The sequence below is a fragment of the Lactuca virosa genome, chromosome 5, assembly GCF_052849685.1.
Source record: "Lactuca virosa cultivar CGN04683 chromosome 5, Lactuca_virosa_CGN04683_v6, whole genome shotgun sequence".
NCBI lineage: Eukaryota > Viridiplantae > Streptophyta > Magnoliopsida > Asterales > Asteraceae > Lactuca > Lactuca virosa.
Genome location: NC_136430.1, coordinates 360332633 through 360404006, shown reverse-complemented (window position 1 = coordinate 360404006; position 71374 = coordinate 360332633). Strand labels below are relative to the sequence as shown.

Sequence of the window (71374 nt, the reverse complement as noted above, 5' to 3'; positions counted from 1 at the left end):
ACTTATAAACTATAATAGGTATAGTTTATGGATCATATGAACTATTTTACAAAGTCCAGGTTAAAACATGGAAATAAACTTATAAACTATAATAGGTATAGTTTATGGAACAAAAGGTTCTTTTTATAAAATTACTTGTTATTTACAAAGAGATTTTTCACTTTATGTAAACTAATTAATACAGGATTGTGAACCGCTTGATGTACCACTAATGGTACCCGTTAGAATTTTAATTATAACCAGAGTCTCCTTAAGGGAGAGCATGAGTTGGTGTATAGATCTATACGGGACTAACTATGTATTAGTATGGTTATAATGAATATTCACAATAAGTATTAACTAATTATTTACATAAAGATGTACTTTTTCCTAAACATTCCCAAGGGATATTAACTATATGATTACTCAGTATATACAATAGGGTTAGATAAAATTGAAGTCTGGTAGACAGTGGAATGTGTGTTTTCCGCCTCATTTCTTGTTCCTTGTTTGGTTGTGGGCTTAGGGCAGATACACCCATTCAACTGTCTATTCGATCTCGGTTATATACAACTCGTATGTATTAAGTGATCATAGGAGGGTAATATCGTCGTATCAAGTTTTCATGGCAAACAAATCTTCAGTTAGTTTAACTTATAAACAAAACTAAATATCATTAAAGTAAGTATAGTAATTATACTTGTGCTTTTCGGTCTTAAAACAATTAAGACTACAAATCGGTTTTATAGAAAATATAATATTTTCTATGATAAATATCGTTATTTTGAAGGCAAACAGTTTCGATTTAACTTTCTGAAATCAATAACAATTATTACTGAAAACAATGCTTTACAATAGTGTAAGTGGAACTAGGGACATATTTACAAAAGGTTCAACACATATAAACTAGTATAACATAAAAGACATTAAATGGTTAATTCTATAATTCCTTAGTTTATACATCAGAGTTATATATAAATAATATCCGATAGGCAGTGGAATGTGTGACTTCCGCCTCATTTCCTGTTCCTTGTTTGGTTGTGGGCTTAGGGCAGATTCATACATTCAACTGTCCGTTCGATATTAGGTTATATATAGTTAGTATAAACTAAGTGATTATATAATGAACTATTGTGGTTGCCATTCTACTAGAGAATTATTAATGTTAATTATGTGATTACTTGATGAATACATTAAGATTATATATAATAAAGATTCGGTAGACAGTGGAATGTGTGACTTCCGCCTCATTTCCTGTTCCTTGTTTGGTTGTGGGCTTAGGGCAGATTCACACATTCAAATGTCTAATCGATCTGTATTATATATAATTTGTATTCATTAAATGATCATAGAAGGAATAACTACAGTCATATTACTTATTAAGAAAATATATGATTTTCTGGAGGAACAGGCGAACTTTTCCAAAGAACAAAGAGTATACTTTTTATAACAAAAATACTTATGAACTCACCAACTTTAATGTTAACACTTTTTAAAACCACTTGTATTCTTAGGATCGTATTCTCAGGATCGTTAGTAGACAAGTACCCTCTCAGGCGCTGCGAAGACGGAGTTTTACGTCTTAACTTTTGCTATAGTTTTAATGTAAATCATGAAATGTTTTGAACATAATGTAAACTTTTTATTATTAATACGATGGTTGTTGTTACTTTGATTACTATGATGCATGTGTTGTGATACTTAACATGACGTCCTCAACCCCCGAACGTTTCCGCCGTTCCGGTTTGGGGGTGTGATGGCAGGAAGACCATGTGGGGGTTCCCATGGCAGGAAGTTAAGACCACGTAGGGGTTCCAGTGGCACTAGGTGTAAGACCTTGGAGGGTTTCCATGGCTTCCTTATATGTTTGTATGCATGACTTATGTGGTTTATGTAGCTTCTATAGCTAATATGATTATGTGATTATGTGGATTGTATGGGGTATGCTCTGGGGAACTCACTAAGCATTAGCTTACAGTTTGTGGATTTGTTTCAGGTACATCTGAGCCTAAGGGCAAGGGCAAGGCTTGATGACGTGAAATGCACTCTCTCTCTCAGGCGTTTTGTGGGACACTCTGATGTTTAGAGAATTTTGTTGATGATATGAATTTGAAAACAAATGTACTTAAGATTTTATGACATATTGGAAGTTGTTTTGCCTAATTAAAAATGAAAATATCTTTTGAAATTTGGGTCGTTACATAAATCTTAGAAATTAATAATATTTTAGATTTCATTTTCCTAAACGATAAATACTCATAATAGTCTTGTGAACTGAAAACGGAAAATGTTCTGAAAGCAATCGTTCTGATGTCCAAATTTTTTCATAATAGACAATAGAAATTTGGAAATCCATTGAAGTCTTGGAATCCTCAAATACTAAAAGACTTCAATCGAAGATTATTCCTGAACAATAATCTTATAACTGAAAGTTTAGAATTAAGATGCTTATACTCATTGTTAGGATCCAACACTCTCGGGTCTCTATGTAGGAGCTAAGTTTGTTTCTAAAGTCATAGGAGTTAGGTTCGTTTCCTAAGCCTTTTGGGCTATGTTGTTGGGTATACTAAGATTGTGTGTCTTGGTGAAAACCTTTTATTTTTATAACCGTTAATCTGTGAGGAACAAAGAATGACAAGTATAAGATTCATATTATTGGACTTATATGGTTCGACCGCCCGCCTAGAGTTGCTAGCTACAACCTCGTCTATTAGGCGCTGAAGTTCAGTCTTTATTTATTCAACTACGTATTAAAACGTTGATTATGACTATCAATACACTCAATTTTGGGAGCTAGTGTTGTAGTGTAGTGTCGTAGTTCGGTTATGAGCTCACTATTGATCCCGAATTTGTTTTATTACCGTGTAGAATCGACATTTGGTTTATACGATGATTTGTTCACTTATTCTAGTTGAAAGAGACTATATGTAGTGGGATAATTTGGGACTCAAAACGATAAGTGTCAATACCATAAATTAAGTTATATACACTTAACTAACATCGACTTATCAAGGTTTAATAACTTACAGTTAATAAGTTATTTGTATAAACCCTCTGTTTTTGTACGAAAACACAATGTTTATGTGAAAGGAGTTTGCCCCACTGTTTAAGTGTCGTTTTCCAAATTAAGTAAGAGAACACTTAACAACTACTACAACACAACCTTACAAGTTTTATAAACTCGAAATCTATGAGTTTTACATTTAAATTATACTATTTATTGTATGAAACTTCAAGAGTAAAGTTGGTTATCTTATGTTCTCACAAATGGTAACATGCCTTATTTTTATATATTTGATATTCAAAATCTTTATATAAAAATGTATTATGGTCATGAGAACCGTAAAAATTTTATATAAGTTTGATTTACTTATATATTCACCAAATTTTGTACTTTCGGGTTGAACTAACGATATTTCTAAATGAGCCAAAATACACTTTTACAACTCATTAATTTTTATACTTTCGATAGAAAAGTATGTATTTATAAAAGCTGGGTCACCAAATAAATTTTATAAAATATTTTTGGTTATAAAAGTACCTTGTGTCAAAACTTGTAGAACTCACAAACAATTTTGTTGATGTATATTAATGCATGTATTCTCAGGTTTATTAGCAGGTTGGAAGGATTTGAATAGAAGACTTCCCATTGTTTTACTACACCTTTGTAAATGTCGGTTGTTAGGAGTGTGTCGCGATTTAGCAATAGTCATTGTCAATGTAATTTCTATTTCGGTAACAATAGAAGATTATTTTGTATTATTTAATGTATGTTTAAAAACTGTGATCACTGATTTACGTCGCGCACCTCGGCGTTTCCGTCGGCGGCCGGGGGTGTGACATCTTCCCTTTATCAACGTTTCTCTGGAGTTGGATTATCTTTGGTGTTTCATCATCCCTACATCCTTCGCCGATGATTCGCTCATCGAGTTTGTCACTTTTTCCCAAAATCAACACCACTGTCGAATTTTCTAACTCCATCGTCTGGACTACGATTATCTTAGTAAAGGCCATGATGATGTACTCTGAAAACTCTTATTCGGTTGTTCGTCTCAATACATGTAGTAAATTCATCTTCTTTGGTATGCTATTTACGATTCAATATAAGACTGAAAAAATTAAGCCATTTTCGGCCGGTAAAAGATGAGCAAGAATGGAGTTGGAAGGTCTGCACTTCAGCAACAGTTCCAATTTGGAGCACTTGTGCTGGTGTTTCTCTCTATCTGTACTCTTTTCTTCTCAGAGATTATCTTCGAGGAGCGATTCGATGGTAATTTTTAGCAATTGTTACTCGTTGCTTACTTTTTGCAACATATAGTGATTCTAGTCAAAGTTTTAAGCAACCAGATAAAAAATACCTAATGTTTTGTCAAATCAAACTGCTGTAACATAATCTACCGATTTTAAGTTTGTATCAAGAGGCTTTTAGTGTAATACCGAAGTTAAGTTGTATTTCAGTGAGAAGTGTTTGAATGAGTTTACTTTTGTTATCTATAATGATAGGAGATTGTATATCTTGTTATACATACATGTCGTGTAAATATGTTTAGGATTTCTTGCCACAAGTAGGGATTTCACGAAGGATAATCATATGTAACCTAAATCAATGTGAATTTAGGATTCAACCTGTTTTGTAAGTCAAATTGTTGTTACTTTTTGCAATATTGGATTATTATTTTGCGATATTTGTACATTGCATAAGCTTCTACTGTAAAATGTAAATGAAGAAGGAGTTGGTAATTCGAAAATTTGCTTAGCTTATTCATGATTTCTTTCATGATTTGGTTACTTTTTAGGGGTTTTAGTCATAGTCAATCACGTTTTCTCCTATATCTTAGGAGTCATGACTGCTATAAATGTTGTTGGCATGATAGGGGGAATGAAATTCTACACAATTGTTGATACTCTAACTCAAGTTGAACCTCATTCAATGCTTGTTGTAATGTTCAATGGTCACCACACTGTTTGTAAGGACTCCGAGAAAGACAGTATGTACACAAATAGACAATACCTTATGTCCTTTTTTTTATGACAAGTCTATTTTCCATGGTATGTTCTAAGTTTTTGGTTAAAGTTTGATGAGTAACATTGGATCATATCTTATTTTCTCTTCCTTTTTAATAAGTAAAATTGGATGATAAATGTAAATGAATCTAGAAAGTTGAATTTTGAAACTCATCCTTTGATTATGGTTTTGTTTAAGGATGTGTTCTGGTATTATGATAGCGTCAATAGGTCGAACAGGGGCCAAAGTTGTACATCTGATGGTTTGCCTATCCGACCCACCAGAAGTCCACCATATGAAGGCGACTCAACCACCAAGAATGAAGAAGGCTCTGATGGTTTAGAGAGTAATGAAGGTTCAGAAGTCACCATGGAAACATCTGAACCAGTTCAAGTTCAAGAAACCAATAGAGGAGGAGAAGATTCTTTAAGTATTTGTTAATTAACTAACTTGCTAATATCTAACGTTTAATCATTTAGACATTTGACAAAGTGATATTGTGACATCCCCAATTTCACGGCCAGAAAAGACCGATTTGTCTATGCTTTATTTGAAAATCAGAGTATCCATTTTTAAAGAATATTATTGCGAAATTTGTTCCCAGAAAAACATGATAAATACATTATCAAAGCATTTCCTAAGAAATATATTTTATTCATTTAACAACATTGGGATGTCATCGTCAATACAGAAACATAAGCATAAATAGACCTTACATTCATTTACACTAGTGATCTACGTCTCTTTTAATATTTCAGTGTAATGTAGCTTCATATCGACACTTGTGATCCAAATAAACCGAGTGAGTCAGTTTGGGAAACCTGGTGAGTTCATAGGGTTTTCAACTCACAATAGTAAAGTTATTATGTTTCATCATCGAACAATTAACCCAATTACCCATCCCCATTATCTTCTTTATTCTTAAGGATCTATCCTAAGAATCATCTATTATTCATTTATTCATTCCTAAGGATTGTCCTAAGGAAGAGGCACGAAGTTCCATCGTTGCCAATGGCACAATTGCCAATGTTATCTATTAGGCACATGTGCAAATATTATCATTTAGGCGCAGATGCCAGGATTATGATGTTCTCTATTAGGCACAACTGTCAATATCATCCTTTAGGCGTAGCTGCCAGGATTTTTAGAGTATATCTGGTGAACACGTAGTTCAAAAACACCTACAGGTTGTGGCACAACTGCCAATATTATTATTTATAGGGCACTAAGTTCATAGCTATCAATGTTCATCTATATCATCTTTCATCCTTCATCATTCATTTACCCATCTTTACCCAATATTTTTATAGGTATAAAATACATATACAGTTTAAATCAAATAAAACATGTATATTCGGTTCATCCAACATAGATATCAAGAACACAGATAACATACAGACATAACACCCAATTTATATTAAATACTTCATATCTATATGTAAGATGAAAGTAACTATGCACTCAACTGACTAGTTAGTGAAAACTAACTACTATTATGACTCCAAGCTCAACACTGTTTGCCAACTTATTATATTGCCTAAAACATCTAATATGTGAAGTGATATCGAAAAATAATTTCTTGAAAGACTTTCGTTGATATATGAAAATAATTCAACATGTTGCTATTTATACTAGAATTCAAGCCGCCTATCTCTTATATTTCGTACGCTTTAAAATGTTTACTCATTTAAAATTATTGACACGTATAACTCTAGTTACAAGAGTCAATAAAAAAACAAAACACATATACCTTTTTATTAAATGAAGTTGTACGATCACATATTTAAACAACCAGATGTTATTTTTAATTAATAAAATATGTACCACCTTTCTTATTTAAGTTTGCAATTCACAAATCAATTATAGTTACATTTATGGCCCCTCAATTATTCTTGTATTAACACAATTTATCCTTCAAGTTACACTATAGTCTCTTAACTATTTATTAATAAAATCATTATACCCTTTATAATAAATTTTATCCGAATCATTTAATTCGATCTTATCCACATTATTTAATTCGATCTTATCTGTAATCTTATCCACATTATTTAATTCGATCTTATCCAAATTTATAATCGATAACTAACGTCGTAAAAAGTACACGGTCAATTATTATCGAAAAACGGGTGTAACGGAAAAATTATCATTTCACTACTTGGATTCACCCTTAAATGTATTTAGACCAAATACGTCTTATATAGTTTGAGATTTTACAATCGTTAAGATTATTTATCCTAAATAATCTTCTATTTAAAAATGTTATTTTATCACTTTTCGATAAGTTTATAACAAGATTTATACAAATATTACATACCTATAATATTTGTCCACATAACACGTATATAATAAATAAGTATTTATATAACCTGTAACGCATACGCATACGAAGAAAATTTATCCTATTTGAGAATTTTAATTATTTGATAAAACAAATATTTATTATTATTATCCCCTTAACGTCTAGCCTAACTCTCGGACGTTACAGATGTGATTTTTTATGTGATCGGGTGGTTTATGATGTGACAAACAAAGATAGTTTTAATAATGTGAAACAATGGCCGAGTGAAATCGATCGCTATGCAAGTGAGAATGTCAACAAGATTCTTGTTGGAAACAAATGTGATCTTGTTGCAAATAAAGTTGTTTCAACTCAAACAAACAAGGTATAAATATATAAACATATATAATTAATTTAAATGCAAATTTATATTGTTTATATTTATATTTTCAAGCATTTGCTGATGAAATTGAAATTCATTTCTTGGAAACAAGTGCAAAAGATCCACCAATATGGAACATGCTTTCATGACCATGACCGCTTCCATCAAAGACAGGTACTCAATATTTTATAAATTTCCAAAAAATATAACTCTTTTTATTTTTCGAGATAGGTTAATGACTTACTTGTTTATGCAAGAAAGTTGATTATTTTACCAATTTATGTAGCCATGTCTCAATTTCTTACCAATATTTGTAATGAAGTGGATTTTTGACATGCATAAATTTGTAAAATTAAAACTATAACATGATAAAACATGGCTTTATAAGTTTGTAAGAAATTTAACTTTGAGGATTCTAATGGAATGGTTGCCAAATATACTTGATTTATTTTCATTTTTTTTATTAAAGACCAAAATGCTCTCATTACATATATACATAAATAAATAGAAATAAATAATTTAGTTTATACATTTACAATAAACAAAATATATTTAAATATAAATAAGGATTTCATTTTTATTGTTGAATTCCATTTCGACCAACCAAAATTTCACATTCACATTACAATTTCAATTCCAATCTTGAATCTACATATCTACACTTGTAGTATTTCAATCATAACAATTTTCCAATCTTGAATTTATCTGTTTACCGCCCATTAAATTCACATGTAAATCACACGTGAATTACATATTAATTACATATGAATCATATGTAATTCACATGTAAATCACAAGTGAATCACATATGAATTATATATGATTCACATATAATTCACATATGAATCACATGTAAATCACATATGAATTATATGTGATTCACATGCAATTCACATATGAATCACATGTAATTCACATGTAAATTATATATCACATGTATTTCACATATGAATCACATGTAATACACATATGAATCACAAGTGAATCGCATATGAATTACATGTGATTCACATGTAAATCACATGTAATTCACATATGAATCACATGTAATTCACATATAAATCACATGTGAATCACATATGAGTTACATGTGATTCACATATCAATCACATATAAATCACAAGTAAATCACCTATGAATTACATGTGATCCATATGTAATTCATATATGAATCACATATAATCCACATTTAAATCACAAGTGAATCACATATGAATTATATGTGATTCACATGTAATTCACATATGAATCACATGTAACTCACATGTAAATCACAAGTGAATTACATGTGATTCACGTGTAAATCACGAGTGAATCACATATGAATTACGTCCATATGCACACATGCATTTTTGTGAGTGTTCTTGCATTAATCATTTTTTTTGTTAATTTTCTTGTAGATTTGGTAGAATTTGTGGAAAAATATTGAAGATGTGAAAAGTCATAAATGGAAGAAAATATGAAAATTTTGACACGAATACATGAAAACGCTTTGAAATTTTATTGTGTTTTTTGTTTTTTATATTTTATTTGTATCAAATAAAATATTTGTACTATTGTGTTTATAGACTACTAAATAAAAATGGTTTTTTTTAAGATTTACCAACGAATATTATTGTATAAGAAATATGCATATATGCAATTGAAAAAAAATATGCACTTAAAACGTTGATTTTTTTTTTGTTAAAAAATTATAGAGTTTTTTTAATTTACTGATTTTTAAAAATTTATTGTTTTTTAAAAAATTATAGTTAAAAAAAACTATTTTATCATTTTTTTTAAATTCATGTTTTCTAAAAAAATTGTATTAAAAAAAACGAAAATTGTTATTTAACAAAATCCAAAATTTTGATTTATTATGTTAATTTTTAGACATTTTTATTAATATTTCCAATAACACAAAAAATCAAACATTAAATGGGGGTGGTAAGATGACGATCATGCCCTTAATGAGTTACTTTCGATGTAACGCTCTACATTTAGTTTTCGGGAAACTATAAGTTCTCAAGGATCTCACCCGTATATATATATATATATATATATATATATATATATATATATATATATATATATATATATATATATATATATATATATATATATATATATATATATATATAAGAGAGAGGGGGGGGGGAGAGAGAGAGAGAGAGCCATTTCTCTTGAGAACTAAAAGATTTGTGAGAACTTGCGAACTCATAATCAGTTCATCATTTTTCAACACCAAAAACACCAATCTTCTCCAATTGGTGTGTCCAATGTAACATCCAATTCATGTAAGAATTTCGTCAAGTTTAAATTTGGAAGTTTCACCCGACTCACGACGCAAGCAATGTTGTCATGTCGTGAGGGGAATATTGAAACGCGTGTCACCTTTGGGCTCACGACGTGAGCACATATGGCTCACGACGTGAGGCCAGTCTGAGAGGAAAACCTTAATTTTTGGGGTTTTATTATGTATTTACAGGAAGTGAGGGCTAGGGTTAGCCCGCCCACAACGCCCATCACCTCCTTACACTCCCCTTTGAAACCATAGCATCCATATTTGATATTGAGCTTATTTGCGGTGATTTAAGCTAAGAAGAAAAAGAGGAAGTGCATCTAGTCATCATTTCTGCATTCAAGCATCATCATCAATTATTTTAACACTTTATGGACCTCTGTGAGTTTGAAAGTTCATTGCTTTATGAGTACATAGGCTTGGATCTATATTTTGATGCTTTATCCTTCATATTCAAGATGATGTAGCGGTTGGGATCCATAAAGTTGCCAACTTTATGGATCTCTAGTATCCCTTGAGTAGTATAGATGCTAGATCTGGAGTATGGTTGAATTTTAAGACTTTTACATGAGATTTGAAGTCATTTCTTCCTTTTGTGCCCTAGTTAGTGTTTGGGACATGCATTGGACATGTATTTCCAAAAAGCCATGATTTTTATGATGTTATGGAGTGAATAAGACACTATGGAGGTTTTGGTTGCTTATCCAAAAGGATTAAGAGTTTTATTAAGCCTTTCTGTCCAGAGCGTCCTCACGACACGAGGATGATGTTCCTCGACCATTTTGTCTTATTAGGTCACGACATGACCACTAGAGGGCCACGACGTGATAAGTGGACGTGGGACTTTTGAGTGTGGATTTGACTTTGACATTTGACCAAGGGTTTGACCAAGTTTGAGTCAGGGGTATTTTGGGTAATTTGAGTAGTAAATTGAGTTGGGTCACTGTTATTGTATAGGTAATTAGTAAAGTCAGTATCCGGAGTGGCGATTTGTTCAACTACCATTTCAGTCTGTGAGGTGAGTTTTTCTTCACTGTACTTGTGGGTCAAAGGCGCCAAGGCCGACCCACTAGATTTTGTATCACGGTATACTGGATTGTTGTTATGTTGAGTATGTGTTAGATTAGTAGATTTGTATGATTACCTGTGTTCACTGAGTATGCGTTAAATTGGTAGATCTGCATGATTAACTGTTTGCTAGTTACTGATTGTTATGGTATATGTCGACATGTTATGATTGTTAGGTTGAGGCGGTCCCGCTTTGTGCTGAAGGCCAAGATACCCAAGACGGTCCGGATAAACTGTAGGCACTGCGCAGCGGTCCAATCAGGCTGAAGGCTCATGTATGCATGCGGTTATCTGTTTGTGTGTGTGTGGTACTTTGGGGGAACTCACTAAGCATTGGTTTACAACTTCAGTCTATGGTTTCAGGTACTTCAGACGATCGTGGGAAAGTGAAGGCCTGATCGTGCATATATCTTCTCAATTTTATGATTATGGATTTTGGGATACTATGATTTTGATTACTTCTATTGGAAACACTTAATTATAACAATTATGGTCTATGGTTTGGTTTTGAAAAATTGAAAATTTTACTCTGATTTTTAGGATGTTACATATAAGTCATACTATCTAGGTTAAAAAAAGATTTGATGATTTATTTTTTTGTATGACTGATGATGAGTACAATAAATAGTCATATGGACTGCTGATTGCTTATCAACAGTCAATATGGCTGCTGATTGCCTGATTGTGCAAATCCACAATCCATATAACTGCTTATTGTGCTCATGACCAGTCCATATGACTGTTGACTGTGCATACATGTAAAATTTGAAAATAAATGAAAAAAATTGTCAATTTTTTTGAGCGTAGATATGATTTAGACGCACTATTTGGAAAAAATTAGTGTTTTTGATTTTAAAAAATGATAAGTTGATTATGAATTTGTAAGTTTACATACTTTTTTTTAGTTCAACAAAAATGACTACTTTACATTGGTTGTAAAAAAATCGGTGAATATAGGTTTTATCGTGATTTCGGCCTTATTTTTGACCGAGATAGGTAAAAGATATTAACTTGGAGATTTTGATCTTTGCCGTACAAGTTGACAGGTTGGATCGATCAAGCAACGGTGGTGCAAACCAAAGATGACGCAATAAATCATTTTCATTTTAAACGTTTAATAAAAAGTAAAAAACTAAACAAAATTATATTTCCTTGTATCTTCAAACCCCACCCCCTTTCATCAATCCCTCGCTCACGAATCACAGGGGCGCTGTTACAAAAGCACAAGGAACCTCTCGATCTCAATCAAATCGCTCAATTGGGAAGGATATTCATTGTTGCTCAATCGTTTTCAGTTCGAGTTGTTTTGTTGGATCGCTCACTCGAATCTTAGGGTTCAGGAGCTAATAATCGATTTAAGGCTTAATTCTGATATCTAACAATGGTGAGCTTTCAATTTCTACTTGATTCTCATTTTCGGTGTTGTAGTGTAGATCCGGTTTTGAATCTTTGATGAATTGACATTTTATCATTGTTCAATCACATTACTAATGTTGGAACTTCAATTGTTGGTGTTTGTTTTTCGCTCTGGGACAGCCTCTCAGGCTCGATATCAAGGTACTTTTAGTTACTTCAATTTGTGTTGATATTATTGCAAAACATTTGTTCGATAATGGTAAGTACTTATTTTTTGTGCAGAGGAAGCTTGCTCAAAGATCAGAAAGAGTAAAATCGGTGGACCTGCATCCTACGGAACCATGGTAACGATTCACATGTCATATAGTAGTATACTAGTTGTATGTTAGTAACTGTTTTTCTTCTTGTTCTGAAATTGGCTGACATTGCTCCTTTTGGTTATGGCTTCTATCTTTTTAATAGCTTAACTTTGAGCCTCAATGTGAATTTGTGATGAAGTGGTTATATGTTTATTTATTGATGGACGTGTCTACTTCTGTCTCTTCACAGGATCCTCACAAGTTTGTATTCAGGAACAGTCTGCATATGGGATTACCAGTCTCAGGTATGAAACCATTCTAATGATTCAAAGTAAGAATGAGCTCTAGTTAAAGTGATATACTGCAATGAAGATCATCAGACACCTTCAAAGATACATATGTTCATCAGTTCATGTTTATCCCATGATACTTCCTATCCATGTAGTGTAGAAATGCAGTTGGATACAGTTGAGGAGCACACAATTCTGGGTTCAAATTATTTTCATTGTAATATAAATTGGAATAGTTTTCCACTTTTCCTCACCCATTGTATATATGGAGCTAAATCCATGGCCTGGTATAGAATGTCATGATTTAGATTTACAGTGAAGCCTAGCTAACAAACTTATTGGGAATGAGAATCAAAACTGTTGATGACAGACATAATTATAGGTAGATATATACTGAATATTAGCTAACAAAAGTTATTTGGTCTTTGTTATTGTAGACTATGACAAAATCATTCGAGGTTACTGAGTTACCAGGTTTGTGATCGATATTTCTGTTATAACATCTATTCCCATTCATGGTTGTACCCCAGAAACTTATATCTGATATTGGATGCTTATAATTTCTTCACAGTCAGATCAGCAAAGTTCATAGCACGCAAGCAGTGGGTTGTTGCAGGTGCAGATGACATGTATATCCGGGTATACAATTACAATACAATGGATAAAGTCAAAGTATATGAGGCACATACAGATTATATTAGATGTGTTGCTGTTCACCCCACCCTCCCATATGTATTGTCATCATCTGATGACATGCTTATAAAACTTTGGGATTGGGAAAAGAACTGGCTTTGTACTCAAATTTTTGAGGGCCATTCCCATTATGTGATGCAAGTGACAATCAATCCAAAAGACACCAACACTTTTGCAAGTGCATCCCTTGATCGTACCATAAAGGTAATTTCAAGAGTTCTTACATTATCCATCAGCCAAAAATGCCTTTTCAGCAATGCTGATGTCATTGCCTCTTTATTTATTTCTTGTTCTAGATTTGGAATCTTGGCTCACCTGATCCTAACTTCACACTTGATGCACATCTCAAAGGAGTGAATTGTGTGGATTATTTTACTGGGGGCGATAAACCTTATCTAATTACTGGATCAGATGATCACACTGCTAAGGTTTGTGCTTATAATCTTTATGTTCTTTTCCAATCTGTATGTATGGCTATGCTAATAAAGATTTGAAACAGGTGTGGGATTATCAAACCAAAAGTTGTGTCCAGACTTTAGAAGGTCACACACACAATGTTTCTGCTGTATGCTTCCATCCCGAACTCCCAATAATTATTACAGGTTCTGAGGATGGTACTGTACGTATATGGCACTCCACCACTTATAGGTAACTTCTTATTAATGCTTGAGGGTTACAAATGACATGGTTGCCCCTTATTCCCCTTTTTTTTTTCTGGTGCAGACTAGAGAACACATTGAATTATGGACTTGAAAGGGTCTGGGCTGTTGGGTGCATGAAAGGTTCACGAAGGTAACTGTGCTTTCTAACTACACATTCACATGTCTAGCACTAGTGTTTGCATATAAGGCATATTCAAGTTTCTTATCATAAGATTGATCTACTATACAGGGTTGTTATTGGATATGATGAAGGGACCATAATGGTGAAAATTGGTCGTGAGGAGCCTGTAGTTAGCATGGATAATAGTGGAAAAATTATATGGTCTAAGCATAATGAGATCCAGATTGTTAACATCAAAAGCGTGGGTGCTGATCATGAGGTGTGGGCTTTTTTGTCCTACAAAGACATGGAAAAATAATAATTCCTTTTCTGTTCTTTTTTTTTTCTTTCTGTGAAATGACTTTTTTGCCCCTTTGCTTTGCTTCTCAGGTTTCTGATGGAGAGAGGTTACCTTTAGGAGTTAAAGAGCTGGGAACATGTGATCTCTACCCACAAGTAAGTTATGCTTGTTTCCTCATATAGCTTTTTTTTCTTCTTCCTAAAACCCTAATATCAGATATGGTGACAAGAGGTTTGTAATTGTGGTGATTATGTCATTGTTCTTGTTTTTTTTTTGTTTAGAGCTTGAAGCACAATCCAAATGGGAGGTTTGTGGTTGTATGTGGTGATGGTGAATACATTATATATACAGCTTTAGCATGGAGAAATAGATCCTTTGGTTCTGCTTTGGAATTTGTTTGGTCAACAGATGGTGAGTATGCTGTTAGAGAGAGCACATCTAAAGTCAAGATTTTTAACAAGTCTTTCCAGGTTTGTACACTCCCTATACCTAATGATTCGATCAATGACGAAATTACCCCTCCTGCACTTCTCTTCCGTATCTTATTATTTTATTCTTTTGGATGATCTTTTTAATCAGGAAAAGAAGAGTATCAGGCCGACATTTTCAGCTGAACGAATATATGGAGGATCTTTGTTGGCAATGTGCTCAAATGATTTTATATGTTTTTATGATTGGTCTGAGTGCAGATTGATTCAACGGATTGATGTTAATGTCAAAGTAATAATTATTACCCTTATCTTTATTTTGCTTATATGTTACCATATCACTTTTTTTGTTGCCACTTCCACTTAAGTGTATGAAACAACATTGTTTTTGTTTTTCTTTCTTCATTTTTAGAACCTATACTGGGCTGATAGTGGTGATTTGGTGGCTATTTCCAGTGATTCATCATTCTACGTGCTAAAATATAATGTAAGATCCTTAATCTTTATCATTTTTCTCCATTTACATTTGTGCAAAGGGCAATATACAGAAAAACATTATATCAATTTAGCCATTTGACTATTTTCTATAGTAATTAAACCGTTAAATACTTTAGAAAAAAACCATTTTGCTGGTTACCTGGGTTTATATCAAGGCAAAATACAGAAAAACACAATGTACTTTTACAATATCGATTTAGCCATCAAACTATTATTATAATAAGCATAACAGTAGTTCAGTGGCTAAATCGATCAAAATTGGAAGTTAGTTTTGCTTTTCTGTATTTTATTGTTTTCAAAACCGATTAATGGGAGAAAACGGTTTCTCAAAACAGTAAAAGTACGTTGTGTTTCTTTTTGTATAGTGCAAAAATGTGATTAATATATAAATTTTGTTATGTTGCAGCGTGATGTAGTATCAGCACATCTGGATAGTGGAAGACCTGTAGATGATCAAGGAATTGAAGATTCCTTTGAACTTCTATTTGAAGTAAATGAAAAAGTTAGAACTGGATTATGGGTTGGAGACTGTTTTATATACACTAATGCTTCATGGAGACTCAACTATTGTGTTGGTGGCGAGGTATTATATATAATAGCAACTTACACTTTTTTTTTATTTATTTAAAATTATTGATCAATATTTAATGTGACATTTGTTTCAGGTTAACACAATGTTCCATTTGGATCGACCTATGTATCTTCTTGGGTATCTTGCTAATCAGAGCAGGGTTTATCTCATTGACAAAGAATTCAAGTGAGTGGGTATAATAATCTTAAATAAACAATTGGCATCAACATTTATGCTAATTTTTTTTTTTTAAAATTTTAGTGTCATTGGTTACACTTTGCTTCTGACGTTAATCGAGTACAAGACACTTGTGATGCGTGGAGACATAGAACGAGCTAATGGAGTTTTACCCTCAATCCCAAAGGAGCATTATAATAGGTAGAGTTTCAAATATTATATTGTTATTACCAAAATTTGTATCTTAAATATATCTATATTTTTTATAAACAAATTGTGGTTGTTTTCTTCAATAGTGTTGCTCATTTTCTGGAGTCACGGGGCAAGGTTGAAGAGGCCTTGGAAGTTGCTACAGACCCTGATTATAGATTTGAGTTGGCCATTCAGCTTGGTAAACTTGACATTGCCAAGGTAATAGATTGCTCTTTAATTAAAAACTAAGGGCATTAATGGAATTGGAATTTGAGATTCCATTCCATGGCATGTTTGGTTGCTAAAAAATAGAGGCAATTCAATTCCGTTGGGAGTCCTACAATTTCTATGTTTGCTGGATTTCATTAGGAGGGTGGAAGGAATTCAATTCCGTTTTTTTATTTATTTTTCGTTAAAAGACTAAAATACCCTTGTTATATAATATTAAAATAAATAAAAACAAAAATTCTGATATATTTATATATTCACAATAAACAAAAAATTTGTTTATATAAATAACATTTTTTAATTCCTCATTATATGAACACTGAAATAAATAAAAATAAAAATTTAATTATATATATTTGCCATTCCATTTTTTGCCAACCAAACACATGACAGATTATGATTCCTTCAAATTTTCAATTCTCTTGACAAATTATTTAATTTCCATGATTGAATTCCATTCCATTTGACTAGTTATCAAGAGCTAATATCTATACTTAATGATTTAACTTTTTCTTGATTCATGCAGGACATTGCACTGGTAGCAGAGAGCGAGTCAAAATGGAAGCAATTGGGTGAATTAGCCATGTCTGCTGGATTGGTATTTTTCGTTTCAAAAATTGAATTATTTTTCAATTATTATTATTATTTGTTTTAACAATATTTATGATTGGAATGCAGTTGGACATGGCAGAGGATTGTTTGAAACATGCAAACGATTTGAGTGGTTTATTACTTCTTTACTCTTCTTTAGGAGATGCTGAAGAGATATCAAAACTTGCATCTCTTGCTAAAGAAAACGGAAAAAACAATGTTGCATTCGCTTGTCTTTTTATGTTGGGCAAATTAGAAGACTGTTTACAGCTGTTAATTGACAGGTTAACCCTTTAATTCATTATCACTCTCATCCCATTTTTCATAGTTAAAATAAAATACATTTAACATTTATAAAAATACTGTCTCTGAAAACTGAAATATTATTACTGTCCTTCCAGCAATCGGATACCTGAAGCTGCTCTAATGGCACGATCTTATCTTCCCAGCAAGGTTTCAGAGATAGTCTCCCTTTGGAGAAAAGACCTTAACAAGGTTAATCTCGGAATTCTGCTACTTTTTCATATTTATTGTTTGATTAGAATATATTTATATTTATATATATCAAAATTCAAACTTATGATGATGATAACAGGTTAACCAGAAAGCTGCAGAATCTTTAGCGGATCCTCAAGAGTACCCGAATATGTTTGAGGACTGGCAAATTGCACTTGAGGTCGAAGAAAAGGCTGCAGAGACAAGGTTTCATTTGTTTTTCTTCTTACATTATAAATTATAATGGATTTAAGTTTAAATGTGTTTTTTTTTTAAATAATAATAATGTTGTTGTGTAGGGGTAGTTATCCTCCAGCAGTGGAGTATGTGAACTATGTTGATAGATCACATATGAATCTAGTGGAGACTTTTAAAAACATGCAATTGGATGTTGATGAACCCATGGAAAATGGAGGCTTAGATCATGAGGTACGTTTTCTTTCTTTCTTCTTCTTCTTCTTCTTCATATTTCCATGAAGAGATCTATGTAATTGCGAGTTCTTGATACTACGGAATTGGTGGGTGAATGGAATTGTTCATTCCATTGTAATATATATTTTTTTTAATGACAAAATCCTTTTTAAGAATCATTTTAATTAAATTTAAATTATATTTTCTAAAATTTGCTAGAAATTATTTTTCTATTTAGTCTTATTTTGGTTTTAATTATCTCTTTTTTCATGTTCATTGTTTTAGTTCTGTAATTAATAATTCTATAATGACAAAACTTCAAAAATGGTCCCTGTGGTTTTCGAAAATATCAAGTTTAGTCCCTAAGTTCAAAAAACCTCACAGATGGTCCCTGTGGTTTCAAAACTTTTAACATTTGGTCCTTTTCGCTAACTCCGTTAGCTTTTGGCCGTTAAGTGAAGGGCAATTCTGTCATTTCACTTCCACAGGGACCATTTATGAAGTTTTACCTTATTTTTTTTTTAAAAAGAAAAAAATATAATTATTTAATATTAAAGGGTCCCACCCCTCGCTCTCTCTCTCTCTCTCTCTCTCTCTCTCTTCAGATCTTGTATGGATGGATGAGTGAACAATGTTTGACTGAAAAAGTCAAAATTGGATCGAGACCTTTCTTAATTGCTCCAGACACCATCTATACTTCTTCCACCCTCCTTCTCACATCTGGTTCCGGTTCTTTTGCCAATGGAAACCATCGATTACCATTTGCACCAAATAATAATCGTACCTGAAATCATTGGTCAAAACCATATATGAAATCAAGCTATCAAACCTGAAATCAAAGCTCAAAACCATACCAAAATAATACATGGAATCAAAGCTCAAAACCGAACCTTATAATCAAAATCGTAACCGAAAACAATACACATCCAAACCACAGAATATGAAACTCGCTTGACACTTTGATGAATATCCTCTCTCTTATCTTAATCTCATGAGCTATTCAGCAACAAAGACGAAAGAAAACAACTTATATGATGAACTTGAAGAATTACACATGTCTTCCACTTCGTTCAAGAATTTCATGAGAAGCAAACCATTAACCAAAACAAAACACCAAATATACACCATCAAAAATCAGTAGACCAATCGATATACTAAATCTGAGCTATGGTTCTCACCTTGCTGATTTTAGGGACAACAGATTTGGGCATGTGAAGTCAGTGGGATTTTTTGCCCTAAATACGAGAATACTCGTGTCCTGGTTCGTGGAATCTCACATTGCCGATTTTGACCCAATTGAGAATTCCTTGTTCGTTTGACTCGAATAGAGAAGAGAAAGAGGGATGAGGGTACGGTGAGATGTAGTGGAAGTTATTGATTTCCACCATCTTCTTCACTAACCAATTTCGTCGGTGGCCTTCCAAGAGTAACCTGCATCTTCCCCTGTTCCTTCCTATGGCTAATGTCATCGATCAACAATCACTGAAGGAGAAATCCGAGTAGGGTAATCGTACGAGGGGGATGATTAATCGTCGGGATCTGAAGGCGATTTGAAGAGGTCGGGATGGGAGATTGCTGCTAGTAGGAGTGATAAGTGACGAGATGAACCTTTGTGATAGCTTTTGGCATCTTGATTGCTAGATAGAAAAAGCCCTATGGAAGTTTGTTTCAGATCAGATGAAAAAATGGCACTAGGAGAGAGAGAGAGAGAGAGAGAGAGAGAGAGAGAGACCCTTTAATATTAAATAATTATATTTTTTTCTTTTTTTTAAAAAAAATAAGGTAAAACTTCATAAATGGTCCCTGTGGAAGTGAAATGACAGAATTGCCCTTCACTTAACGGCCAAAAGCTAACGGAGTTAGCGAAAAGGACCAAATGTTAAAAGTTTTGAAACCACAGGGACCATCAGTGAGGTTTTTTGAACTTAGGGACTAAACTTGATATTTTCGAAAACCACAGGGACCATTTTTGAAGTTTTGTCTTCTATAATTGTGAAGTGTTAAAACTATATCTCATATTTACTATTTACATATAATATTAAAAAACCATATAAAATTATACTATAGCTTGTATTTACATATATATAATATTTTAGAATGGAAGGGAGGATGAATTTGTTGATGGTGAAGAAGGTGGTGTGGGCATGGATAATGATTCTACAGATGGTGCTGTACTTGTTAATGGAAACGATGCTGACCAAGACCAAGACCAAGATAAAGAGTGAGCGAGTGAGTGAGCCTCTTTTTTTTTTTTTGACAAAGAGTTGGTAGATGTTTTATCAGTTGATATATTCGTTTTTGAAGCCATTTTTATTGTGATTTGTAGACACATTTTATACTTTATAGGTGTGGGAATTGAGAAACAACCAACAGTCATATAGTTTTTTTGTTTCATCTCATTGTAGTGTGTTTGTTGTCTGGGTTTGCTAGGCTTCTTTTTGTAACAGCTAAACTGGTTAGATACAAAACAAATAATGTTTTCTTCATGCTTTCAACAGTTGTATTTGCTCAGGATATCCTATTGTTTTATCTAAGGTAAATCTTTTTTTGGTGGACTCATATAACCTAATCTTTTTGAATAAGCGATTTGATTTACCAAGTTAGTAATTACATCTTTTTTATATGATTTCTAAGTATACTAATTGATTAACTTGTTAATGCTACACATTATCGTTTGAATTAGAATCTGATCGGTTTGAATTTTATACCATATTTATTATATTTACAGAAAAATTATAATTCCGTCCAAATAACCTCAAACCAACCATCATCTAACCATCAAGTCAACCCCTTTAGGTAAAAAGGAATCCCTAAAGAAAAACTAAGGAAATTATTGAAGTTTATAATGTTATAACAATATACTCTTATCTATGTAATGTTTTTCTCCGAATTTTGAGTTTGAAGATTTTGATCAAGTTTTGAGAAAAGAAAATTGGGTTGGATATTATATGTTATAATGTTTGATTTGTGTTCCTTTTACATATTATTTTAGAAATGTCTAATCCTCACATTTACTTATTATGCTCCCCAAACCCCATGTTCTTTTTTTTTGCCGGGTTATTAGTTTATTTAGTAGATTTAGAGATCGAAGAACTTGACAACATTTAGAAGACTTTTATGTAAACATGTTTGAAATAGTTATGCACTATACAATATCTCTTCTATTGATTGTTATGCGTTCGTACACTTTTTAAAACATTTGAAGTTATGAGACTTTTACACAATTTATTTACTAAAATGTTTCTAAAACCAATTTTAAAGTGTTTCTAAATGATCTTTCCAAGCTATCCATACAGAGGGTATTTCAATTATAACGAAATATTCGTTTTACTTTAGGTTTATATCATTAAAAAACTTTATATATTGGATTTTTTTAATGTATTAAATTTCAACTTATTATTTTCTGAAAAAGACCTTCATTTTTTTTTTTCGATTTGACCCTTTAAGCAAGCTAACTGATAATCTTTTGGTTTTAGACAAAAAAAAATCAGAAAACTCGAGCTTATTTTTCCCAAAAAACCCTTTTGACAAAATTTTCTTTTGAACCAACCTTTTCGTTTTGGCTTATAATTATCATGTTTTTTTTTTTTTTTTGTTCTCTATGGTATTTTTGATAAATTAGCTTATGATCTCAATCTGATTTTAAGATCACAAACTTACAAAGCTAAAAATGATACTAGGTAAAATCTCAATCGACATTAGTAGTACCCGAAAATCAATCTTATTTTGTATTCTTGTGATTATCTCTTTAAATAAAGTTAATTATTTAATTAAAAACAACTCTTTAAAAATGAACGAAATTTACATTTACTAAATTAGTAATCGGCCTAAAAGCAGGGTGCCAGGTGTATTATTCCCTATCTAATTTGATATGATTTATGTCTTAACCAATTCTACTCCTTAGCCTAGGGTTCATGTATATAAACACAAGCTTCCGCACACACTTGAAACTACGGCAAAAATAAGCATAGAAGCTCCACATCGGACCACTTTCAAGGTAAAAATTATCGTCTTCCTCCTTGTTGTAGTAATCGTTGGACGTGGATTTGTTGCCAATAGATTGATTTTAAGTTTCTGCTGAACTTTGTTACGATTCTTGTTGTTATTCTTTTAATCGTGACAATGTTCGTAATTGCCCGTCTCGTTGCTACTAGTTGTGATGCTATATCCTTCGATTGTGCTCAAATTTGATCCATCTTGTTAATTTACTTAATATCTTCCTGGAAGAGTAGAAAACTGAGTAAGATTAGGTTAAAATCCCTAATTTTTTTGCTTTCCTTGAATGTGTCTCAGAGAATACGATCTCGTAGCATGTTTCAGTGTTCAATTACATTAAAAGGTGCAAAAGAAGTTTTGTGAAGCACTGGGGGGTAGATAAGTAGCCATTTTTGGAGTAACATACTGGTTGACACTTGACAGGCCTTCTGTTGTTGAAACATTGCTGAAGGTTTCAGTAGCTTTATCGTGTGGATAACTCGTTCTTAACATTACTAATAGTCTAATATGGTTATTTATTCAAGTTTATATATTAAATATACTATGGAGCTACATAATTTGTGTTTCTGTTTCTGTACTAGTGCTCTCTAGTTCACCTTGAGATTACCAGAACTTTTTCTTCTATCTGTATGTGATTTACATAACATCATTAGAAATCCTAACATACAACTGTTTTTTTTCTTTAAATCACGCAGAATAAAATTATTTTATCTTCAGTCTGTGAATAGCTCTGTTGGATTTGAATATTCTGTGATGGGAGACACAGAAAACACACTTCCACCTTCCAAGAAAAGAGCTGCTGGAAGAGAATTATCAAGAGATAACCCTGGTCTTGATGATGAAGAAGGTGATATTCTTGATCAAGAACCAGGCACATTCAAGAAAGCTAGTGAAGAAGTACTAGCCAATAGAAGAATTGTAAAAGTCCGCAGAAAAACACCATCTGCACCTTCATCTAATCCTTTTGCATCAATTCAGTTAATACCCCCTACAGATCCCACTCCTGTTACACTCACTAATGTTGAAGAAACTGAAAAAACAGCTTCAGAAGTGGTGGAAATAGAATCTCAAGATAATGCAAAAAAAGAAACTGAAAATCAAGAAGATGGTGGTGATCAACAACCTGAAATCCAAAAAGAAGAGGCTGAGTGTGAGGCGAAAAAAGAGACTGAAAACAACAAAGTTGAGAATGATGAAAAAAGCAACAGCTTTAGCTCATTCCAACACCTTTCAAGTAGCCAAAATGCTTTCACTGGACTTGTAGGAACAGGGTTTTCAAGTTCATCATTTTCATTTGGTTCAATTACAAAAAGTGAGAATCCGAGTTTCCCTTCTTTTGGTAGCAATGGAAATGAGAAAACCGAGGGAAACAAATCCATGCAAGAAGTCCATGTGGAAACAGGTGAGGAGAATGAAAGAGCTGTTTTCACAGCAGATTCTGTGCTGTTTGAGTTTCTTGATGGAGGGTGGAAAGAACGTGGGAAAGGGGAATTGAAAGTGAATGTTTCAAGAAGTGGAATTGGGAAAGCCAGACTTGTGATGAGAGCTAGAGGGAATTACAGATTGATATTGAATGCGAGTATCTTTCCTGATATGAAACTGACAAATATGGAGAAGAAAGGGATCACATTTGCTTGTTTGAATAGCACAGGTGAAGAAGGGAAAGATAGTCTTTCAACTTTTGCTTTGAAGTTTAAAGATTCTTCTGTTGTTGATGAGTTTCGTGCTATGGTTACACAACACAAAGGCAATACAGATACAACAACAGCTGTTTCATCTTTGAAGACCCCTGAAAATTCTCCATGAACAATGAATGCCATTTTGGTCTCTCAGGTATCTATCTGCTTGCCTTTTTGTTTTTAAGGCCATATCATATCATATGAGGTGTTGAATTAATGAAACAGATTGTAGGAGTTATTTTTCTTTATGTAAACATTATATCCTATGATCCTATTCCTATCCAATCTGTTGTTATTGATAGTGGGCTTTTTGTATGCTAACACGAGCTTTTCCAATTCCTAAATGCATCCACCATTGTATGCTAATTGTGTCTGTTATCTTGTAATAACCAACTATCCAGATATGTGCCATCAAAGATAAGAATCTCTAGTCGTCTTCCTTTGATTGCAATTGATGATCCATTTTGAGAAATTCTAATTTCTCCACTCGATTTGCTTCAGAACACCTCTCATACCAATTGATGAGTATTTAAGGAAATGACACACTTGAAGAAAAAAAAACATCAAAACTGATTTATAAAAGTTAGGACTTAATATGCAAAGTCTCATGTATGTGTCTCTCCATTAAGTCAAGACATTCTATTTGTATCACTTGTTTTATAAAGGTATTTATAATAGACGTTTCTAAATCGAGGGTGTTTTATTGGACATGGTTGCGATTGATATCTGATATCTCTAGCTTTTATCATTCTTGGGCTTGCATTAAGAAGACTTATTAAGTTCCCGAATCAAACTTCGATTAAAGCCCCACACTTTTGAGTCTATTGAGGCTCATTTGCTAGGGGTGTGCAAAATTGGATTTAGACTCTCGCAAAACCAAACAACCAGATTCGACTCAACTATATAACCAAAGAACCAATTTTTTCCTACAACTTACTTTTTATACTTGAAATGTCGTTTAGATTTTATTATTATTATTATTTTTAAACTGCAAAATGCCAAATTTGTATGAAGGTTCGTCTGGTTTAGATTGGTTCGGTTCCATTATTTTGAGTGTTTTTGTTTTGGTTAATTTGTTCTTGTCCGATGAGTCTATATTTCTAGCCCTTTTTATTGTATGGAAATAGAATCTTGGTCCGTGTGTTTTTAGGACTTCTAGGTTTCCTCGCATGCTATCATTTGTCTTTCACGGGCAGCACAGCACGCACCCAAGTTCACGGGTCAAATAAAGACAAGATTACATCATATATGTTTGATTATTTCAACTTTAAAATGAAAAAAAAAAAAAAAAAAAAAACATCCAAATTATTTAATATAGCTTATCTTATCATAGATTATATATGATTTAGATTATTAATTATCGTATTACATAATCACAATCGCATTCAAAACATACATCCAAAATCCCTTAACAATGAACATGATCAAATTATATTTAAATTTATCCATCTAACATGGACGTCTACAATCTCATTGCAAATAAAATCTCAAAGTTGATTCCTCAAATACAAAACAATACAACAATAATGACTTATACAATGATCCGGGTAATCCTTTTCATACATTAAAAGGAATGAAAACAAAATAATACATTAAAAAAATAAGAATCAACTGTAGTTCAAAACAGTGTTTTTCAAGGTGGTGAAGATGAGTAACTCATAGTGCACTTGTCTGAACATGACCCCACACAGCTCTCCACATTCTTCCCATCTGTAGAATTTTTTTTTTTTTAACACGAGTATATATGTAATTTCACCTTTTAAAATAATGTCAAGGGGACAAATAAATGATAATAGTATATATATATATATATATATATATATATATATATATATATATATATACAAATGTATATGTGTATAGTGGATATATACCTGGATTGTTTGGTTTGCTGAAGTTAGAACATAGGGAAGTGGCACAGCCAAGCTTGCAGTAAGCAAGGTTTTGTGCATGTGGATGATGATGATGAATAGTGGACATGGAATTGGTGGTTGTTTTAGGAGGAAGAGATGGAAAGATGCATTCTTTGAGGCATTGGGTGGTGCATGTGCAGAGGCTTTTGTCGGGTTCGATCATACAGAAAATGAAGCATTTGGCGTAGCAGTCTCTGAAGGAGTTGACATCACCCCTACAACCACCCACCACCATCGCCATCACCACCACAAGCTTCAATAAATATAACCCCTTCATCTCCATTTTCACACACCTTAGTTTTTCACTTTTCCTCTTAAGCTCACATGGGCCATCTGTCCATATATATAGAGAGAGAGAGTAAAGTTATCCAGTTTGGATAATCAAATTATGTTTATAGAAAAGACTTTTAGTGCATGTGAAACCATTTTGTTTTTTTCTTTGAATGTGATGGTTAAAAACAGTGGTATATCACTTGCATATAGAAAAAGAACATAGTTATAATAATTAATCAATAAAAATAACATTACAATTAATTTTTTACATAGAAATTCTACACATGGTCACGGGTGAACTTAAAGATAAACAAATAGCAACAAGTAATTATATATATTTGGCTGATCAACATATATGGTCATTTGCTTTAATAATCAAATCTATGTATTCTTGATTCAATTAGAACCAATATGTGACATTAATATATTTTTATGGCAAAAATTTGTGTGTTTCTTTGATGAACTATCACTTTCATATTTATGCCAACTGTAGTTACTTCTGTTAGTAATAGTTATAAAATTTGTTTTTAGTTCTAACTTTTAAGGGGTGTCTGTGATTGATTATTTAAAGTGTTTATTGGCTTATAATAATAAACTACTTACTTTTATATTTATCACGGTTTCTTACGGTAATAAACTATTTTAAGTGTTTGTATAAAGGAATATTAAAAACACTTGCTAATTTAAATAATAAGTTTTTGATAAGTTACATCCTCCTTATTTATTGACTTAAAACTCCATTTTTTGACACCGGATGTAATGTCCCAAAATTTACAAAGTAAAAATTTGTGTTTTAAGTCAACAAAAACAACCATTCATTCATTCTAAAAGCCCATCAAAGTATAGAAAAATATCAAATAGTTATTAGAGTACAAAACAAGTCATAAAATGCGGAACACTGGTGGATACGATACAATCACGTCGTACTCTTTCCTTTGGAAGCGGAAGTACCTGAAACATAAACATAAACCGTAAGCACAAAGCTTAATGAGTTCCTCAAAATACTGCATACCATACATACATCGGGCCCTACCCTGCCCGTCATACATAACATGCAAGAGTCACAAAGGCAAATAATATCCTATAAACATAATCCAGAGGGCCGGCATTGGCACTTATGGCCACGTTGTGGCGGGTCATTAAATCCTGCGATCCAAAAAACTATCACCACGCCGTGGCCACCTAAAATGAAGACTTAAAATATAACGTATTAGTTCATACCTGAAACAAGTATTACAACACTCCACCACTTGAATAAGACTTCGTCCTCGAAGTCCGCTGCTGTAAGTAACTCTGGATAATGCTCTCTCATCTCTTCCTGGGGTTCCCATGTCCACTTTGAACCCTTCAGGTGATGCGTAATGTGTGTTTTACTTCCAGTTTCTGAAAGAAATTTAATGAGGAGTTGGGTACCCGACTGCATTTTAGCACCGCATACCATCTGCAGACGGACGGGCAGAGCGAGCGGACGATTCAGAGGCTCGAGGATATGCTTCACGCTTGTGTTATGGATTTTGGTGGAAGTTGGGATTCCTATCTTCCCTTGGCTGAGTTTTCTTACAACAACAACCATCACTCCAACATTGGGATGCCTCCCTTTGAGCTTTTATATGAGAGGAGGTGTCAGACTCCTATATGTTGGGGGAGGTCGGACAGAGAGTTATATGGAGCACCGAGATAGTGCTCAAGACGACAGAGCATATCCAGCAGGCCAGACACTGATTGCTGACTGCCCAGAGTCGTTAGAAAAGTTACGCAGACCGGCGACGTTCCGAGCTAGAATTTCAGGTCGGCGATTTTGTTCTCCTGAAGGTATCACCATGGAAGGGTGTGATCCGATTCAAGAAGTGGGGCAAGTTGGGCCCTAGATTTATTGGTCCTTTCAGGGTGGTTGCTTGAGTGGGTAAGGTAGCTTATCGATTAGAGCTGCCTGAGGAGCTGAGTCAGATTCATGACACCTTCCATATATCCCAGTTGAGGAAGTGTGTAGCCGACGAGACGCCGTTGGTTCCGTTAGAGGACAATCAGGTTGATGATCGCCTGAATTAAATTGAGAGGCCGGTGGCGATCTTGGATAAGAAGGTAAAGACCTTGAGGAACAAGGCAGTACACTTGGTTAATGTAACATCCTGAGATTTTGCAGGTATTTCCGAATCCTCTCTTCTATTATTATTTTGTCATTTGTAGTCCCTGGGGTTAGAAAAGTCGACCCATGAGAAACCTAAGGGCTAAAGTTGCAACTTTGTGAACAAGGCTAGTACGCTAAGCGTACATAGGGTACGCTAAGCGTATTAGGCGCGCCTTAGTACGCTAGGCGTACACTTGTGTACGCTAAGCGTACTCACGTCAGGAGGAAACCCTAATATTTAGGGTTTGAGTGCTATATAAACATCCTTATGAGCTCATAACCCTCCCTTACCTCAGCCTCCACAATTTTGAGCCGTTTCCCCCAAACCTTAATCCTTTCCTTGAGTGTGTGAGCTTATAGAGTGTGTTTTGAGTAGTTGGAGAAGAAGGTGTTGCATCAAGAAGTTGGAGAAGGAGAACAAGCTTGTAGATCTGAAGTTTTTTTGTGCCCTAGAAGCTCCAGAAGGTAAAAAGCTTCAAACTTTATGCTTGTATGATATAGATCTTGCCATGCTAGCTTTAAGGAACCATTTCTTGTCCCAAAGTCCCCAAGTTGGTGCATGATATGATTTAGACGAAATAAGTTGTCCTTTCAGACCTTAGAAAGGGTCGTAAGTGATAAAAATGATGTCCAATGGCTTAAGATGTCCCATGCATGTAGTAGAAAGGTCTTAATGGATTAAGACCATGTATTAAGAGCTTTCTGGACGTCCGAAGTCTTAAAGTTCGAGACTTTATGGTTCTAAGACACTTTTGGTCGATGGATCTGGAATTTGGGCTTAAGTGCTTAAGCCATTAAGCACTTGTTAGGGTTTTGGTGAAACCTTGCGTACACCCCGCGTAATTTCTGTACGCCCAGCGTACATGGTCAACCGCCCCGATGGTGGTCAACGCAAGGCAGAGTACGCCCAGCTTACCAGAGGAGTACGCCGAGCGTACAACCCCTATTGGGCTTTTGCGATTTGGGCTTCGGGATTGGGCCGCCTTTGGACTAGTTGGACTTGGGCCTTGATGGGCTCTCTGGATAAGAGTATTTTGGGCCAGTTTTGGTAGTGAGTATTTGAATGAGGCCCAATTAGGGAGTTGGGCCCAATGTGGAAAATTGGGCCAATGATGGGCCTTGTATATGTGGACTTGTGGATCATGGATTTGGTATTGGGCCTTGGCCCAAATTAGGGAAAAGGCAAAATGGTCTGTAATTAGTTGTAGGACTCTTGGTCAAGATTAGTATTCTCATTTATTGACTTAATATTCGTTATTTTGGATAGTTCGGGATTTTTGGTGAGACAACGATTCGGGAGTTTGATTCATCAGTTGAGATCGACATCGCGATGTGAGTTCTCCTCACTATATCAACAGGGTCTACGACACCAATGCTGGCCCTTATCGGATTTGTATCCGAGATTATTGCATGATATGCTTATTGATTTACATCCTAGTAGTTAGGATGGTGATATGCTTAGTGACCTGGTTAGGTCGGTATCATGGTATATAAGATGATGCTATGTTAGTGATCGGTTAGATCGATATCCTGGTTATAGGATGGTTGTCATGATTAGTGATCTGTTAGATCTGTATGACTATCTGTACTTGCTAGCTAGCGTATGATATGTATGTGCACATGTTGTTGGTTTGGGGAATGGGTTGAGGCAGGTCGTGCTGCGTGCTATAGGCCAAGATACCCAGGGCGGTCCGGATAGACTACAGACCCATGAGGGCATGTCAGTCAGATCGAAGGCCCGGCGAGCGGTCCGGATAGGCTGTAGGCCCTGCGAGGCGGTCCAGACATGCCGAAGGCTCGGAGAGCTGTCCAGATAGGCTAAAGGCCTGCGAGGCGGTCCAGTCAGGCTGAAGGCTCATTATGCATGTTGTTTGCTTATATATTTATATGATATGGTTATATCTATATGGCGTTGGTATTTTGGGGGTAACTCACTAAGCCTTCGAGCTTACATTTATCGATTATTGTTTCAAGTACTTCTGATGATCGCGGGAAGGCGAAGGCGTGATCGTACCGCTCCTCATATCTTATGATTTTATGATTTGATTCTGGGATACTATGGCGTTATACTATTTTGAAAACAAGTTTTGTAATAATCATGGGTTTTGAAAATTTTGAAAAGTTTAAATTTGGCATGATTTTTATGGATGTTACAGTTAAAGTTCAGTGACAACATCGTAAGGGCTCAGAGTGGACTTGGGAGCCGGAGTCCGAGATGTGTGAGCAGTATCCAGAGTTGTTTCCGGAGGATGACATCAAGGGCGAAATCTGATCCTAGTAGGGGAGAATTGTAACATCCCGGAAAGAGGTATAGTTCCCTGACCTTAATCTTTTGTGCATTTGTCAAGACTAGTCCTTTATGAGAAAAGGTTGCAATTTAGTACGCGGGGCGTACGCATGGGTACGCGCAATGTACTCATGCACTTTGCATGATCGCGGAGGCCACCTAGTACACTGGGCGTACCAGAGGGTACGTCGGGCGTACTAGGATCATAGTAAAACCCTAATGCCCTCTTGTGCCCCTATTTAAGGAACATGATGACCTCATTTCCAGCCACCATTTCCAGCCAACCTTCCTCCAACCCTAAATTCGTGACCGTTGCTTGTGTGAGTGTTTGTGGCTTATTCAAGTGTTCTTGTGAAGCTTTTGGTGAAGCAGGCGCCTTGAGGGAAGGATAGCTTGTGCTTCTAGCTCTTGGATCTGAACTCTACTCTTGTTGGTGCATCTTCCAGAGGTATCAAGTTCGAAACTTGCTCATTGTTGTGTTAATTCATGTTTTGGGTCCATTTTTAGGGTTTCATGTCCCAAGTTTGGAGCTTTGTGAGTTTGATGAACTCCAGAGCATAATTCCTGTCCTTCTAGGTGTTTTTTGTTGTCTAGATTCATAAAAATGGAGCTTGGTCATTTAAATCTCTCAATGTGAGTTATATGGACTTTTATGTTAAGAATGTTAGAGTTTGTGAGTTTGTGACTTGTTCAACCATGCTAAGGCTTAAAGTCCATGACTTTATGAAGTAATAGACCTTATTCAGCTCAGATCTATAGTTGTAGCATTTGTCCTAACGGATCAAGACCAAATGAAGTGAGGAATGGAAGTCTGAGGAGTACGTCGTGCGTACTCGTAGCGCTAAGAGCCCCCCCCCCCCCTGATGCATGCATGGCTGATTGAACGCCCAACGTAGAGGGTTGTACGCCCAGCGTACTCGCTGGGTGTTGACTTTCGTTGACCTTTGAGCTTTTGGCCAAATTGTGGACCTTTGATCAAGGAGGGGCAAAATGGTCTTTTTACCCCCTCTGAGATTTTGTAGAGAGACTCGCTCTAGCATTCAGGGGTTATTATGAATTATTAATTAGAGTTGAATGTGATATAATTAGGCGTAGTCTAGACCGACAGTTCGGGTGCGAGATTGATTGCTTTCCAGCGAGAGGTGAGTCTTCTTGCTATACTTAATCGTGTGGTAACTTTTGTGTGACCGGAGGGTCTTATCTGTTTATGTGTTATTTTGCATTCTACCTTTGTGATTTATGTTATTATATTATTTTGTGTATCTGTTGAGCTATGACCGGAGGGTCCACACCGAGACGTGAGACCGGAGGGTCTTCACTGAGACACATGACCGGAGGGTCCTTATCGGGTTTAGCCATGAGAGGCTAATTATTTGTGTATATGGTATTTTGGGGAACTCACTAAGTTTTGTGCTTACAGTGTTGATTAAATATGTTTCAGGTACATCACAAGATTGTGGGAAGGCAACGACATGATTGTACACACCAGCTTGATGATTAGGGTTTATGTGGATTCTGGGATACTTGACTTTGCTTTATGATATTTTGTGTTGACAATTATATTTTGGCATGGCTTGATGCTATGAACTATGTTTTGTGAGATTTAAAAATGAAAAAAATTGTTTGAAAATTTGAGCTGTTACATATATTTTTGAAAAATAAATGATAAAAATTAAGAAAAAAAATACAATTGTTTAGTAAAAATATATATTAATTTTAAATAATCAATATAAAAGTTTGAACAAATTTTACATCTTATTAATTTAGCAACATTTTATAAATATTTTATCAGTGGTTTTCACGGGTTGTAACCTAGTAAATAGTATGCATTAAAAATAACATTTATTAATATATAACAATTCAATAAAAAAAAAAGAATATATGTAGAAATGGTCCTTGTAGTTTGGCTGTAGAAATGGTCATTGGAGGTAAAATAGTCATTTTAAAAAGTTAATAACCATGTTGTTAAAGTTAACGAAAAATGGACTAAAACCACAACAAAACTTGTTGAAAATGATCAAATCTACAACTTTTTAAAGGTTTGGACCTTAACCACATAAAATAAGAAACCACAAAGATCATTTTTGCAGTTTTGTCTTACATCTACCCATGGTCACAAATTTGGTCACTCTAACCAGAAAAGACTAAGGTGTTGTTTGTTTTTTGGAAAAAACCTCTTCAGACCTCTTATTGTTGCGCAGCGCAGCACACGCGCAACACTTTTCATCTTGCAGCTGTTTGTTTTTCAGAAGTCTTCGGATTAAAAACCTCTACGCATGTTCTTATTGGCGTAGCACTTGTTTTGCCTCTTCCTAACTCTTCCAACCTCTTCTTCTTTTTTTCTTGCTAAAATATTGATGTGAAATCTTATTTCACATTTTTTTTTCGTTTTTTATTTTTTTTATTTTTTATTCTTGTTGAAAATTTTATTCTTTTTTTTTATATTGAATAATAATAATTTGTTGATGAAATATCATTATTTTATGCTAAAATATCTTTATTTTTTGTTAAAATATCATTATTTTTTGCTGAAATATCATAAATTTTGCCGAAATGTCATACATTATTAAATTTTCGTTATTAAAAAATTATTTTCGGATTATAAAATCAGTTTATTTTAATTTTTTAATATCTGCAGCAGCATGCAGATGTTAAAAAAACAAACATGCTTCTTATTACAGTCTGCAGCCGTTTGATCCACATCTTTTATTGTAGAGAGTTGCAGAGGTGGTCCGCAGACTTTGTGGATTTTTGTTTCAAAAAAACAAACAACACCTAAATTATCCTTACAATAACGGACAAAAACTAAGGGTTTAGCAAAAAGGTCCATTCCCGCAACTTTTGGAAACCACAGACACAGTTTTCGTAAAAAAAAATTAGCAATAACGGAATTTGTGATATTTATTAAATTACATGGATCATGTATGTAATTTTGTAAACAACAAAATGAGTTATAACGACGTGGCATTACCTGATTGGTCTAGTTTTAGGGGTTTTACATGTAATGTAATGTATATTCTAGGGCTCTAAAACCCTTCAACACTTCACCGCAAAAACGCTGCCCAAACCCCTCGTCGGAGCCTTTAATCTCGGTATTCGTTGCGCAGGTGAACAATAGTATCCTTGCGTCTGTGGTTTGTGTACTATGATCGTATGCTTATTAAAGTTCACTTTATAGATTGTAGAATCGAGTTTTCAAATTGAAAAGAGTAATGGGGAAGCTTGGGAAGAAAGCTCGTAAGTTTGCCAAGAAGAATCTCCCTTCCGTGCTTAAACAAAGAAGAAAAAACAAGATTGTATTCAAGAAAAGACCTTCAAAAAGTAATATTCTCTTCAATTTCTCTTCGCATACACATATAGTGTGTACTTTGTTGTTTCTTACTTAATAATCAAGAAATGCTATGTTTCTTCGGTTTGTTTATTGGTAATTTTGTATTAGCTGTGAGGATAGAGAAGTGTTGGAAGTAATTACTCTTTCATCTTTCATTTGTGTTTGGCTAGTATGTGCTTGGGCTCTATGAGCTGTTAAGACTCACAAGTTTTAACAATAGGCACCAAGAACTCATCTTTTAATGTATTGCTGCAGAAGATAAACAGGATGTTGCTGAAAAAGTAGTGAAAACAGCAGAGGTGTCTAATGGAAGGTAAAACAGTGAACTTATGGTATTTCTGAAAACTCTGATTACTGTTTATTTTCCATTCAAAACATACAAATCCTTAATGTCATGTAATATCGAGCTTTAATTATGATTAACAGGGACACTGAAAGTGAAGTCACCATGACTACTTCTCTTGATGCTTTATTTGCTGAGAATGACAGTTTTATGGTTTCAGATGATTCTGACAGTGATGGATATCTTTCAGAGGTTAAAGACTTACCAATCTTTGCAATGTTTTACTTGAATTTGAAAACTTCTATAGACTTATTTTTTAATATATATAATTAGGACCCAAGCAGGGAAAATATCACAGGAATTGACAATGATGTTACTTTAGAAGGTTAGTCTTTTCTATTTTTCACCATATCTCCATACCACAATTCCTTACTTTTAACATTCTGTTTTTTAACTGATTAACATCTTTGTAGATGACAGGGATAAACATACCTTATCTATTCAGAATCAAAAGATCTATGAAGAACTTACTGAACAGAAGAAATCACTGGACAAGTTAAAGAAAAAAGTAAGTTTGTTCTTTCAAACAGAACACCATGGTTGTTTTTAGTTGATAATGTTAATGGAGGAATTTATAAACTTTTCAGGATCCAAAGTTTGTAAAGTTTTTAGAAAGCTACAACAAGGACAAGATATCAAAAACTCAGGACATGGTAAGAGATCATTCTTTAATATGCATTTTTTGTCGACCGCAAACAAAATTACTAAAATACCCTTTGTAACAGTATTCCGATGAAGATGAGATTGATGAAGATCTAACAGGGTTAGATGATGATGATTCTGCTACAACCAAACACAAACTGTTGACTTGTTCATTAATCAATTCATGGAGTAAATCAGTTAAAGAAGATCATAGTGAGTCAGCTTTGACTAGTCTTGTAAATGCATATCGAGCTGCATGCCACCTTGGACATGAAGAAACCGAATTCATAATTCAAGACAACGAGACCTTCTGTAACATATATACATTCATGCTTTCTGAAGCTGATAATATATTTAGGGGTTTATTAAAGATTCCTTCTGCCAATCGCAAAAAAGATAGCATATTGGAGCTAAAGAATACCCCTAGGTGGAAAAAAGTCAAACCAATGGTCAAGTCTTACTTGAGGAGTACATTATTTCTTCTGAAACAGGTCACTGATTTAGATATTTTGGCTTTCTCAATTACTCGATTGAGAGCCTCTGTTATATTTTTCGCTGCTTTTCCTTCTTTGCTGAACAGGGTTATTCAGGTAATTTGGTAAATAAACTTAAATGTTTCTTTTTGAGTAAATAAACTTTTCCATAGGTTCTGATTATTGTATGTATTATGCAGATTATAGTTCCTTTATGGGCAACAGGAGGGGGGACACTTTCTGCTAGCTCTTTCCTTGTGATACAAGATGTGATTTCTGTGTTTGGGTCTAATTACTTTGACACATGTTTTATCAAAACATACAATGCTTATATTGCTCGATGCAGGAGTATGGAAACTGTTGATGCAAAACATATTGAGTTTTTGAGGGACTCTTTTGTCAATTTATGTTCTCTTGATGTTGAAAAGTCATGTAACAAGGCACTTGTTTCAATTCAGCAACTTGCTTATATTCTACGACACGCAAAGCAGAAGGAGAATAAGGTATGGAATCTGTCAAAGGAATGGAATCTTGAATTCCAATTCCGGAATGTTTAGACTTTAGAATTCTCGTTTTTTTGGATTCAAGTATTTTTTTTGTTTCACTTATGATTGATTGACCTGTTGTTCACAGGAAGCAATCAAGAAGATATACAGTTGGCAATATGCTCAATGCATTGACATTTGGGTTCTTTTCATTTCAACAAATGCAAATGAATCTGATATTCAGCCATTGTTGCACATGATAATAGAGCTTATAAATGGAATATCCAACCTCTTTCCTGGATCAAGATATATCCCTTTAAGGACAAGATGCATTCAATGGTTAAACAAACTCTCAAATTCTTGTGGGATTTTTATCCCTGTTGCTTCATTGATCTTGGACATGCTTGAATATAAAATCAGCAAAGAGGGTAGTAAATCAAGAAAATCGGTTAAGTTAGCATCAAATTTAAAGGTTAGTTATTAGTTATTACTTTAATTTGATGTTTTTTTTGTATGCTAACAAGTTTATTTTGTTTGTTGTAGCTCCCGAAATTTTGGTTGAAATCACAAAACTTCTTGGAGCAATGTGTTTATACAGCTGTTGAACTGCTTTCAGCTCACTTTCTTCAATGGAGTTTTCATATTTCTTTTCCCGAGTTAGCTACAATTTCACTCATCAGACTAAAAAAGTTTTATGAAAGAACTACAGTTGAAAGTTTGAGACGTGTAGTGAAGCGTCTTATGGATCAGGTATTTTTAAAAATATGTGAGATTTTTTGTAATAAATAGCAATGTACTTTCAATGATTTGTTGGGTAGTTTTTTTTTAAAGCATAATACACTAATAGGTATAAAATAAAGTAAAGTATGTAGCTATTTCTTGACTTTAGTTTTATAGAATATTTTTTCATTTTGTTTTGTGTTAATTTGTAGGTGGAACAGAATGTTGAGTTTGTGCAGAAGAAAAGGGATGATGTGGCTTTTTCACCAAAAGACCATGAGTCCGTTGATCTATTTTTGCAGGTCTTTTTATATTTTTAATGAGTTTTATTTGATTTTTTGATGAAAGAAAGTTTCAGAGTTTTTGTCTTTGATGCAGTTTGAAAAAGCCTTGAATACCCCATTTACACAGTACTATAAAAGTGTCATAGAAAAGGCTGCTTCAAAGATGTCAACAAGGTGAAAATATTTCTGCTTCATTTTGATGTTCCTTTTTCAATTTATATATAATATATTTATAAATTATAGATTTGGTGATGTTTAATTTGTAGTCATGTGGAGCCAAAAAGAGTGAATGTGAAGCGAAAGAAAACAGCAAATGGAGGAGATAGTAACACAGCAGTGAGTCTGAAAGAAGCTGATGGTAATAGTAATGGTAATGTTGATTCAAAGGGAAAGAAAAGAAGAGTTGTGGTACAAGTAGAAGGATGATGAGGGCCCACTTCTTATTTTTTATTTTTGTTGCATTTTAATTTATATTCTACACCATGCAATTTTGTTTTTTTTTTATATGTTGTATTTTACAGTCATTGAATTTCATTTTTAACACTTGTTAATTTGAAAGAAAACGAAAGAACCTTCCAAGATAGTTTTATTTAGAATTTATGATAAAGTGAACTCCAATCTTCCTTTTTTTTAGGGTAAATTACACGGATGGTCCCTGTGGTTTAGGGTAATCTACGTGTTTGATCCCTAATAACTTTTTTTAACTCGGACGGTCCCTACTTTATATTTTTGTTGCACGCTTGGTCCCTGTCCGTTATAAAAAGACTAATTTACCCTTACTGATTTCTTTTAACATTTTTTAAATTATTAGTTATTAAAAAATATTAATTATATATGCAAAAAAAATATTAATTAGATATGTGGGCCCACTTCCTCATCCCCTCCCATAAAACCCCACCTTCGACCTCCCTTGTTTTCTTGTCCTTCTCAAACGAACCAGCAACACCACCACTTCTATATTCTCCGGCGAGCCACCACCACCAAGCAGATGCAATATTAAATAAAAAAAGAACCTACGTCGACAGTCGGTGTTTCTTTGGCAAACATAAACTATAAATCGCACAACCTGGTAAGGGAAATTGTAGAAAGCACAACCATGGCAGCCGACGATGGGAACTAGGGTTTCTGAACCACCATTTTTTGTTCCTGTTCGTGGGAAAAAACTTTGGCAACGGTGAAGATGGATTCTAGGGTTTTTGAAGATCGGTAGGGTCTTTATTTGTTCCCCCCTTTATTCATTTTCGAACCCACTGAATTTCCCCTTCTCTCACATGGAACAAAAAACAATTTGGTTTATCATTGATATTGTCGGTCTCTAGACTGGATTTTTGGGTTTCAAACATCGATTTCCCATCATCGATCTTCTTTATTTTCACTGATTTTCAAGACCACAGTTATTTCTAGGTTCATCATCGATTGGATAGGCGTTAAGCGATGAAGGCATCAAAAGGTGTTCTTCTGCTATCGACAAAAGGGTAGGGGGATTCACCTGAATCTGGTTTTCTTCTAGGATTCGTCATCGTTTTCTAGTTTTATTTTGGTGTTGAATTTGAGTTACAGGTTTGGTTTTAGATGTATATTCAGATTTAGTGTTGAACGTTAGCTGGCTTTATGTTGATTTTTGGGTAATTTATGTGGTATGGATCTTTGGCCGGAGATGATGACCGGATTTGGTGTCGGTGACTGGAGGTGGTGGTAAGAACTGTAGAGGATTAAGCTGTAATCGATCATTTTTCCAGCAATATATTAATAATTTAATTTATTAATAATAACTTGAATAATATAAAAAGAACTAACAAAATAAAAATAGTCATTAAGGGCAAAATAGTCTTTTTAGGTCAGATAGAGACTAAGCGTGCAACAAAAATATAAAGTAGGGACGATCCGAGTTAAAAAAGTTGTTAGGGACCAAACACGCAGATTACCCTAAACCACAGGGACCATCCGTGTAATTTACCCTTTTTTTTTAAGTATATTACAAGTTTACAAGCAAGAGGAATGCTGAAACCGTAGAGATTTCATCATGTTGCATTGAAAAGTCCTTGCAATATTAGACACTTCCTCATAATTAACCCACCCATACTCGAAATAAATTACTCTTAACCAAATCAATTTTAAGGCCAAAAGCTAAGTAAAACATCAACATCAACGAATCCTGTTAAGACCCTTACATTTGTTTATAACCATTCCCCAATAAATATTTGTTTATGACCATTCCCCAATTAACATGGTGCAAATGAATGATAATCATACTATATTCATATTTAAAATAAAATAATATATAATGATTAATGAAACATGGTGCGAATGATAGTCCATATTAGAGGTGACTCGGGTTGGGTTCGGGTTCAACCGTTCAACCCATTTATTAATTGGGTTGAAAATTTCAACCAAACCCAACCTGTTTATTAAAATGGGTTGATATTTCCAACCCAACCCAACCTTTCAGATAAATGGGTTGTCACTAGGTTGACCCGTTTATGTAATTCCCAACCTAACTTATTAAATAAATTGGTTAAATTTGGGTTGACCCATTTAAAATAAAAAAAATAAATAAATAAGTTAACTAAAGATTACACTACTTAAATTAGTTATAGACTTAAATAAAATTTCAAAGTATAACAAAAGCACAATCACAATTCACATATACAAAGAAATTGTTCAAATAACATTAAAATATGTAATTTCTAAGTGACTTTTTTAGGGTGACTAGTGTTGTCCGTGCCAAGAAGAAATGTAGGAATTAGGATTCCATTTTTTTAAAACATAAATAATAATACAAACGTTGTAATTTGTAAACTAATACTTAGATTAATACATGATTATATTTAAATAATTATTAAATTTAATATAAATTAAAGTTAAATAGGTTGGTGGGTTGAAAACGGGTTGATAATTTTTACCCGACCCAACCTATTTAATTGAATGTGTTAGACGGGTTGACCCATTTAATATAAAAGGGTTGAAAATCTCAACCCAACCTACTAATTTTGGGTTGGGTTGGTGGGTTGGGTCAATTTTTGTCAGCTCTAGTCCATATGGTTTGCAAAATATACCATGTTGAGGATAATATGAAAATTGTCAAGTGTTTGATCCTTATGATTTAGTCCCTGCCATACCTAAAATGACTATTATACTCTTTATTATTATTATTATTATTATTATTATTATTTACATTTTTATAATATTAACTTATTAATATGTAACATCCAATTTTCAAACCAAATTTTTCCTTTTTAATTAACTAAAAATATTGTTCATAAAAACTCATCAACAGAAAAATCACAAGTATCAAATACAAATCATCATCATAATATCAGAGTGTCCCAAAATATTCGGAATCATAATCAGCCGACAAATGTATACAATCAAGCCTTCGTCTTCCTGCGCTCATCAGAAGTACCTGAAACACATGTAATCAACAACCGTAAGCGCGAAGCTTAGTAAGTTCCCCAAAATACCACATACAATACAACACAAATAAACAAATATAGGTTATCAACAACCCTAAAAACTACCCAAAGTCTATGTGGACAAACAACACGCCATGTGGGTTATCAACAACCCTGGAGACTATTCGAAGTCTCAGCACACACAACAACACATATCACAGTATCAACAAATAGACCCAGCTGGTCAACATATAATATATATATATATATATATATATATATATATATATATATATATATATATATATATATATATATATTCTACCACACAGGCAAGTATAGTGAGAAGACTCGCCTCGCACAAAAGACTAAGAAAACTCACACCCAAACTGCCGGAACTAGACTCTGTCTTTTATTCGCACCAAATAACCCTAATTAGCAATTAAGTTAATTATCCAAACTCAACTAGTCCCATGCCAAGTCTAATCCACAATTTGAGCAAAAGACCATTTTGCCCCTTCCACGACCAAAATTGTAACACCCAGTTTCGAATCACTTCATTATTCGGGGCCGTGACCTAATTATCAATTATCATAGGCTTCAGGCCTTAGGGGAAGATATAATTAGACCTTTTTGGATGTGGGCATTATAGATTAGGTGATCCGAGTGTTTGATTGTGTTTCAGAGCCCAAGGGTATAACCGTGATTTGACAGTTCGGGCCTTTATGAATTTTGGGTTTAAGTTTGGGAAGTTTTCAAACAAAGAAGAGTTGATAGAATGGCGGAGCTTCTCTTTACCTTTCCGTAGATATATATAACGTCGAAAATGAACTTAGAAAGAAGGAGTTATGGTCGATCGAAGTTTAAGTGTTTTGGAGCTTTGTCTAGTACGCTGGGGGGGGGGGGGTACTCATTGAGTATGCAGGGCGTAGTGGAAGATATGATCACGAATGTCATCTGAGTATGTCGGGCGTACTCAGGAGTACGCAGGGCGTACTCCCTTCAACTATAAACCCTAAGTTTTAGGGTCTTACCCCTATTTAAGCTCATTATGTTCTTGGGGCCTTGCCTTTTATTAGCCTCCATACCTCCTGAACCCTAATCTCGACCCCTTAGGCACCATCTTTGAGTTCTTAAGCTCTTGTGATGAATCTTGGTGTGTTCTTGAGCATTTTGAAGAGATTGAAGGTTGTTGAAGAATCATCGCTTGGAGTGGAGCTTGGAGATCCAGAAGTTACACCTCTTTTGCAACCTATTGAAGGTAAAAAGCTCTTGTCTTGACATCTCCTTGAGTAGATCTAGTTTTGAGTGATTTGTAGCATAATTTGGTCCCTTTGGTTTGTCCCTATGAGAAAGAGTTGCTCCAAAAGTTTGGTCACTAGATCTGGACGTTTTAGGGGTCCCAAATGCATAAAAATGTAATTTTCATGATTGATATCAACCCATGCATGTGTATTATCTCCTTGTTGAAGTTGTAAAGTTAGGGCTTGGATTCGGGACCTATTGAGCCATGCAAAAGCTCAAAGTTAACGACTTTATAGGTTGAGACATGATTTGGATCTAGTTATGAGCATTGAACGTTTTGGCTTAAAGGTTTAAGACCTTTTCTATATGGTTTAAGAGCATGCAGCGTACGCGGGGCGTACCTCCTGGTACGCAACACGTACTGGGTCAGCACCCCCGTGGGCTGGTCAAAATCCATAGTACGTTGGACGTACCAACTAAGTACGCATGGCGCACTTAGTCTGTATGGACTTCCTTGAATTGCTGACTTTTTGACCTTTTACCATTGACCATAAGTTTGACCAGGGTTGACCAATGGATATTTTGGGCCTTTTAGGATATTGGGCCTTCTTGATTTAGGAATATGTTGGGTTCTAGGCCTAATTTGGATATTGGGCCATATTTGGCTTTTAATGTTATTGGTTTGGGCTTTGGATTTTTGGGCCAAGTGAGGAAAGGATAAATGGACTTTTACCTTAAGTATTGGGCAGTCGGACTAGGTTTCCAGTTGTGGGTTAAGGACTAATTATTTATTGGGTGTTATTTGATATTGTTAGCGCGAGGATTTTACGGATCGGCAGTCCGAGCTTTTGGTTTGAAACCAACCATTAACAAGATTTCTAGTAACAAATTCGAGCTGGCTCTGATACCAATTGTTGGTTATTTTTGATAACCAAAACATAAACGCAGAAGCATAAACTTTGGATCTTTAATCTTGAATCTGATTAAAAGAAAACTCAAACATGAAAAAACGATTACATACCTGATTTCATTATGATCTTCAGGTCTGAAGAACTAGGGTTGAGTTTTCCAGTTGATCTCAAGAGCTCTCTCTAAAATCCCTCAACAAACCCTAAACGAATTTACATGTGTATTTCGTGTGTCTTGATCTGCTCCTTATTACATGTATATATAGATGGAGATATACCCTAATGTAAGAGATGGAAGGGATCTTGAGGATCTTGAGTCAAAACCGGGAACTCAACCCACAAGGTAAGTAAATATTCTATAAATTGGTCCATCAACAATTTATATTCTTACCATAATAATTGTATTTAATGATAACATTAAATATATATGATGTGGTCCCATAATTATCTAACACCACACCCACACACCGTACCCCCACTCTATAGTACACATCAAGAAGATGAAAAATTGTAGATCCTCGTCATCCTCGTTGATTGGGGTTCAGATTCAACACATACATAAGGATGAACAAATACCTGCGAATCGATCGCTTTCAGATTCAACGCGCACACACACAATGATGAACAAACACGTGTAAATCAATGACTTTTAGATTCAACACACACACACAATAATAAACGTCGCAACTCATACCAAACCCTAGACCCTCTCTTACTCCATTACTCGCTTTTGAAACAAAATACATAGATACCCATGAACCTAGAAACAAAATCAATGAACCCATAAACAAAATCGATTTATGTATGTTTGTGTTCATTGCGAGCCCTTTCAAAACCCATAAATCGATTTGTGAACAAACCCCGGAAGTTGATTTGTGTGTGTTTGTGTTCATCGTCTACTACTATGTGAAGAAGGTGAACCCATATGAAGAAGATGATGCATTTGTTTGTGTTTGTATTCATCATCACTCTCACCAAGAAAAATCACCATAACCTACACATATTTAAAGAAGGTGAATCATCTCACCACCCCCTTTCTTCTCATACCATTATTAAGAAATTTATTTTAACCAATTTCCCCCAAAATCTAGGCTTGAGAAGATGTATTTTTTTAGCTCCGCGTTTGGGAAAAAAGGAAGGAGAAAGACGGGGGGGGGGGGGGTACGGTGGAGGTGTGGGGTCCAAATTTTATTCTTTTATAGTTATAAAAATGTTATATAAATATAAAAAGAATTAAAAGGATACAAAAGTCATTTCTTGTATGATAAAGACTAAAACCACAGAAAATATATCGTTTTGGACCATCGGTGGAAGTTGAACTTTTTTTTTACCGAATCCAAAAAACATTTTTGCATTTTTCTCTAAAATAATTTAAAAGATAATAAAGTCAACTTACATATATTAGAACCAACCATAAAAGAAACTTAAATAATGGAGAATGCCTATGTATTAGAACCAACCATAAAAGAAACTTAAATCATGGAGAATGCCTATGTATTGTAGTTTTCATATCCGTTCAAAAGGCATATTTGTTATTAATAGAAAAACAACAACTCAAATGTTTGATTCAATGCATGGATATGGATGATCAACCGTACAAGTGTACAACAAAATAAAAACCACACATATATATGTAGTGGTTCTAATAGTTGTTCTCAATTTTGCAAACCATGAAAATCAATTGTAAAATTTGTCAAATTTATATATAAATAAAACTTTCATTAAAATTCCTTTTCAGTATATATTCATTAATTAACAGCGATAAAGATTAGTGAAGCATTTTTGAAAATTCAAAAAATCTATACAAAAGTAATTCTAGTCTTGCTTAGATTATTATATTGTTAATTTGCTAGAAATTAGTTATCCAAAATTGAATATATAATCTTAAGAAATTATTTTATCGTCATCAGAATCATTTTATCCAAATATTATTAGTGGATAACCACGATTAAAACTTAAATTAATCGAGTTAGTAGTATTATTAACAAATTATAAGAAGTTTAATGAAAATATATATTTTACGAAGGTCTAATGTGATAATTTTGAAAGGGTTGAGGGACTTGTTTACCGTTTTATCGCTTCTTTCTATATATCTACCGCCCCCTTATCTTCTACTCTCAATTTTCCACCCAAATAGGTGCCCTAGAAATTTAGATATTCTACCTACAAGTCTACACCCCAGCCGGACACTTGTTACTTTTGATTTCTTGTCCATTGCTGTTGTTGTTGATTTACGGGGGAATATTTGGATGTTCTGATCTGGTTTGGTGTCTTAATTGTGGTTAGGGTTTTTGTTATTGGGGCTGTTGTGAGTTCAAATGGCGGATGTGGGTGAAGAAGAGGAGTATGAGAGTGATCCAGAGCAGGCGAAGCTATCTCTGACGATGCGGAGGAGGAGGGAGGCGAGTGACGATGAGGAGGAAGTGGATGATGACGATGATGTGAGGGTTAGGGGAAGGGTAAGGGTAATTGACTCTAGGGTTTCAGATTATGAATCGGACGATCAGGGTGCTGCGGCGGAGTATGATGATGAAGAATATGATTTAGCGGATGAGGAAGAGTTGCTTGAGGAAGTTGAAGACGAACAGCTTGTACAAGGACGGGTTCGGAGTGAAGTTCAAGGTGTGAGGGAGGACTTGGATGGTGTTATCGAGGGGAATTCTGTGGGAGTCAAAAGGGAGAACGATCAAACAGATGGGGATGGGTTTTATGCACCTGAGAGTGTTGATCAGTTTGATGACAATGCGAATGGAACAGTGGGAGAAGGAGAGGGAGAGGGAGAGGGAGATGGAGGGCCGGAAGAAAAGAAGGAGAACGAGCCATTCCAAGTGCCAACGGCTGGAGCATTTTACATGCACGATGACCGGTTCAGAGACAGTTCTGGTGGTAGACACAGGTATTTTTGCACTTGATTTTGTTTCTTCTAGTTGGTATTTCAGTTCTAATCGATGTTATGACTAAGGGAATGATTCTTCAAATGGTTTTTCGTTTTAGTTTAGTCAGTCTCATTGTCTCAAAGATGTGCCTTTTCTGTTTGGTGTTGAAGGAAAACTGCATTTAAGTGCAATGGCACGAACTTTTGACCAATTCTTTCACAATATCATAAATTCTATGAGAAATACACAAGAATTGTGCAAAGGGGATTTCAAAATATAGAATTTCTGGTTTCTGTTCTTGCTAAATTATAATTGCAACAGAAGTTGTCTAATAAGTCTTTTAGTTCTTCTGCCCTTTAGGGTTTTTGATAGGCATCAACATTTACAAGGGATTTTACTTGAAGTAACCTGAGTATTTTGAAAAAAATAAACATCTTTAATGGTCTCATGAATTTTATAGGAATGGGTCTTTTACAATAGGGCAAGGTTTGGAAACACTTTGATACTTGGGGGAAGCAGGACATTTGCATGGCATATCCTGGTCGTTGCTATTTTTTATCATTCAAATATCGTCAACTATTTTCTTATTTATTCGTCAACCAACACTCCACATGTCCCCAAATAGTTCATATTTGACATGTTAGTGACGAATGGGTTACTTTTTTTTCATTATAACTAACAATTACTTTAAGCTACAAAAAAGCAACTAAATAAGATCATTCTTGACTTGAATCCCATCACTAGATCTTAATGAAATTTAAAAGTAAGATAAATCATATCATGGTTATCAGTCTGTGAATCGGATCAATATTTACACTAATTTATACAATGTGATGTTATAGGCGGACACTTGGCGGGAGGAAACTGTGGGAATTAAGAGATGACAGAAAATGGGGACATGATAAATTCGAGGAAATGTCTATGCAAGAAAGGCATTATGATGAGGTTAAGTGTTGTTTCTAGAAGATCAATGCATCTTATGATATATAAAATACACCCTCCCTTTTTTCTGCACTTTCTTTTGTTTTAATATACATTCTATTATCAGGGTAGGAGAGCTCCCAGGGGTCGTAATCGAGGCACCCGTGGTAGAAACCGAGGAGAAGATCGTAATTTTGTATCAGGAAACAGACCTAAAACATACAACAACAATCAAAATAATTCATCCAGACCTGTGAGAGGTCGAGGCCCTAGAAAATATCAACCTACTTCACAAAACAATTTTGAAGCTTCTTCACAAAACAGACAGTGAGTACTGAGTAGAAAATATTCTGTTTTTTTTTTTTTTTCACCATTACTTATATTTTTTATTGCTAAATAATTTCAGACCTGCAAAGTCAATGGAGAAGACTGGGCATGCAAATTCAGGAAGAACATCTGCTGCCACATCAGCATCAGAATCCACTCAAGCTCCAGCTAGGAAAAACGTTCTGGCATCTAATTTGAATTCTGCTTCTCCTCCATTTTACCCTTCTGGAAATAAAGAAACCAACATGAATCAGAAAAAAGATGCTCAAACTGGATCGATTAATAAGCGTGAAAATTATCCAGTTTCACAATCCAATAATAACATGCGAGGAAGAAATGTTTCTGATTCTTTAAACATGGAGAAGCTTTATATTGATGATTCTGGTCCCTCTTTCATCAATCCTACCCAAAGGGCCGAGGTGAGAGGCCCAGGCCCAGTTTCTTTTGGGCAAGTATATCAACCTGTGCCAGTGCCACCTCATCACCAAGTAAACCGGGTTTCTTCTCCAAACCAAGTTCATTCTTTCCAACGAGCTCCTGCCCTTAACCAGCTTAACCCCAATCTGCAAAATCCCGGTCAGCGTTCTGCTAGTGGGTCCCGTGCTTCTTCCCCACCACCTAAAGAATCTGCAGAAATGGAATCTCCTACAGAAAGTAATGATAATTCTAAAACAGCATTGGTTGGAAATGGAAATGGAAATGGAAAAGGAAAAGGCAGTCTTCAGACAACGGGTATGAGCTCATTTTCTTATCATGGTGATCAGAATTTCCCTGGTGCTCCAACGTTTTTGCCAGGTAAAGCCAAGGGCTATTTTGGTAATTAAAAAAAATGTTAAATTTTTATGGTGTCTAATCTGTTATTAAATTTGCAGTTATGCAATTTGCGGGGCAGCATCCTGGTGGGCTTGGAGTTCCTGCTGTTGGCATGGCATTCCCTGGCTATGTTGCTCAGCCCAATGGAATGGGGAATTCAGAAATGACATGGTACTTTTAGTATTATGTATAAACAAATAAATATTTAAGATAATAATAGTTAAGTGAGTAAATGGATAAAATGATGTTGTAGGTTACCTGTTTTGGCTGGTGCTGCTGGAGCTTTAGGTGCTGCAGGAGCTTTAGGGGCGACATATTGTTCACCTTATATCACAATGGATGGTGCTTATCATGCTAGGCCATCTGGCCAGACCTCTGCACTGCCTCCTACAAGGTCTGTTTTTATTGTTATTATGATTCTGAGGGTATTTTGGTCATTTATCTTTTTTATTTTGGGTTTCATTGCAGCAAAGACAGTAGTACAAATAAACCTGGTAGTGAAGTGAAGCCTTCTCAGAGACCTGGTAAGACATAGACCCTGTTTCTTTCTTTTTCCCTTTGGCTGCTGTATATGTATATGGATAAATATAGATTTGAGAAAATGGAATAAATGAGGGCAACTTTGGTAAAAAGGTTTTGGTTGTATTTGATTTTGCAGAGCTTGCAAATGATGAATTGAGGCAACGACAGACTAAAGCTCGCAGGCATGTTTGAATTCTAGATGTCATCAAATTGGCTTCTTTTTATTTTAGAAAAAAAAAAAATTACTAATTTGTTGTTGGTTGTTGTTGTACAGATACACAGAAATGAAGTTTGATAAGTGAAGTATTAAATAGGTGAAAACCTATTTAAAAAATTAGGTGTGAGTGTGAGTTTCCAACTGAATTCCTGATGAGTGGTACTTGCTTGTGGTGCTGCAGGCCTTAGGCCATCTTGTGATCTCCAATTTGGGCAGCTGCTGTATTTCCCAATTATTTAAGGTACTCACCCTCACCCTTTTTTAATTTTTATTTTTTCTATGAAAATTGAAAAATGAATAACTTCTTTCATGTGTGTTTGTGTTTGATCTTTTTCTCATTATGACAAATACTCAATTATAGCAGTAAGAATTGCTTGCTATAAATGAATAATATTTTTCAAACTACAATGATTTAAATGAAACTAGGATGCTATGATATGAATATGATAAACAAATAAATGAAAGTACATTGTTATTTTATAAGTCATAATCCCATATTTTTACCTTGGTAATGTTTTTGTTGTGACATTGTCAGGTATGTGTTTGAAACGCCTGCTCATGCTTCATCTTCATAGCAAAAGAATGCAGCCTGACAGGTGGCAGGACTTTTTCTGGATGCGAGGTATTGTATTACTATTATTGTTTGTTACCATTTTTTTTTTAAGTAGATCAATTTTTTTGTCCCAAAAGTTTTCTCTTCCATTATTTAAGGTTTTTGTAACATTTTTGGTCCTAGTTCCAAGGGAAATAAATGACTATTATTTTTGGACCAAATTGTAAAAATCAACTCTACTCTGAAACCAAAAATTGTCATCTTACAATACTTGGGGACCAAAAATGTAATTTACTCTAAATCGACTGACATGATTGTGATATTTGGATTTTCAGGTTTATTGTGGCTTTGTTTCTTTTGTTTTGTTTTGTGAAAGGCTTCCTTCTCATGGGAAAGTACTAAAGAACAAGAGATATGGTGCAGTGGCTTTGTGTCAAGTCAAGTGTAGTAAAACTTTTTTTTTTTTTTTTTTTCTTTTACTTTTGTACTTTTCTGTTGGAAGTGTCTTTGGTAATTTTTTTTTTTTTTTTTTGTTTCCTCATGTAAGTTGTTTTTCTCAACTTTTTAAGGACTGAGTTGTGTTTTTTTGGGGGGTTGAATCATCATCGTATGTTTTGGTTTTGCTGGGTGTTTGGGTTTGTTATTGGTATGCAGTTGTCTGACCTCTTCTTTAGGCAGTTAAAATTGCAATAATAAAATCAACCCCTTTTTTGAAGTTGTCTATATAAAAAAGTATTTAACAATCTATATCATTGTTTATCAAATATATATTTTTTTATTTTAGAATTTTATAATTTTTTTAAGTCAAGTATTTAAGTGTTCATATTATTATTGACATTTTTAATTTTGTTATAGTTATAACCAAATGCTATATTTAACCGTTTGTTTTATCGAGACTTCATTTCGTCCGAAATAAACATTTGTTCATTTAATTTTGCTGTAAAGAATTGTAAATACATATAAGGGTGTTTTAGTATGATAAAGGTACAGAAATAATGTCTGTAAAAAAAATTATATGGTCGTCCTTAAGTATGACATAGTTACATTTCTCCTGTCTAACTATCTAATGGTCTTAAATATGGAAAAAAAAAAAGTACAGAAATCATCCTTAGGTAAAAAATCATTTATGTAATGGTTATTAAGTATGATAAAGTTATAAAAATGGTCTCTAAGATAAAGTTATAGAAATGCTTCCTTTCTAATAGCAAAATTTTAAAAGTCTTCATATAAACTACAATTAAAGTAATGGTCTTTATATAAAATACAATTAAAGTAATGGTCCTTGTTTAAGACAATAAAAAGGTCCTATGTAATAGCGATATTTATATAAATGGTCCATGCGTAATATGATATTACATAAATGGTCCATAAATATGACAACATTAAAGTAATGCTCCTTGGTGTAATAGCAAAATTATATAAAATACAATTACAATAATGGTCCTTGTGTAAAACAATGTTATAGAAAGCCACGTTGTATGTGCAGTAGCGATACTATATAAATGGTCCATGTGTATATGAGTAATGCTCCTCATGTGATAACAAAATTACATAAATCGTAAAAACATAAGAGAACATTACAAACATAGAAATTAAATAGTGTATATGAGTAATGCTCCTCATGTGATAACAAAATTACATAAATCGTAAAAACATAAGAGAACATTACAAACATAGAAATTAAATATTATATTACTCACACAAGTCTAGAAACCAAAAAAAAATTTAATTAAAAGAAAATTTAGTGGTATCAACATGTCATAATTTTATATGAGTAGGAGGATAAGTAAGAAGAAAATATAGAAGTATATATATAATTTTTTTACAAAATGATGTCAAAAATATATGATTAATAAACTCGTCGCAATGCGTGTGATATCCCCACTAGTTCAACACATTTACGGATGGAAGAAATGTTAAGAGGTAACATATTTTATACATTAATGATTCGGAAAATCTCATTTTTTTTTCTTTTTCTCTTCTTCTTCGACACAAATAAAGTTATAAAGAGTAAATTGCACTTCCTTGAGTGCCTATGTTGAACAGATAGTATATCACATAACACTCGTAATATTTTAGGTGTGCGAGAGTTTAAACAATGTACTTTATTTATTGAATCCACACCTCAATAATTGATATACTATCTGTTTAATTTATCTCGGGTACAAAGTTTTATAAAGCATGACATATTTCCACGTTTAATTTATCTATATTGTTCTTAATTTTTTTATAAAAAAAATCAAAGAATACAAACTTGGGGTCAAAATTATAAAACACGACAAACTTCGACTCTTTAACTTAAAGACAAAAATGGGGTCAAAATGATCAAAATAGGAGTTTTAAGTACGAAATTGATGTAAAATTTTGACTATTGAGATAAAAGTAGATTTATCTAACTATCTTTAACTGTAAATACATATTACTTGATTATGAATATGAATTAAGTCGTACTTATTACTTTGTAAGCTAATGGTCTATGGGGTTAGCCCATACATAAAGGCAATACGAAATCACCAAAAGCAATCTGAACACAGTAAGCCCATAACATAACATTCCAGACCGACTTTCTTTATCGAATGCAAACTAGCTGGCAAACCGAAAAACAATTAATTATGGCAAGAAAATCACCTATACAAATTCTCATACAACATCATAGGAAACACGAAAAATGTAATACTATTATAATTGAAGGGTACTACCCTTACAACTTACTGACAACCGCATAACCTGGTTAAAGAAGCAAGAACTCGTACCATGTTACATGTATATAAGAACTTTAATACACATCATTGAGGCCAAAATTCTCTCGCCTTAAGCAATTTTACATTACTATTAATTGACACCTAACTTAGGCATCATAGATAAATACTTAGGACCGGCCATCCCTCGATATCACTTTATAACCTAGCTTTTGTCTACCTTTTACAACATGTCTTTATGTTTGTGCATTAGAAGAGGACATTCCCAACCAACTATCAAACATTTGGAATGCTACGTAGCAACATAAACATACATCCTAAACATGTTGAATAAATTTGAACACCATACTATAACGATAATCATGTAAGACATTTTCCTTAAATAATATTTTGGTTTTTTGTTGAGTGTTTACTATGAAATTTACAAGATGACAATTCAATTCAAGTCAACTTCAAGTTTAAGCAAAAACAATTAGTCTATAAACTAAAATTATGTTAGTTTTGTTCTTTAAAATAAACCACCGACCCATAAATCCTAATATATATTTGAATATAATAAAATAGTTTTTTTCCCTAATTTAATGCACTTGTAATCCCTCACGACTTATACTTGTAGTACCGCAAGGGTATGTTACCTGTTGACGCCACAAGAGACATAACCTCTTATAATGACATTTGTCATGTCCAAATCAAATCAACCCATATGCGAGTATATACTCCACACCTCCTTAACTTGTATTTCAACATAACATAAAAGTGGTAGGTATCTATCTGTAAGAACCTATAATTTATGGTATAAGTGTTGTAGGATGTTATGTTATGTCTAAGGGCAATTTGGTCCTTGTGGCAATATTTGAATTGTAGAATGCTAAATGCATTTTGTGTATTTCTTATATGTTTGAAGTAATGGAAATGTGGTATTATGTATGGAGAACGAGTTAAATTTAATAGGTGTAAGAAATCGGTGAAGAAGTGCTTTTAAAAGAGATGTGAAAAACTGATTCCAGCTCTACCGCGGCGCGGTGGCTAGCTTGTCACGACGTGGTAGTTGAGGTGGCGATTTAGGTAAGTTTTTTACGTAAGTTGAGGGCAATGTACTTTGCACCACGGCGTGGTATATGGGTACCACGACGTGATGGATAAAGTAGGTTGCTACCATGGATTTCCATCGTGATGCTAACTGGAGATACCACGACTCATTTAAAGACACCACGACGTGGTGAGGAGCTTGTTGCAGTGCGGTTTTGAGAGCAAGATAAACATCGGTTTTGGTTTATTCTCGAACTAAAACACCCCTAATCACTTTGAGAGCATACCTCCGACAATTTTGAGGAAGAGGAAAGATTAAGTGGCGATCTAGTGTGTTTGTGGCAACGATTGAACATCAAAAACTTCTAAAGGTATCATCTTCTTCATTAACCAATCTTTTAGAGCTTTGATTGTGTTTTTGGGGTTTGAGTTGGATGTGCAATATTACTCTTAGATAACTTGTTGTTGATGTTTAATCAAGTGTTAATACATGATTTTTTATAAAGATTTCAAGGCTTGAATCCATGTGGTGATTGTTAGGGTTTGAAACCCTAGTTTTGGAAAATCATGAAATGGTTTATATGTGTTAAGAACTTTATGAATTAAGTGTTACGAAGCCAAATTTGAGTAGTCTAGCAAGGTTATTGGAAAAGGATTGTCAATATGAAGTTTTACCAAAAGTATAAGATTTTTAGCTAAAATCTCTATGATGTTCTTAATGGTTTAAGACATGTTTAAAGGGACTTGATATGTGAATGGCATAGGTGGTTGCAAGGAGGAGTTGGAGTCTTTACAAGAAGCTTTGAAGAAGGTTTGGAAGTAGGTTCTCATTGTATTCAAAGATGTGACTTATACTTTCCTTTAAAGTATGATGTTAGATAGATTTGATGTTAAAGTATGTGTAGATGAATATGTGAAAGTAGATTACATCCTTGTTAGATAGAGACATGTTGGATAAAATGTGTTATGTTAATGTTTTATCCAAATGAAATTGTGTGAATGTTATGTTGTTATGATACTATGTGCACATGTATGTATTGAATAAAAGATAGGGATCCCAAGAAAGAAGTTTGTCTAGAGTTTTGCTTGGAAACTGTAGAAATAACATATATCAGTTAATTATTTACTGATAAGAGTAAAGATGCATGACCACCTATATGACTAGTTAGATATGGGAAATATGTGAAATAAGAAATTGTTTTATGTATGTTATATTATTTTATAACTCACTAGACTTGTTGTCTGATATATATTGTTTCCATGTATTTCAGGTTCAGGTAGCAAGCCTTAGAGAGAGTGGACTTAAAAGCATCAAGAACATGGATTGAATTTTTGTCACATGCTTTATTTATTGTTGTTTTAATTGTGGTTAGGATATGATTGTTACACCCGTATGTATTTTTTGTAAATACTTTTAAAGATTTTTGAAACTATGGTTTTGTACATGATGTAGAATACTCTAATATTTTCCAGAAATCTTGTGTTAATATTTTATGAAAAATACGGATTATTACATTATCCATGTTATCCTTCTTTTCCCTAAGCCAAATCAACGTTATATCAACTTCTTTCTCTCTAACACTCACTCTCATGCTTTCCATTTTTTTTAAACACATAGGACGTGTTCGGCACAGAACGTTTGAGAGCTTCTAGCTTCTAGCGTTTGACAAAACGCTCCGTTTTGAACAGAAAGTCTCGTTTGACACTACAAGCTTCTAGCGTTTAGTTTAAACAAAACATTTCAAATATAAATGCTACTTCACGTTGCGTTTAACAAAATGCTACTAGCTAGAAGCTACCCGCTAGCAACTATTTTTGTCGAACACGCCTATAGAAATTGTCATTTATCCATCCCTAAACTATATTTTAAATAAAAATATTTAAAACAAACAAAAACCAATTAAAAATACATGATATTAATTCAAAAAACATAAAATAATAAATTAAAACAACATTTATTTAAAACAAAATACATGGTAAATAACAGAAAAGACATAATTTAATAAGAAAAATAAAAGAAAAAATAAATTTAGTTGTCAAGGTTTGGAATGTAGGCAGTTGCAATATGTTTCATAAGATTTGATCGAATGTTGTGGTGGGTTTGTTGGTAACCCAATTCCTAAGAATATATTTATTTACTTCCTGATAGGTTGGAGGGTCAATCATGTGATCATGACATAGTGTTGCATCTTTATATTCTAAAAATATATTGTGTAAAATTAATGCAAATGTACATCATTTTCCTAATTTTTCTTGGAAGCAACATGTGTTGGGAATGTAAGTATACCCTAACAAATTTTTAGTATGCCAAAAACCCGTTTAATGTCCTTTCTTGTTGATTTATTTGTGTTACCTTGAACTTGTTTCATTTTTCACCACTTGGATAGGTATATGTTTTCACAAAAGTAACCAAAAGGGGTTATGTCTCATCAGCAAGATAATACTTACGCTTGTATTGTACTCCATTAACATGAAATACACATTTGGGTGTGGTTTATATACTTATTTCTCGAATAATGACGATTGATGGAGAATGTTGATATTGTTGTTGGAACTGATGAATCCAAAGAATGCATGTCAAATCCGTAAATCTTGCAAGGCAAAAACTTCAAGCATAATCCTTAGATGCTCGTAATCACCTCTGATGTATTGACCTAACCATGCCATTGGACAATTCCTCCATACCGAATGTATGAAATCAATACTACCTAACATTTTCAGAAAATCTATGTTTGGATTCATGTACGACATATAAAAGTTGTATGTTACGCAAAGTTGGTTTTACACAAATATTTTTTTCCATACAGTTGAATAATATTTTCACAACAGTATTATATAATTTCACATGAAGTTCTTTCAGATATATTCAAGTACTCATCATGCACGCCGTCAATTGTCCTATATGTTAATTGACACATTGTATATGTTCACTTATGTAACGAAGTAAAACTTCTTAAGATCAATAGATCATAGAATCACGGGTTAATCTAAACAACATTTCATGTGTTATGATATCATCACTATTCATATGAATAATTCTCTTCGCATATGGAACCTTCTTCTGAATGCCTCAACACCAAATACATGATTTGCAATGAAGTAATAATTCATTAGACAATCATGTGTAGCTTCACGGTCTTTGTGAACATGGGTTCTTCTATTTATTGGCCCGCTTGAACTTACAATATCTTAAAAAAAGAAGAAGTAATGTAGCTTGATCAACTGTTGCCATTAACGAGAGTGTTACACGTATTAGATAAAGTTGAAAACGCAGTGCTACACACATATTAGTTAGACACAAACTGTGATTATTTGTAGTAGGGGTGAGCGCGGTGCGGTTATTAGCCAAAACCTCACCACTAACCGCAAATGCGGTTAATCCATTTTCAAAACCGCTTAGTGCGGTTATTTTTACGGTGCGGTTTTGTTTTTTCTGTGTTGTGGTTATTAACCGCATGGATTTGGTGCGGTTATTTTGTGTGGTTTTTAACCACAGTTTAGAGCTCAAACGGTTTTAAGAGTTCAAACATATTACTTGTAATAATAAAAAACTATAATGTATAAGACAATTAACTTAAATCACAAACAATTAATATCTTAAAAACGTCAAATCAATAGTAATTAACAATAAATTTCTTAAAGTTGTCTAATTTCACCATTTTTCAAAGTTAAACATAACAAAAAACCATACTTTTGTCTTCTAGTATTTTATTCATCTTTCATTCATGAAACTTGTCTTATTTTTAATATTTAATATATTAATAATTAATAAAAAAAGTTGTATATAATATATGTGGTGCGGTGCGGTTTTTTTGCGGTTTTTGAAAACTAATAACCGCACCGCACCGCAAATTTGCGGTTTTTGAAAAACAGAAAACCTCACAATCGGTTTTTATTGCGGCTGCGGTTTTTACGGTTAATTTTAGTTGCGGTGCGGTTTTTGCTCACCCCTAATTTGTAGTGCCAAACGAGACTTCTGTTCAAAACGGAGCGTTTTGTCAAACGCTGGAAGCTAGAAACTATCAAACGCTCCGTACCAAACATGCCTTTAAGTTTATAGCCGATGGGCTCGTGTTCCCGACGAGAATGCTCTCCCCGAAGCTGATTCCCAAGCTTCATATGCACGGTAGTGTCCATCTTAAGTTTGTTTTGGTGCTTGAATAAATCGGTAAATCCAATAGTCTAAAATATTTGATACACTTAATTAAATATTTTACTGTAATATATATATTTTTAAGAAATAGAAATTACAAACACACTCTTTAAGAAATGGAACTTACGAATACACCCTTTAAGAAGTGGAAATTATAAACGCACCCTTTGCACCTCCGCTCCCTTAATTTTCTTTTGTGAGTAGGGTTGCAGAAGATAAACGCCACCAGTCACCCCTTTCACCCCATCTCTTTCACATCACACGTCGCCTTATAAACCCTCAAAAACTATCAAATCTCTCTCTACTCTCATTCTCTATACATACTTTCTCTCTCTACAAATCGTCTAATCTGCAACACAAACAATGGGCGCTTCGCTTCCTCCTAAAGAGGCCAACCTCTTCAAGCTCATCGTCGTAAGCTCTACAATCTTAATGAGTTTAATAACTTTGCCAATTCGTAATATCTTCCTCCCCACTATTTAAAACCCTAGTTATCTTTATGTGCATGAAAGAAATTGTATTGTTGACTAGTTAGTCTTGTATTGTGAAGATTTTGGATCGTAAATTGTAAATTCTTAAGTATGTGTCTCGAATTAACGTAAACATACGATTTTTCTGTAATCTTGATTAGCTTTGGGTTCAGGAGAATGGCTGGATGTTGGTTTCATTGATTACTAAGGTGTTTTGGTTTATCACATTGAATGAATTGTGGAAATTTTTTTACTTTTTTGTCGATGAAAACTTAAGGTTAATGTCACTTGGAAGTCCAGTGAAATACGACTGAGTTGGGATCAGATGCTATAGTTTATCCGCAAAGATTATGTAACAGCTGGAGTCAGCGTGGTGAAGTTTCTTACAATTTACTGGAAACAGTTTATTGTGCAGCTAGCTAACTGGACTAGTGGTTTCGTTTCAGAAGCACTACCAAACCTCAAAATCTGAATGCATAGTACAGAACAAGCCTTTTCTCCCAAACTAGTTAGGGGTTGGTTAAAAATGACCATAGAAGAAATCTAAAACAGTAGAACTCAAAAAGAAAACACTAAGAAGTGAACCCTAATTGTTTAATGTCAATGAGAACATCATGTACTTCTATATAACATCAACTCATTGGATGTTCAATGCCCTCAAATATCCCTCCAATACTTTTCCTGTTTTAAGTTTTCAGACCTCTTCCTCTCTTATCATTGTTTAATTTTTTGTCTAAGGACATTAGACTCTTGGTGAGACTAATTAGCTATTGACTTTTTTGATGTGCCCTTGACCTATATTGATCAAGTACAAAACTAATCTAACTGAAAGCATTTCTACAAAAAAGAAGCCTGAATGCACAATATCCTGCATCTTTTCTACATCATTAAAGATATGTTGATGTCGGTTTCATGCACCCTTTGTCTTCTCATAAGCTGTCTAATTTTTGATGATCTCTCTTGTTTAAAACCATATTGATTTCCCTACACCTTATCTCAACCCTTAATTTAAGCTCAATAAATAAACTGCGTGTAGTTCTAGGTTATACAAATTCATCTTGATATTATTTAGGACAATCTTTGATCCTATCACAAGTGTTAACCACTATGTATTGAGTTGTTTACTGGGGAAATGATGCATGCTCTGTTGATTGTCTCTTTGTCAGAAATCATATGAAACAAAACAGTATAAAAAGGGGCTGAAGGCTGCAGATGCTATCTTGAAGAAGTTCCCAGATCATGGAGGTTTGTGAGCTGTGTTCATTATTGAATAATACTCTGACCTCTAAATTGCTTCTCATCTTTATTACTTTTCTTGTCAATAGAAACTCTTTCAATGAAGGGATTAACATTGAACTGCATGGACCGAAAGCCAGAAGCATATGAGCTTGTAAGACTGGGATTGAAGGTTGGATAACTTCTAAATTTAACTTTTGAGTATTTTTATTTGAAATTATTTTTTTATATCATTTACATTGTCATAATGTTTATTCACTTACTCAATTGTAGAATGATTTGAAAAGCCATGTTTGTTGGCATGTCTATGGTCTTCTGTATCGGTCAGACAGAGAGTACAGAGAGGCAATAAAATGTTATAGGAATGCTCTGAGGATAGATCCTGACAACATTGAAATACTTAGAGACCTATCACTTTTACAGGTATCTATAATATAATATATATATATCTTTACAATAAAAGGAGTTATTATCTATGTAAGATTTTCACTGATACAATTGTGTAATGGTGCCTTTTCCCACTCGATTTTAGGCACAAATGCGTGATTTGGCAGGTTTTGTTGAAACTAGACAGCAATTGCTGACTTTGAAACCTAATCATCGGATGAATTGGATTGGTTTTGCTGTTTCTCATCATTTAAACTCAAAGTAAGTTGTGGGCGTTTGTCTTTTTTCAAAAAAATAATGTATTAAAATGTTACTTTTGTGATCTTTTTATTATTTATAAGATCTTTGTATGCCTGTAAAAGTTTCTTGTTTGTGCCCTGTGTCTGTCTCTGTTTTTATGGATAATTTCAGAATCATTCTGTAAATATTATGTATGCATTCTTGTTATCTTACACTTAGTACATGGCGTTTATTTTTTTATTCCAACTTTTGCTATTATTATTAGTATTTACACCACAGTGCTCAAAGAGGCATTTTAATGTAAACCAACTATGCATAGATTCACATCTATAAGTTGGTTCTATGAATATTACCTCTCTTTTGATTATTAAATTGTGAGTTCTAAAAGATTGTAAGTAACATTGTATTATAACTTTTCATTTTATTAATAAAGTGTAAATTTTATAACTTCTTTATGGGTGTTTTACAAGTGCATCGAAAGCAATTGATATCCTGGAAGCATATGAAGGAACTCTTGAGGATGATTATCCTCCAGAAAACGAACGTTGTGAGCATGGGGAAATGCTGTTATACAAGGTAATATTTGTGATAAATAATAATGCAATCTGCATAAAACCTTCATAAAAATGAGCCTTACTTATCTTCTTATAATTTTCTATTGTCCAGATATCTTTATTGGAGGAATGTGGGCTTCTAGAGAAAGCTCTAAAGGAGTTGCGAAAAAAAGAGTTCAAGATTGTAAGTTTATTTTTATACTTACAACTTACTTTGTAAGACATGAATACTTGGCTTCATTTGATAACAATAGATTCTTTGTTATAACTTATAATAGGTTGATAGATTATCCTACAAGGAAGAGGAGGTTTCTCTCCTTGTGAAGCTTAATTCTTTTGAGGAAGGTGAAAAGTTGTACAGGGTGCTGCTTGCAATGAATCCTGACAACTACAAGTAGACTCCAATATTCCTCTTACTTCATAAAATTTGTAAAAATCCAAAATTAATTGATCCTTTTTTATTCAGATACTATGAAGGATTACAAAAATGTGTTGGGCTACACTCGAAGACTGGTCAATATTCCTCTGATGAAATAGATAAGTTGGATGCTCTCTATAAATCTCTTGGGGAACAATACACCTGGTCTTCTGCTGTTAAGGTGATTAAAAAATTTATAATATCTCTATTTTTTATGCCAATTAGATTATCTAACTCACAACATTTTCTTTTAGAGGATCCCACTAGATTTTCTTGTTGCTGAAAAGTTTCGTGATGCAGCAGATAGTTATATCAGGCCTCTCTTAACAAAGGTACACTCATACTTTGCTTCTTTTTAAGATCTATTTTCCATTTATGAATTATGATCTTTCCTTTTTTATTTAAATTTATACTTGTATCAATGACAAATGCAGGGAGTCCCATCACTGTTTTCTGATCTTTCTCCTCTGTATGATCATCCTGGCAAGGTTTGTGCCTAATTAAACGTTTTAATACTTTCTTGCATTATTATTTCTGACATATATTATTCACCTTTTTTACAGGCTAATATTCTTGAAAAATTGGTGCTTGGTTTGGAAGAATCACTTAAAAAGACAGGTGGATACCCTGGAAAGTCAGAAAAAGAGCCACCTTCAACGCTTATGTGGACATTATTTTATTTGGCTCAGGTTTGTTTCTACTATAATTCTGTATAAACTTTTATAAAATTTCATATTCTTATTCTTATGTGGTTGTAATGCAGCATTATGACAGACGGGGTCAGTATGATGTGGCACTTGTGAAAATCGAGGAAGCCATGCAACATACTCCAACTGTTATTGATTTATACTCTGTCAAGGTCTGCTTAATGAAACAGATTCATTGTGAGAGAAAAAGTTTTAATGAATTATAATGACTATTGACATTTTATTTTAATATATTTTTGTACAGAGCAAGATACTAAAGCATGCTGGAGACTTTGCAGCAGCAGCTGCATTGGCAGATGAAGCTAGATGCATGGATCTTGCAGATCGTTATGTAAATAGTCAATGTGTTAAAAGAATGCTTCAGGCTGATCAGGTCCAAAATCCAAATATATTTTATTTAGTTATTTAGTTATTTGTTTTTTCTAACTTTTGACATGATGTTTTCACAGGTTTCACTTGCGGAAAAGACGGCTGTACTCTTCACAAAAGATGGTGATCAACATAATAATCTTCATGACATGCAGTGCATGTGGTTAGTCCTTGTTACAAACTTTATGCTGGAATTTATATCTTTTACCTTTCTAATAAAATGTATTGATATATATTTTTTTTAATAAAAAGGTATGAACTTGCTTCTGGAGAAAGTTATTTGAGGCAAAATGAGGTTGGACGTGCATTAAAAAAGTTTTTGGGTGTTGAGAAACATTATGCAGATATAACAGAAGACCAATTTGATTTCCATTCTTATTGTTTAAGAAAAATGACTCTTCGTGCTTATATTGAAATGTTAAGATTCCAAGATCGTCTTCATGCTCATGCTTATTTTCGCAAGGCAGCTGCTGGAGCTATAAGGTCAATCAAACCTTTTTTTTATTTTTTTATTTATATTATAATTTCTTGTTCCTAAGTTTTTTAGTTAATGTTGTTATACAGATGTTATATCAAGTTGTATGATTCTCCTCCAACATCATCAACCGAAGAAGATGATGAGCTGGCAAAAATGCCTGCTTCACAAAAGAAGAAACTGAGGCAAAAACAGAGGAAGGCTGAAGCTAGGGCAAAAAAGGTATATTTTGTTTTCATGTGATTTTACGGTTTTGCCCTTGTGCATGACACATATATATATATATATATATATATATATATATATATATATATATATATATATATATATATGTTTTAATGGTTGGTTGTTCAGGAGGCGGAAGTGAAGAATGAGGAAGCTAATGTTGGTGTTTCCAAATATGGGAAAAGAAATGTTAAGACGGTTGATCCGGATCCAAATGGAGAGAAATTATTGCAGGTTTTTACTAATATCATTTATTCATTCATATTAAAATATTATATATATGTATATTGATATTACGTTTTGTATATGAACTAGGTTGAAGATCCTTTAATGGAAGCTGGAAAGTATCTGAAACTTCTTCAGAAGCATTCACCTGATCACTTGGAGACACATCTGCTTTCTTTTGAAGTTAATATCAGAAAGCAAAAGATTTTGCTTGCCCTACAGGTAATAATATAATATACTAATATTTGTGAATTGTGATACTATATTATATTATTAGGATTTAAATCCTAAATTTTTAATGACTTTTCTATTTTGTGAAGGCTTTGAAGCACTTGGTACAACTAGATGCTGAAAATCCAGACTCTCATCGCTGCTTGGTATGTGTCATATTTTATTTTGCATCATAAAGTTTTAGATTTTATTCAATAAAATTATAATTTTAATTGTGGGTTTCACTTTCACAGATAAGATTCTTCCATAAAGTGGCATCAAGGCCTGTTCCTACAACTGATTCTGAAAAACTTATTTCTGGTGTATTAGAAGCAGAAAGACCAAGTTTCAGGTAATTTTTTTTATAATTCATGCTCCTTTGTCCTTGTTTCTACAAGTCATTTGTTATTATTATTATTAAGTATTTTGTCTTTTTCTTTTTTCTAGTCAGCTGCATGGTAAATCTCTAATGGAGGCAAACACTGTTTTCTTTGAGCAACATAAAGGTAACATTTGTTACAAAAAAATCCTGCTCACACCTGTTTCTTTAAAGTAATATATATTATTAAATAATAAATGCTTGTCTTTTTCTTTTTTATTTAAGAGAGTTGGTTTGTTGGTGATTTTGTAGATTCATTGATGCACAGAGCAGCTGTAGCTGAAATGATATATTGTTTAGAACCAAACAAAAAGGCAGAAGCAATCACTTTGATCCAAGAATCACTCAATAACTCCCCCATTTCAAGGTAACCCCACCCTACCCTACATTAAATAAAATCAGGGTTACACATGCTTAAATGTCTGTTTTGCCCCTGAATTAGTAACGGATCACTTGGATCCATGAAAGAATGGAAGCTCAAAGACTGTGTTGCAGTTCACAAGATTTTGGTCTCTACTTTTGATGATCGGGATGCTGCTCTGAGTAAGCCTTTTTTTTTTTTTTTTTTTTTGCTTTTTCCTTAAATATTTTATCATTTAAATGCAAGAATTAGCAAACATACTTTCATTGAATTTTTCAACGCCCAAATAAGAAAAAGTTTGAAAGTACAATCCTATAATTGAGTGGCTTTTTCAAAAATACAAGTCCTAATAACAAAAAAAAAAAGTAGAATGCTATAATAATAGAAGTATGTTGCTATTTCTTTTGTAGGATGGAAAAAGCGATGTGGAGAAGAATTTCCATACTCAACCTACTTTGAAGGGAGCCTGTGCTCCACTCAAACAAATGCTGCTGCTTCTAAAGCTGAAGAAAACGGGGGAATATCAAATGGTAAAATAGAAAAGTTAGATGCAATGAAGAATTTAGCAATCATCTAACACAACACAACACAACCACTTAAAAATCACAAGTTGTAGGATTAAATTATGTTGCGGTTGTAGGATAAAGTTTCCTGACCCCATGAGAAAAAAAAAAACTCCACATATCTTGGAGTGACTACTATTTTTTGTTATTTTCAAAGCTGTTTCTTTTCTTCATGGGATCATGATTCCCTTGAAAATGTGTATAATTTACTTCTTATGTCTCTTTATGTTGTATAAATGCTATATTTATTTTCAAAAATTTTGGCATGATTTTTGAGTGATTCTAGACTTTGTCTCAGAAATGTTGGCTTTTTGCAATTAAATGGTAATGTATTTCTTTTATTTGTTTATTATAGCATTCTCATTCTGATGTGGAATCAAATTGAAGGGAACGGAAATAATCACAAATTATTCTCTTTTTTTTTTTTTAATAAGTTGTTGATGGTCAATATCCGATCCGCTGGGTTATAAATTTTTTAGCAGGATCCACCCTTCCGGCAGGATCAAATGCTGGCGGTGGCTCTGTGATTTTATTTTATTTATTTATTTATTTATTTTTGGTGAATGGCAAAAGATGAATGGAAGACGGTGCAGGGCAAGAAGAGAACTCCGGTCTTTCAAAGATTAGGGCATAAACAGAAGGTTTTGATCTCAATGGAAGATTAATTTGGGAAACTGGCAATTTCGGCCTATTAGCTTAATCGCTTAATGGGCTGCCAATACAAAATTATTGGTAAGCTGTTAGCTAATCGGTTAAGTTATTGGTGGGTGTGTTAATGGTGAGCAATCTGTCATATCATTTGGGGTTTGGGTGTAAATGGAGAAAATGGATTGAAGGTTGCCTTATGAATGCTCGGACTTCTATCTTAACTAACGGCTCTCCTACCGATGAATTCGAAATTTGTAGGGGCCTCCGTCAAGAGGTGCCCCTGTTGGTTCTTGTGGCCTTACTCTCTCTTATTTGATGTATGTTGATGATGCCATCTTCATACGAGAATGGTTGCTCCAAAATACTAATAATTTGATTTGTCTTCTGAGATGTTTTTTTTAACAGCAAACTAACTAATCTAGTCCTAAATAACCACCTATGTCTCCACTAAGACTTGAACCCATGACCTCTCATATGAGAGAGTCACTCCTTACTGCTAGACCAACGGCAAACTAACTGATGTTTATTTTATTTTATTTTTTACTTTATCTCTTCTAGTCTTAAAATAAATGTCCAAAAGAGTAAGATTCTTGGTATTGGGGTCTCTGATTTGGACGTGACTTTGATGACGCAGGTTATTGGTTGCGGGGTTTCTTCTTTGCCTTTTTCGTATCTTGGTGTTCCTGTAGGTTGCAATATGTCTCATATTTCTAATTGGAAAGGTGTTATTGACAAATTCAAGTATAAGCTTTCTAATTGGTGGTAGATTGACTCTGATTAAGGCAGTTCTTGGAAATTTACCTACTTATTACATGTCGCTTTATAAAATTCCGAGGGCTGTTGAGAGACTTGGAATCGATGAGGAATAGTTTTTTTTATTGGTGGTGATTTGAATGATAAAAAATGACTTGGATGCATGGAATAAGTGTATGGCTAATAAAGAGCTTGGAGGCTTGGGTATTGGAAGTATTTTTGCTTTGAATAGATCTCCTTTATTTAAATGGATTTGGAGGTTCCGACTGTATCCTGCCTGTTTATGGGCAAATGTTATCTCTAATATTTATGGGGTTGATGGTTTTATCGGGAGAAGGGGGATGCCTAGATCTACGTTGAAGGATTGCAATTCTGAATTCTACTAAAAATCTCAAAGAGAAAGGAATTGATTTGCTCTCTTTGTGCATTTGAAAGGTGGGTGTTGGTGCTAATACTAATTTTTTGGGACGACGTCTGGTGTCAAAGTCTTAAAGTGCAATTTCCTCGCATTTACTTGTTAGATGATGATAAGATGTGTAAAGTCTATGATCGGTTGCGTCTTTTGGATTGGTTCTTGGTTTTTAGAAGACCTCCGAGAGGAGGTGTGGAGACCCTCCAATTTTCAGGTTTACGGAAGGTTATTAACCTGGTTAGACTTAATTCTGATCACTTAATTCTGATCAGGATACATGGACTTGGTCCATTGATGCTTCAACGAGATTTTTCGCTTCTGCTAGGTCTCTTATTGATTCCAAATTATTGGAGGTTGGTATCAACCATACCAGGTGGAATCGGATTCTCCCTTTCAAGGTGAATGTGTTCTTTTGGAGGATGAATTTGATCAAAATCCCTACTAGAGTCAATTTGGATAGGAGATGTATTGATATTGGCTCTGTTAGGTGTCCTATATGTGATCTTAATGTGGAGACAGTCAATCATATATTCTTTTCTCGTGGCATGGCGGTGGATTTGTGGAACCTTTTTGCGACTTGGTGGGAATTGGACATTCCAGTCTTTAGCTCTATTTTAGATTGGGTTGTTTGGATTGATCAAGTGCGTCTTACCGACAATGTTAAAAAATGTTTGAATGCTGCTTGTTTGACCATGTTTTGGTTAATTTGGTCTTTTCGGAATAAGTTGTTTTTTAGCAAATGCAAGCGTATTAAGTCTTTAATTTGAGATTCTATTCCGTCTCAATCGTTCTTCTGGATTAGAGCTAGAAATCCTACGTTTTGTGTTAATTGGTTAGAGTGGGTGAAATGTCCTTTTTTTTTTTTTTCCAAACTCTTCATATGTAATTCCTAGCTTTTGTTAGTTTTTTTTGTTAATGCCGCCGTTTTAAAAAACAGAATCACAAAATATTTTATTTTTTAAAAAATAAAAATATATATAGTTGAAGTTTTGAAAGTTATAAAAAGATTATTAAGACTGAAAAAGGAAAATAATTTATAATTATAAATATGTGCAAGATATCAATATATAAATTTATAAATTATCCAAAAACAATTATTAAAAATGATGACGTAAACCTGTAGAACTAATCCTAAACAGAAACTAACTCGTGATTTTTTCAATAACAGTGAAATTATGCAAAAGAAACATTGGTTTAAAAATTCAATTTGTGTTTTCGATTCAAAGTTTAAGATCATATTAAATAAAACATTCATCGCTATTTAACTTATTTTATAACAAATAATATATTCGTATGTTGTTTGTAATACATAAAAAATATAATATAAGCAGAAAAATAAATATTAATAAAATAAGATCAATAAAACTATATGAAAGTTGATAGCATACCTTTTAAATAATATATGAACTCATTAATGTGATAATGTTCTCTGCATAATGATGTAATTGTTTTGAACATGCCTTAGAAATAAATCTCATGTTTGATGGCTGGGAAACAATAAACCGAACGAATATTTACTATGATGAGGAAGTCAAAGATTTTTGGATTTAATCTATCTGTAATGCAATAAGTCTTTACATGAATAAAAAGATATATATATATATATATATATATATATATATATATATATATATATATATATATATATATATATATATATATATATATATAACGACAGATTCTTTCACAACCACTTTTCGAACCGATAATCATTGCGGGAGCCAGAAATTCTATTAAATAGAAACAAAATTTACAAATTTTATAGAAAATGTCTCTATACAGAATTGTTTGGGTTAATGTTCATTTATGCCTGGATAAAATTTTTCATTTTTGGACATTTTGGGGGTAACCCGGTCATCACCTTACAAAGAGGTGCGCCGACACGCCATGTCGGCGCTGAGTGAGACTCTTACGCCATGTAGCGTGCTTTTTTAGTCTGAAAAATTTAAAGTAAGAAAACGATATGTGGACGCGCTGGGATTCAAACTAGCGGCCTCCATCTTAAGTGCCTAACGCCTTTTGCATTGAGCTGCTACTTATTTTCATTTATTATTCCTTCCGTTTAATATATAATCTGACATTTATGCTCAAATATGTATTGTAGTTTATACAATACGTCTTTGTTTTGTATATTTTTATATATTTATATGTATACATATTAATATATTTTTCTTTGTAGTATTCATTTATTAGATACGTATTATTTTCATATTATTCAAGTGTAAACATTTTTATGTATAAATGTATTTTTATGCATAAAAATTCACACCAAATACACAATTTTAATATATATTGTATAAATATGTATATTTTGTATTATTTGTGTATTAAAAATGTTTTTTTAGTATTGTTCATGCATCAAATACCTATTATTTTTCGTATTCTTCATGTATTATGTACGAATTGATATGTATAGATGTATAAATGTACAAATACAAAACTATATATATATATATATATATATATATATATATATATATATATATATATATATATATATGGGAAAAACTCAGAAAAACCCTATGTATTATGTCTCAATGCTTAAAAAACTCCTATATAATTTTTTTGTACAAATTAACCATTAATATTTCCAAAACCGTTTAAAAAACCTACTTTATCCGGTAACCTTAGGTTACACGTTCTCACAAGTCGACGTGGATTACCCTTCCGTAGATCGACCAATCTTTAAACCAACACTAAATTCGTTTATGTAAAACACGGTTTTTTTACGTTAAGGAGGGAAAGGTTTGTCGAATTGGGGAGTAAAATCGGTGTCAAACACTTCGTCAACTTCAAATCGACTTCAAATCCGGGTTCTTTGTCTTATGTAATATAGTTAGCATGTATGATTTCGTTATTGTGTTGTATGTTGCGTTGTTATTTTGTTGTTTGTTGAAATCGACTTGAAATCTGGTCCAGGTTTGTTGGCTTTAACCAACAAATACACACTTTAATACAATCCATTCTCAGTTTAATACATAAAATTCATAAATTAATACAATTCATTATACACGAATATACATATTCAGATAAGTTAAATGAAAACTTTGACATCACCAACTACCACATGCCACCAACAACCAACTGTGCCACTGTCGCATACATATTCATTCTAAATCAGATCTGTATATAAAATCATATATATAAGATCATAGATTCACAGCTTAAATATTATATTTACACTTTAATAAACCATATAATTCACTAATTTTGAGTTTAATGCAAAATAATTATAAAAACCAATGTTGTAAAAATCGCTCGACGTTAGCTAGTCGGTGGACTGAGGTTAAGGGATTAATCGGCTAGGCGGGGATTAATCGGGGACCATTAATTGCTAATTTGATAGATTTGAAAAAATTAAATATGACTAATATCGTATAAAAGTTCGTAAACACCACTAATATCATAATAAAATATGTTAATATGATAAATACAACACTAATCATACCTCAAATAGTTTCTGTTGAGATATAACTTCTTCAAAGTGTTAAAATTTCATCGGGTTCTACTGTTTCAGTAATTGTGTATGTAGGGATTGATCGCTAGGTGCCCTCTAATCGGCCGAGTAGCGCCTAGGGATTAATCGGGACCTTATTGGGATTTTTACAACACTGATAAAAACTAATACATTTTTACATATTTACACAACACAAAAAATAAATATATTCATAAGAAAATCAATATAAACATACTTACATAAAGCATTTATATTTTAACACAAAATTCATTAAAAATTCACAGCTTAAAACAGTCAATTCATAATTTAGTACAAAAAGTTCACAACTTAATATAATAATTTTATTGTTTAATACACAAAAATTATACATTCACAACCATATCCCTAACTTAAAAATTATATTTATACCTTAAGATTTATAGGCTAGTGCTTCTTTCAAAGTTTATTTACATAAATATTCATATTTTATATTTTACATATTTTATTCAAAATTAGATAAAATCATATTTATGTATAATGTCTTTCGTCTCATATTTTAGAAGCAAATATATATATATATATATATATATATATATATATATATATATATATATATATATATATATAAATTAAGAACTTAATATAGTCGCTGCACTTCTTAATACATTCAATTCACAGTTTAATACATTCAATTCACAACTTAATAAATTTAATTCATACTTTAATACACAAAATAGACAACTTAATATAATCAATTCACAGTTTAATGCAAAAAAAAATGTACAATTAAAACCCATATTGTACACTTAAAACTTACATTTCAATAATTTCATTCACAATTTAATAAAACATTTTAGGACTCTCATTCATAGTATTCACATGATTTGTCGAAACATTTTCATCAAACACCTTGTGTGCACCATAAAAATTCACAGTTTAATAAAGCATTTCATTACTCTTATTCACAGTTTAATCAAACACCTTGTATGCTCTATAAAAATATATTCTGATAGATTTAAAAACCAACTTAAAACTTATAAAAAATAATGTATTCCCATATTAAAGTTAATAAAAAGTCATGTATTCACAACATAAAACTTATATTTTCTTATTAATATAGTTAAAACTTACATTAATATAACTAAAGAATTTGTGAAACATTTAAACATCATAAATCACAACTTAAAAAAAAACCTAAATTCACATTATTTGAGAAACATATACATAATAACATATTATAAATACAATTCACAACATAACAACCAAAAAACCTAAATTATGAACAATAATTCTATTAAAATATTATAACAAATAAAAAAAGAAACTTTTATTCACAACTTAAAACTTATAAAACTATGCATTTACAGCTTAAAGTTATATTTTCTTATTAAAATCAGTCAAAACCAACTTTAATAAAATAAAACAGTAACTGGAACATTAAAACATCACAATTCACAATTACAAAAAAAAAACTAAATACATATTTTTTTAGAAAACACTAACATAATAACACACATTTTAAGTTCAATTCACAACGTAATAACACTAAAGCATAAAATGTGAGTAACAATTTTATGAAAATATTATAACAAATAAAAAGCAAACTTAGATTCACAACTTAATACTACCCCCGTCCCAAATTAATTGTCCACATTTGACTTTTGAAGTCTTTATTCTTCAACTTTGACCTTAAATATTTTTGTTTTTGATATATAATACTTGATGCAAAATATATGAATTGATTGTATTTTAAATATCTTTTCATTGTTATAAGTTTTATCAAGTAATATATAACACAAATAAAAATATTTAAGGTCAAAGTTGAAGAAAAAAAACTTAAAAAGTCAAAAGTGGACAATTAATTTGGGACGGAGGGAGTAGTAGTTAAAACTAATATCAAGACAAGTATACTACAAATGAGATATTAAAACCTTAAATTCACAGCTTAACAAAAGTAAAAAAAAATACAAAAATACAAAAATCAATATACCTGATGCATTGATATGTTGGTGTTTCACCGGAGATCAGAGAGAACACTACAAGAATAAGTATCTATAGTGACAAAGCCTAAAGGGACGACAAGGGTCGTCGCTATAGGAGGGGCTATGGGGACGACTTGTCGTTCCAATAGGGTTGACTAATTTTCTTTTTGACCTTGAGATTTGTAGATGACTTGGCGGGTCTCAACTGGTTAGGCGGGAAATTTCCCGGGTCCCTGAAAATTTATAGGGACGACAATTCGTCTCAACTAAAACAAAATAATTTATTTTTTTTGAAAGCCACAACTCTCTACAGATCAGGAAGCTAGGTCTCATCCATTTTTCACAATCGCATACCATACACCCCTTTCTCTCTATCGAACGACCCCTACTTAGGGCCGACCACCACCACAACGATGTCCGGTTCTTTTGACGCCACCAACCTCCACAATGACCACCTCCTGCGACCTGCAATGTGATGTCTTCGGGAGGAGAATTCGAGTTCCATGTGTTGATTTCGACTCCCTGCTCTGGGCTTGGTGTTGATTCTGACGACCTGCAAAGATTTCGACACCTGGTTCCGTCAATTGCTTCAATTCCCCTGATTCCCAGCTTTCTTTTTCTGCCTAGCAACTCCCATTTTATCTAGGTATGTCTCACTAATTTTGTTATCAGGTTAATGATTTTTCTGATGTGTTAGTAATTTAGGGTTACTGATTTTTGTATTCTCACTTCAAGAAAAGTTCTTTCACTTTTCACATCCTCCATCGAGGACACTGTACAGGTTAGAATACCCAAGAAGCTTAAAGCTAAAGCTAGTACCCAAGAAG

At 33.4% G+C, this 71374-nt stretch overlaps 6 protein-coding genes and 1 long non-coding RNA gene across 10 annotated transcripts; 5 read left to right on the top strand and 2 right to left on the bottom strand.

Annotated features, from left to right (window-relative positions):
- Window positions 1–12153: 12153 nt before the first annotated feature.
- On the top strand, window positions 12154–20783 carry LOC145116707 (coatomer subunit beta'-1-like). The gene is made up of 24 exons (XM_079053035.1): window positions 12154–12380; window positions 12533–12553; window positions 12635–12696; window positions 12902–12956; window positions 13379–13415; window positions 13513–13838; window positions 13931–14062; window positions 14134–14282; window positions 14358–14426; window positions 14526–14676; window positions 14787–14852; window positions 14979–15167; window positions 15277–15417; window positions 15538–15612; window positions 16030–16206; window positions 16289–16380; window positions 16456–16572; window positions 16668–16782; window positions 17318–17389; window positions 17470–17666; window positions 17784–17877; window positions 17978–18084; window positions 18177–18306; window positions 20385–20783. Exons 1-24 carry the CDS (start codon window positions 12378–12380, stop codon window positions 20511–20513), a joined length of 2706 nt encoding a protein of 901 aa, XP_078909161.1. The 5' UTR covers window positions 12154–12377; the 3' UTR covers window positions 20514–20783.
- Window positions 18970–19554, bottom strand: LOC145116708 (uncharacterized). The gene is made up of 3 exons (XR_013712273.1): window positions 19467–19554; window positions 19179–19284; window positions 18970–19072 (listed from the first exon to the last, which is right to left on the bottom strand). It is a non-coding gene; the product is annotated as an uncharacterized LOC145116708 (long non-coding RNA).
- Window positions 20784–22172: 1389 nt separating the features above from the next.
- On the top strand, window positions 22173–32134 carry LOC145116705 (nuclear pore complex protein NUP50A-like). 3 transcript variants are annotated; one of them, XM_079053033.1, is made up of 3 exons: window positions 22173–22285; window positions 22980–24117; window positions 32006–32134. In XM_079053033.1, exon 2 carries the CDS (start codon window positions 23038–23040, stop codon window positions 24088–24090), a length of 1053 nt encoding a protein of 350 aa, XP_078909159.1. In that variant the 5' UTR covers window positions 22173–22285; window positions 22980–23037; the 3' UTR covers window positions 24091–24117; window positions 32006–32134. The 3 variants fall into 3 exon arrangements, with proteins under 3 accessions (XP_078909159.1, XP_078909160.1, XP_078909158.1); XM_079053034.1 differs by lacking the exon at window positions 32006–32134 and adding an exon at window positions 24365–24486; XM_079053032.1 differs by lacking the exon at window positions 32006–32134 and adding an exon at window positions 22582–22735 and having other exon boundaries at window positions 22186–22285; window positions 22980–24307.
- LOC145116182 (thionin-like protein 2) lies at window positions 25372–26227 on the bottom strand. The gene is made up of 2 exons (XM_079052537.1): window positions 25838–26227; window positions 25372–25673 (listed from the first exon to the last, which is right to left on the bottom strand). Exons 1-2 carry the CDS (start codon window positions 26157–26159, stop codon window positions 25597–25599), a joined length of 399 nt encoding a protein of 132 aa, XP_078908663.1. The 5' UTR covers window positions 26160–26227; the 3' UTR covers window positions 25372–25596.
- A 1428-nt stretch (window positions 32135–33562) lies between the features above and the next one.
- On the top strand, window positions 33563–37425 carry LOC145116703 (Noc2p family). Its single transcript, XM_079053031.1, has 14 exons — window positions 33563–33671; window positions 33743–33885; window positions 34151–34208; window positions 34322–34430; window positions 34512–34563; window positions 34652–34746; window positions 34826–34891; window positions 34964–35470; window positions 35554–35856; window positions 35987–36310; window positions 36382–36588; window positions 36771–36860; window positions 36937–37016; window positions 37109–37425. The coding sequence occupies exons 2-14, from the start codon at window positions 33777–33779 to the stop codon at window positions 37266–37268; spliced, it is 2160 nt and encodes a 719-aa protein (XP_078909157.1). The 5' UTR covers window positions 33563–33671; window positions 33743–33776; the 3' UTR covers window positions 37269–37425.
- A 7067-nt stretch (window positions 37426–44492) lies between these two features.
- On the top strand, window positions 44493–49237 carry LOC145116701 (CASC3/Barentsz eIF4AIII binding protein). 2 transcript variants are annotated; one of them, XM_079053028.1, is made up of 12 exons: window positions 44493–45283; window positions 46106–46208; window positions 46312–46511; window positions 46591–47306; window positions 47384–47495; window positions 47578–47718; window positions 47793–47848; window positions 47983–48028; window positions 48121–48160; window positions 48245–48304; window positions 48599–48685; window positions 48952–49237. In XM_079053028.1, exons 1-9 carry the CDS (start codon window positions 44706–44708, stop codon window positions 48146–48148), a joined length of 1980 nt encoding a protein of 659 aa, XP_078909154.1. In that variant the 5' UTR covers window positions 44493–44705; the 3' UTR covers window positions 48149–48160; window positions 48245–48304; window positions 48599–48685; window positions 48952–49237. The 2 variants fall into 2 exon arrangements, with proteins under 2 accessions (XP_078909154.1, XP_078909152.1); XM_079053026.1 differs by having other exon boundaries at window positions 48121–48304.
- A 7452-nt stretch (window positions 49238–56689) lies between these two features.
- Window positions 56690–63596, top strand: LOC145116700 (N-terminal acetyltransferase A complex auxiliary subunit NAA15-like). Its single transcript, XM_079053025.1, has 25 exons — window positions 56690–56911; window positions 58134–58212; window positions 58293–58375; window positions 58477–58626; window positions 58736–58851; window positions 59301–59406; window positions 59497–59568; window positions 59663–59778; window positions 59851–59983; window positions 60057–60134; window positions 60237–60290; window positions 60366–60491; window positions 60566–60661; window positions 60754–60882; window positions 60959–61041; window positions 61131–61361; window positions 61443–61575; window positions 61708–61812; window positions 61894–62025; window positions 62124–62180; window positions 62268–62365; window positions 62461–62519; window positions 62645–62759; window positions 62835–62935; window positions 63164–63596. The coding sequence occupies exons 1-25, from the start codon at window positions 56861–56863 to the stop codon at window positions 63328–63330; spliced, it is 2670 nt and encodes an 889-aa protein (XP_078909151.1). The 5' UTR covers window positions 56690–56860; the 3' UTR covers window positions 63331–63596.
- The last annotated feature ends 7778 nt before the right edge of the window (window positions 63597–71374 follow it).

Coding starts and splice junctions, on each gene's coding strand:
- LOC145116707 (XM_079053035.1), top strand. Junction 13,416..13,512: donor CGAGGTTACTGAGTTACCAG/GTTTGTGATCGA, acceptor ATTTCTTCACAG/TCAGATCAGCAAAGTTCATA. Junction 17,667..17,783: donor TTACAGCTGTTAATTGACAG/GTTAACCCTTTA, acceptor CTGTCCTTCCAG/CAATCGGATACCTGAAGCTG.
- LOC145116705 (XM_079053033.1), top strand. CDS start 23,038: ATGGGAGACACAGAAAACACACTTCCACCTTCCAAGAAAAGAGCTGCT.
- LOC145116182 (XM_079052537.1), bottom strand. CDS start 26,159: ATGGAGATGAAGGGGTTATATTTATTGAAGCTTGTGGTGGTGATGGCG. Junction 25,674..25,837: donor CAGCAAACCAAACAATCCAG/GTATATATCCAC, acceptor AAAATTCTACAG/ATGGGAAGAATGTGGAGAGC.
- LOC145116703 (XM_079053031.1), top strand. CDS start 33,777: ATGGGGAAGCTTGGGAAGAAAGCTCGTAAGTTTGCCAAGAAGAATCTC. Junction 33,886..34,150: donor CAAGAAAAGACCTTCAAAAA/GTAATATTCTCT, acceptor GTATTGCTGCAG/AAGATAAACAGGATGTTGCT. Junction 37,017..37,108: donor GCTTCAAAGATGTCAACAAG/GTGAAAATATTT, acceptor TTTAATTTGTAG/TCATGTGGAGCCAAAAAGAG.
- LOC145116701 (XM_079053028.1), top strand. CDS start 44,706: ATGGCGGATGTGGGTGAAGAAGAGGAGTATGAGAGTGATCCAGAGCAG. Junction 46,209..46,311: donor AAGAAAGGCATTATGATGAG/GTTAAGTGTTGT, acceptor TTCTATTATCAG/GGTAGGAGAGCTCCCAGGGG. Junction 46,512..46,590: donor GCTTCTTCACAAAACAGACA/GTGAGTACTGAG, acceptor AAATAATTTCAG/ACCTGCAAAGTCAATGGAGA.
- LOC145116700 (XM_079053025.1), top strand. CDS start 56,861: ATGGGCGCTTCGCTTCCTCCTAAAGAGGCCAACCTCTTCAAGCTCATC. Junction 58,627..58,735: donor GAGACCTATCACTTTTACAG/GTATCTATAATA, acceptor ACTCGATTTTAG/GCACAAATGCGTGATTTGGC. Junction 61,576..61,707: donor CTGAAGCTAGGGCAAAAAAG/GTATATTTTGTT, acceptor TTGGTTGTTCAG/GAGGCGGAAGTGAAGAATGA.